Below are 71,863 nucleotides of genomic sequence, written 5' to 3' on the forward strand. Positions count from 1 at the left end.
AGTAACCAATGAATTAATCTAAGTTTATGAAAATGCTTTCCTTAGTTCATGTGATTTTTTTTAGCAAGAAAACACTTTTTTTTTCACATTTAAAAAATTAATTACAATATATTACCATTTTAATATTCTTTTAAAAAAAATTCATTTAATATGTTAATAATATTTTAAAAAAAAATTATGTTAAATGACCTGCAACTTAACGCATGCCAATAATCAGCTCAACACGAGACATGATCAAGTGAATACCTAGCAACCCTGTTGTTTCATATTTTATTCTCTTGATAAACTTATCGTGGGTTAATGGGCAGGCTCCATTCTACTTGGAGCTATTCTATTCTGCACTCTGTAGCATCTTCAACTTCAGCCCCTTTTTATGAAATCAACGTTCAGGTTACAATTTAAAATAAGAAAAAGAAGGGGGGGGGGGGGGTTGATGATAGCACACTCACCATTAAAACCAAAATTAATAATTTTACATGTACATAGAGTTGGAGTTCGAGCTTTTTTCATAACCCATTTGAAAACGTAGTCGACCATCAAACTGGCCAATTTTGCTCACAGAAAGTGCCCTTCAGATTGCTCTGCACCACACTTTTTTGTCTTGTCAACCCAACCTCTTAGACGCAATTCATACAGGTATTTTGCATGCAACCACGGCACCTTGAACTTGTGTCTTAATCATCTTAGCAGACCATAAACTTTAAAGAGGCCAGTGAGCAAGGGAATCTATAACCAGCTATATATCCCAGTTTCTTAAAACAGCATCTCCAGCTATGGCTAATGGTTTGCATGCCAATTCCCAAGTTGAAGTTTCAAAATCACTAGCAGGAGTCCAACTCTCTACCCAGATGGTGCCCGCCTCGTGATTTTGGGGGAGATGAGCACTGGCTCATTACTTGTAGCTTTCATTGCAGCAATCTCCTCCAAGCGTTTCCATGTAGCTTCACGTTTCGACTTAATCTCATTCTCTCGTGATTCCTCTTTCTGAAACTTGAGTAAACACTCCTCAAAGAGCTCTGGGTCGATATCAGAAAAGATCTTGCGAACATTCAGTGTCAAGCTTTGTACTGCTTGATTCCAGTGCTGTCTTGCATTTCTCTCCAATGCCGGGAAGATGATTGGCAGTATGACTCTGTGATTCTGTTTGATTAGGTTCTCAATGTGATCATTGTTCCACAAGAACAGAGCCGTCTCTGCCACCTACAAATAAAGGAGTTACATGATTGAATGCGTACAGCATGGGATAGCAACATACCACTAACCATACTATATATTAGCACTAAACTGCATGTAAGCTTGTAACAAATTGAATGTGCAAGACAAAGGGGAGACAGAGACCAGTGCACTGATTATAATGCCACACAGCGTATATACTACTAAGTCTAAACAGAAATGTTGAATGTAGAAAAAGAAAGAAAGAAAACTCTAAACAGAAATCCAAGTTCATCTCAACAATGATATGATGTCAAAGAAAGAACATTTTTTTGGAGTTCTTCTAACTAAAAAAGCCTCTATCCAAGAACACAGTGGCATGACCATTCTATACAAATCCTGAAATTAGTTCCATGAGTGCTTGTGAGGGTGGGCATGCTGGATTGTGGGCTTTGTAAAGTCTCACATGAATGTATGTGGTTCTAGTTTAAATTTCAAGTTTTATTGCAATCACTTTAAAACATCTAAATTATACAAGAGCATCTGCCTTGCACGCAGCATTTGAAGGAAACAAGGGCCCCAAATTAATTAGAACTCTTATCTAGTCTATAGATTGCAGGGACAGGGATAGATTTGGATAATGGTGTGGGGACATGAATTGTATGATGCATCCTGAACCTGCCCCACTATGATTGCTAATAACTTACAAACTGCTCCCGTTTAACAGAGTTTCCAGGTATGAAGAAAGCACAGTTGAGCTAAGAGGACAATTCCCCTAAATAAAACTTTACTTCTATAAGCCTTGATACCAAAGTAAATGTGATGGAACTTCATCAGCAACTTCTCCCCTCAAAAGCAAAACTCTGCCCAGGGTACACTATGATATCATTTTCCATAATTCTGATCCACATAAATTCTTTTTAGTGCCTTCTAATTATAGCAAGTCGCTCTTTCATGAATCATCTTTAATCGATTATCCATCATTTTCTCTGTGACTGGTGCAGTCCACCCTCTACATATGTTTCTAACAATATGATCGGGTCTAATCATATATAAAGATTCACTTGAAGTGAATCAGCCTATCACATAGGATCTAAATCACAATTCCCACAAGTTAAAGACAAAAAAGAAAATCCTTTTGATTTCACTTCAATCCTTTTATCACTGCATATATGCTGCCAAATCATTCCCTCCCACCACAGCCATCAGGCCCGTATGCTCTACATGATTCCTTACCATACAGAACAAGCTAAAATAAAGCAACCTCTATCAGGGGGCATACATATGTGGTCCATGTATGATATAATTGCTAAAGAAAAACAGTCATTGTGCGCACACCAAACTGCATATATTAAAGCTGCTGCATGGGGATTGTAGATGGTACCATAAACAAGTGACTGCCATCAACAAGTGTCATTGAAGTGAATTATTAATAGCAAACAAAACCATGGTCCATCACTCCATCGTAACCCATATTTCATCCATATATAGAGTGATTGTTTCAAGCTGGTGTGATGATGGATTGGTATCAGAACATTAACCAAGTGCATGACAAGAAAAAGTCTGCTCATCCACAAGATATTCATATTAAATGCATTCTGAAAACTCCATTACAGAAGGTTGCAGCTATAGCAATGTACACAGAAACTTATAAAACATAATTAATCAGATAGCAAGCACCTACAAAAGTGACACAACCCTCCTTTCCAAATCACTTATGTCAGGGTCCTGAATAATCAACAATTAAACATGAATCTGGGACTTGCATTGCAGTTTGTTGATTGTTCAGATTCTCAACAGAAATTACAAAAAATCTTTATTTACAACTTTGAAAATGCATTTTTGCTCACCATTACAGCACGCATTTGGCCTTAAAAATACTGTAAATACTGATTTATTCCTCAACTAGTTTCTCTGATACAACAATTCTGGCTAGAAGTCCAATCAAGTAATTCAAATCATCTAAAGCTCATTAAAGTTTGCCATTTCCTTAAGTATTTTCATGAGGAGCAAAAAGGAGAACCGGTAACAAGTAAAAATTGACGAAGTTAATAAACTACGAACCTGAAAATGCAAACTACACAAGCAACAGCGAATATGGCAGAACAAGGGCACCATACAGCGCTGGAAATCTGCTGGTTGTGTTGCTTCTAAAACTTCCTCCAACTCATTTAAAAACATAACCTCTTTCGAACTATTTGTGATTGGCCAATACTTCAGCATCCCCCGTATAACAGTATCAGCAAGCTTGCAGTCTTTCTCCACAAATTGAGTAATGCAGTATGATAATTGCTGGTGATACATTGGCAAGCATTTTGGTTTGTGAAGTGGAATGAGAGCTCGAACAAGGAAAAGCTTGTGCTCTTCTTTCAGAGGCAGAGCAAACCCATTGATTATACTTCCCAGAATCTCTAATAGCTCTGCAATCCCATTATGCTTCTCAGTTTCAAAAATAAAGCGATAGAAGATGTTATTAATTGCTTTCCTGATGAATGGCCGATGCACCATGAATTTCCCATATATACGATGCAAAACTGTTTTCAGATACTCCCTCTCTCTGGGATCCTCTGAATCAAAAAGATCTAACAACCTGAGAACAAATGAGTGATCAACGTACCTCTTCGCTAACTTTGCATCAGTTTCAGTTGACGCCACAAACCTCAAAAGAAATTCATAAACAACTTGTAAATGAGGCCATGCAGGGTCCATCAAAGGTTCGTCTTCCTCGAAATCAAAAGCTTCTAAGACTTTGTTCTCACGAGGAGGAGAAGTGAGTGTTCTAAACAAATTTACAGACAACATCTTAACAATCTCTTGCATTACAGTTTCTGAGAACCTCCCACTGGCTGAAGAAACATAATCCACAAGCTCTGCCAAAGTTTGTCGCTTGATATCTTTTTCTTTAAGGTTCTTTGTAGGGTTATTGAAGTCAAACACAATGCAACATAAGTTTAGCTTTCTGATAAACAAGTTCGGCTTCTCAGAATTGGGAACATCTCTGAAACTAGGCAAGGCCTCATAAGGACCGGTTTGGTTCCCATTCAGCTTTGCATTCACAGCTTGTGAAAGCTTATTGCCATAACCTGATCCTAAATTTGGACCTGAATTAAAATCTGTCAGAGACGCAGCACTCGAGCTTCCATATCGGTTACTGACTAGATCACTGTTTCTTGAGCTTGTAGAAGCATTTGATGAGGAGGTAGATGTTCCGCTTCCATCACGACTATCGGCTGACTTAGACGATTTCTTTGGGAGCCTATTGAGTATCTGTTTAATCATAACTTATAAGGCAACACAGCCTCCTTGTGCAGGACTTTTTGAACCCAATGCTAGTCGACAGGTCCTCCAAAGCAGAAGCAGCAATAGTAAAAGACAACAGGCAGAATTTGATGTGAAGGAGCAGACAGAAAGGTGGCAGAGTAATTTCAGGACAGAACAAGTGATCTATGAATGAGATAATCCATCCTTAAGTGTCCAATCTTCGCCACTGTCACAGAACAACATTCAATTCCGAAAAATGTTTCAATCCAACTGGGAAAATCCCTTCCTGATCTCAAAACAAAGATTGAACTAACTTGAGCGTGCAAAAAATTTGGAACATTAAAAAGCCATTCCTAGATAGAGATACTATTACTTAGGTCAAATCAAATGAGCGCCTTCTTTTTTTATCTCAAGCAATTAATAGTGCATTTTCCACTTCTAAAACCAAGAGAAAAAAGAAGATATAAACAACCTTTTGAGTTATAGTAAGAAACCCAGATGCATTTTAACATAAGCAACAATTAGTTGGATTTTGATCAAATTCCATAGCAGTTGACTTATCTAAAAAAATAAAGAAGTAAGAGATAATCCTATTCACCCCTCTCTCTCAAACAGACACAAAACCACTCCCTCTGTTTACTTCAGCTCCTCCATGATAGACTAAGAATTCAGCTAGGTCAGAAGCTAACAAGATCTGGGTTTGGTCTAAAAAAGCAAAACAAACACTCTCAAGCAAGACAGCATACATAAAACACACAAAAAGAAAACAAATTAAACATTAAAAACCAGCAGATACAGCAAACATAGCAAAAGGGGGGGATTAGCAAATCAAAGTAGACAAAAAAGGAATGGTGATTTTCATCTATACTTACAGATAAAGTTACACACAATTTGGTCTTTCTTGTGTTTTCTTTGTGTATGTATCTATGTAAAAGAGGTAGAGAGATAGATGGGAATCAATCAAAGCAGAAAAGAAGCAGCAATCACTGGTGGTTGCTTTTGCTGCTGCTAATTGTTGTTGTGCTTTGTTAGCTCAATTTACTGTTATTGTTTCTTTTTTGATTTTTTGTAAAGTTTCTTTCCCAGCATTTTCAACCTTAAAATCAAAAAAACATTAATCTTCTATTTTTATGTATTTAGTTTTAGTTTGTGGTTATATGCTTGTCTTCATTGTAATTTTCTCCACTCAACTGTTTGACCAAAATATACTTTACTTTTTAATATATTTTCATTTTCATCAACTGTGGTGACAAAGAAGGTCAAGGATGAAATGGGAATTAGGTTTCAAAACCTCGATAAATCTTTATTGGACACGCGCCCGTGTCTGCGGTTGGGTATTCCTTAACTTGGGGAAGCATGCTGCAATGTTTGTTTGTCTTCAAGAGCTGGACCTCGAACTCCACTGTCCAGATCCAGAGTGGATTAGCCCAGGGATTAACTCGGATAAGTCATCAAAAAAAAAAAAAAGGCTTCATCCATTGGGAAATTGCACATAAAATATTTTTTTGTGTAACAGCTTTCCATTTTTTTAATTGAGTATATTATTAGTTTTTATGTTTCCAATTTGAGAATTTTCAATTTTTTTCTAACCAGATGTTGTTATTAGATTGATCTCACTTCATTAATTAATTTTTATTTTTGTTAAATATATACAAGACTTAATTGTTAAATTAGCATGCCATTATATTGATGTGTCAGACAATGTGCATGAGATTTTCACTTTATTTCCAATTAAGTACATGGATTTTTTTTTTTATTTGAGTGTATGGATTTTAATTTTTTTTAATTGAGTGTTTGTATTTTAAAAAAAACATATCAATGAGTGCTATTAATCTTGAAGTCTAACATATAACAACTTTGCAATTTTATGTATCGATAAACTATAATTAAAAATTAAAACAACCAAAACTATTAAACAATTCATTTGAATTAAAAAAACAACAAAAGGTATAAAAAATAATAAATTTGTGTTAAGCATAAACAAGTTAGAAAATAGAAAAAATAATAATGATAGAACTAAAAAAAACATAGGTTTCAATGAAGCTTTGTATGGATGTATACACATAAGACAAAGGGATAAAAGATTTTATTGAAAGATTAGAACATATAAACTTCTTAATTAGTGGTGAAAATTTGTTAGGTTCTCATTTTTTATTATTATTTTATTCTAAATTGTTGTTATTGATTTTTTATTTTAGGGATGATTATAAAAAATAAAAAATAAAAAACCTCCTAAGATTTGATCCGATCTTTACTTTCATTGTACTATGAGAATTTAAATTTAAAATTATAGATCAAACAAAGATCTTAAAAATAATTAAAAGATGAGATTGTGAAAAAAAACAGATCACAATCGCACTCATAATCAACTCTCTCTTTCTAGTTATGACATGTATTTCTTGAAATTCACCATCTTTCTCTTAAACCTTGAAGATTTGAACCATACACACTATAAATTGCATACGGAAACTGATTTGACTTCATAGTACCTGCTTTGACAAAACCTCTCGTCTGCCATGAAACACCAAGAAAGCTCAAGGAAAACATTTCAAAAGGTCTTATTGCTTTGAGATTGAGTTACACCTTGCTTTTTGGAGTAGATTGTAAAGTTTCTTGTTGCAGATCAGACTAATATGGATGTGAAGAGGGTAAATTCATAAGGTCTTACTACTTTATATATTGTTGTAAGTTCGACAATGAGTTCTAATGAAGATGAAATACAATAAATTTTTCAAAGTGCATAGAAGTGGTGTCATGACAAGTTGATAAACCTTTTGTTTCTAACTGTAAGCAACGTAGATTAGAAAGAGGAGACATAATTGCTTAGATTCTTAGATATCAAATACACAGCAAAAACAATAAAATAAAATTACTTGGAAGTTTCTGGAATCTTGTTATATAAATTTAAAGTTGTGTAGGTATTTATTACCTAAAGATCTGATATTTTTCAGCTTTGAATAATTTTTTAAATGTTGAGTTATTGTAAATCACAATCTGTTTTATTATTTAACCTCCAATAATAATCCACGCGAACTATCAATAAGAAGTCTTCAAAGTCTCTATTTAGTATACAAGGATTTTTATGCCTAAAGTGTTAGTTCTTCATTCTATGACTTACATAGCTTTTCTATCTAACATACAACTATACAAAAATAAAAAGGATAATTTACTATTTATAGAAAAATATGAAAAACTCTATAAATTGAAATATCAATTTTTCCTTTTAATAATATCCATATATTGATTCAGGATAATTTTAGAAATTAATTCAATTAAATCCTTACTTAATTTTTTGAAGTTTAGAAATGTAATTCATGTATTAATTATATTTTAGTCTTTAATTTCTAAAATATATTTTGATCAAGTCATACTTAATCAAATCATTCTCGTTTAATTTTCTAACTAATGATTCTTAATATATATGACTTATTAAATTCCCTAATACGTTGGTCAAAATATAAAATTATAATTATAATTAAATAATTTAATTTATTATTAATTCAATAATCTATTAATTTATATTTGAAGATCAAGTGCATTGTCTAGCAATATGTCATATTCCCTTAAATATTAGAAAAATCATTAGTGGTTTGACTTAATCTTTCAGTGATTGATTTCTTAGTGTAATTAATATTTTTTTATTAATAATATTCTGATTTAACATTAAAAAATAAAGTATGTTTACTATGTTAAATCATATTTTGTTCTCTAATTAATAGTTATTGATCGGTTGAATAAGATTCAAAACTTTTTTCAAATTTTATTTTGTCTTTATTAAGGATTTTCCAATCAATATAATCTGAGAATGGATAAATTATTTTTTATAATTTATATAAGATAATAAATTTTTTTTAATTATTTAAATACTTTTATATATTTCGTGTTATATATCTCTTCATTACCTGATTAATATAACTAATAAAAAATCATAATATTCTTTTCACTATAACACCAAATGCACCAAAAAACTGTGTACACGTTTGAACACGGAAAACAAACATGAGGGTAAAAATTTACGAGTACCGCAAGAGTTTGGTGACCAACGCAACAAGGGCAAATCCCATGAAAATATATTTACGGCTTTGACCAAACATTAAAATAACACACCCTTTCTGTGCCCCTTTATGACTTACGATATAGATATCTCCTCACCAACTACTATAATATTTGCAGAAAACGTTACACCAAAATCTGGGATCAACTTTGTCACTTCTTGATCTCTATCATCTGATTAGATTCGATTCATTCTCCATATTTCAGGTTTGCATTCTTCTTCTTCGTCTGATTTTAATTGAAGATCCCTTGAGGCTCTTTGTCTAATGGTTTCCTTGGTTCATTTTATTAGTTAAGCTTTTGTTTCATTTCTTTTATAGAACAACCACGTTTTGACTTCGATGAAACCCAAGGAAAGAAACAGAATTCTAAGTATTTTGTTGCTTGGTCAAAACGAATAGCCTTGCTTTGTAGTTAATATTTTTGTGTTACGAGAACAGATCACAAAAGACTGTGAGAGGAGGCAAATCTTGATATATCAAAGACATGGGATCAGGTCAATGGATGGTAGAGAAGAGATCTAGTTTTAGAAGTGATTCATTTTCAAAGGAATACGAGACTGTTCCTGAAACTGGGTGCCTCTCAATTATTGTTCTTGGTGCTTCTGGTGATCTAGCCAAGAAGAAGACTTTCCCTGCTCTCTACAATCTTTATCGCCGGGTAAAATAGAGGGCAATCCTTTTGCTTGCTAATTTTGAAACTAATAATTGAATGGTCTCTGGTGAATTTAGAGAAGTTCGATTGATCTTTTATTTGATGGGATGGTGGGCAGGGATTTCTGCAATCAAATGAAGTTTACATTTTTGGATATGCAAGGACCAAGATTTCAGATGATGATCTCAGAAATCGAATCCGTGGGTGAGATATACTGCCTTGCATCTGTATTGTTTTTTGAAGTCTACGTGCTTGCTTCATGCTTGTGCGCATATGCTCTCGGAAATGTGTGCGATTTTACTTTAGTTCACAGTGATAGAGAATAACGGGCAAGCTGATATGATTTGTGAAGTTCACATCGAAACATACAAGCAAGAAAGTAGGAGTTGTACTTCGTGACTGTGGCTTCTTGTTTTTCTCTTTTGCTTCTTTGATTGTCATTTTGTCAGTTCATTGGTCGATGGTGCTAAATACTACCTTTCAATACTTCGTGACTGTGGCTTCTTGTTTTCCCCTTTTGCTTCTTTGTTTGTCATTTTGTCAGTTCATTGGTCGATGGTGCTAAATACCACCTTTCAAACTTCCATATTATTTTGGTGCGATTTTTTTGCTGAAAGTTATTGATAAGTTTAATGACTATGGAAAATGATTGGCATTGAACAATCATTGCAGATATTTTGGCAAAGATGCTTCAGAGCACTCTGAAGATGTATCAAAGTTCTTGCAACTGGTGAATCTAGCTCTTTCTATGCTTTTTTATTTATTTATCTGTTCTGGCATGCACCAATACGATATTAAGCTTTTGCAACTTTGCAGATTAAATATGTAAGTGGTTCTTATGATACTGAGGATGGCTTTCGGCTATTGGATAAGGAAATTTCAGAGCATGAAGTATCAAAAAACAGTGCAGAAGGATCATCTCGAAGACTATTTTATCTTGCACTCCCCCCATCAGTGTATCCACCAGTCTGCAGGATGATCAGAAAGTGTTGCATGAATAGATGTAAGTTTTTCTGATCCAGTTTGCTTGTGTGGCTTCCAATATCAGAAGGTAGATTTTTTTTGGCATTTACTTCATAAAGTCAGACATTTTCTCTTTTTATAATATCCTCATTTGCATCTGGTATTTATTGGAAGAAGATAATAAGCACAATGAGATATTCATTTTGGTCCAGTCATGTTGATGGTTAAAAGAATTTGAATGATAGCCACTTTGGGAACTATGAGAAAAAGAAAAAGAGAACTGACATATTTTTGCAGATACTGACAATCAAGTTACCTTTTTTGACCTTCTTGCTTTTGCTTAAGAATGTTTCTCATCAGGGGCTCTTCAAACTTTTCCTGATTGGCAAAAACTGGAGGCCCCATTGTTATACTGAGCCATCACTGGATCTGCTAATGATGGAGAATCTTATGTGTTTGTTTCAATTTATCCCTCTAAATGAGATTTTGTTATCTTGTAGCTACTTTCTTAACATCGTTTAATTCATCCTTGAAAGCTAATTGAACTTGCCCTTTTTCTTGTTTAGCCTTGGTTAGATAAATTTGCTAGACTTGACAAAATCATCAGTTTAAGCAGCCGTGTTAACTTTCCAGTGTTCATGCAGACTGGAACTTCTTGCGTTGATTTTATTGACTGCTGTTCATGTAATCTTTTCCAGCTGATCTTGGTGGATGGACTAGAATTGTCATTGAGAAACCTTTCGGCAAAGATTTGGAATCTGCAGAAAAACTCAGTGCCCAGATAGGGGAGTTGTTTGAGGAACCACAACTTTACCGAATTGATCATTACTTGGGAAAAGAATTGGTGCAGAACTTGGTAAGATACATAGAAGTATCTAGCATTCATTGTTCATCAAGGTTGCTATCTCTTCCTAATCCTTTTTGTTGCTTGTATTTTGTAGCTAGTACTCCGTTTTGCAAATCGCTTCTTTTTACCTCTTTGGAACCGCGACAACATTGACAATGTACAGGTGAGCATCTTTTGTCACTGTGTGCCAAACAAAACTAATGCTAATAGTGGGAATGTGACACACTTTTTAGGTATGAATTTATGCCTTTCAATGGTCATCTCAGAACATCAAATTATGAGTCTTATTTACCAAAGTATCTGTTCATTAAAAGCATTGCATCATAAATTTCAATCTTCATCTTCTTTGTTTTCCAGATTGTGTTCCGAGAAGATTTTGGAACTGAAGGTCGTGGTGGATATTTTGATGAATACGGGTATGCTCTGTAAACACCTGTTCACATACAGTCCATAGAGCAGGATCTCTTACCAAGAAACCACACCTTTTCTTCTTCAGGACATATTAATACTGTTATAATATGTAGCATATTTAATTTTACTTTCTTTATGTAGTTTTTCTTTTTAAAATCTTTGATCAGTATCTTCTAGCAAAACTGAGGGTAAAATTTTCTTGAAAATGCAGTTTTGGGTTATGGAACCTTTTGTTTTCTGATAATTTATATTGTGAAGTTCTTTGGGTGACAAGTTTTAATCTTGTTTTTCTGCGGCAGGATTATCCGTGATATTATTCAAAATCACTTATTACAGGTAACGGCCATGGCTTTAATCTGGACTATTATATCTTCATCATCTTTTTTGGAGTCTCAATATCCCCTGAATATAGGATAAGCATTTTTCTGGACCATTCTGATATAAGAGTACTGTCTACTTTTAGAATTTAGTTTGTCATACGAAATAGCTCAGCCCTGTACTCAGACTGATCTTTTAAGCATTCATGTCCTGAGCAAGTTGCATATTTTTTATTCTCCAGCATCACCATGCAAGAGAAAATTATGAGAATGGAAAGGAGTTTCATTATTGGCTAATCTATCAATCGATTTTCTTCTCATCACAGGTTCTTTGTTTGGTTGCCATGGAGAAGCCCGTTTCTCTCAAACCTGAACATATTCGGGATGAGAAAGTGAAGGTGAGTATCTTTTGACTCAATTAGTTTTGAGAGTATCTCATTCCATGATCACCTGATATTTGTAATCTGAAAGGTCTTCAATGATAATCATGAACTAAGATGCTTCAATAACTTAGTTCCTTGACAGATGAAAAACATTAATCATCGATCCTCTTAGGTGTCCATTTAGAGAAAAGCCTGTAGTTTAGAATTAATTTTCATTGTGATATTATCTGTTCCTTCAAAGGTTGGTGCTCTGAGTCTTAAGAGTACCTATTCCATTCAAATGCTGACTGCACAGTGACATTCAGGTTCTTCAATCAGTACTTCCAATCAAAGATGAAGATGTTGTTCTTGGACAGTATGAAGGCTACAGAGATGACCCAACAGTTCCTGATCACTCAAATACCCCAACATTTGCAACTGTTGTTCTGAGAATACATAATGAAAGATGGGAAGGTATATTTCCTTCAGGATCCATTTACTCTGCTATTTACAGAACATTTTCACAGAACAGTGGAAGTGATTTCTGAATCTCTTGGAACCTTAGATACACTTTAGACATCAGATTGCCAAAGCAATTTGTGGTCATTGCTATTTCCATACTTTGTTTCTCAGGGGTTCCTTTCATACTAAAGGCCGGGAAAGCATTGAATTCAAGGAAGGCAGAGATACGTGTTCAATTTAAGGATGTTCCTGGTGATATATTCAAATGTATGACTCTTGAAATTTAGAGTTCTGCATCACTACTTCCTCCATGGTTTATGTTGATTCTGAGCTTTGGAAAATATTTTATAAAACGGCTAATTTTATAAACTATAGTGGTGTTTTTCAAAGTAATTTTGTTCTTACAAACTAATTTATCTGCTGCTCCCAAATCATTTAATTTGCTCCCATCATGCATCTTGTTACTTGACATATATCTTGCTTTGCAGGTCAAAAGCAAGGAAGAAATGAGTTTGTGATACGCCTGCAACCCTCAGAAGCCATGTACATGAAACTTACGGTATGTGTCTAATTTGGTAATTGTATGCAAAGCTTTATCCTTTGTTAAATTGCACGAATGTCTTGTCCAATAAAATTGGAAATTGGTGCTAAAGAGAATGTACATGACATTTTCTGAAAAATTATTCTGCCATGTGTTCACAAAATTATAGCTGATCTAAAAATAGGTCCAAAGTATAAGGTTAAGAATATGATCTGAATGCACGAGACATGATAAAGCTACAATTGGAGATTACATGCTAAATGAATAGTTAGCTATCCTTGTGCTTATCTCTGAATTGCTCGATGTCTCTCATGCAGGTGAAGCAGCCTGGACTTGAGATGTCTACTGTTCAAAGTGAACTAGACTTGTCATATAAGCAACGTTATCAAGGGGTTGCCATCCCGGAGGCATATGAACGTCTGATTCTTGACACGTATGATTCATGCCTTTTGTTCATTTTTTTCAGACAATATTTTTTAGTGCTGCTTTTGTCATGAGAGTCAACAAAGATGCATCAAAGTCTAATGAGCTTAAAAGGGTTGGCGTAAGCTACGAATGAAGGATATAACAGTAATTGTTTTTCAAAAGCAATAGCAATAACAAAATTGATAACTAGTGTGATTTTTGGTTTTACAGAATTAGAGGTGATCAGCAGCATTTTGTTCGCAGAGATGAGTTGAAGGTAGGTTTTGTTTTAACTTGGGTAAAATATCTTGACTGAAATGGGATTTCAAAATCTGATGGCTGCTTCATTCTAATCATCAGGCGGCATGGGAGATTTTCACACCCCTTCTGCATAGGATTGACGATGGGGAGATGAAGCCATTGCAATACCAACCAGGCAGCCGAGGTCCAGTCGAAGCAGATGAGTTGTTGGCAAAAGCTGGTTATGTTCAAACACATGGCTATATCTGGATTCCTCCCACATTATAGAAATGCAGCCTGCCTGGAACAATCCTTTGTGCAGTTTCCCTAAGATGAGTATTTCTAGAGCCCGTTTGTAATGCTCGTTTAATACGTAGTTATGAAATCCCACCTTTAATGGTTTATTAAGGTACTTCGGCCTTCAGTTTAGCATGCCGAGAGAATTTGCTTTGACATGTAAGCTTGATCAGCCCTCCACTTGAAATATGTATCTGTTGTGGTGTGCATTTTAAGTACTTGAGGAAAATAAAGAAATAAAATTGCTTCAAGCCATTGCGAGAGTATAATGCAAATCATCAGAATTTTGTTTTTACCTTTGAATCTCTAATTTTCTCCTGAGCTGCACATCATGTTGAGTGCCTTTTTTAGTGAGTCTGTAATTGTCTTTTGTGCTTTATTCAGCCCCTATGGTGCGGGCACGCGCTTGCATTTGCAAGAGTGCAAGTGTTCAGAATTTCTGCTCGTATATTCCCCTTTTATGCTAAAAAACTTGGAAACTTAATGGAGCTTTACTGCTACTGTGAAGCTCTTTTTTTTTTTTATTTATTATTATTATTCAATTCAGCCCCCATTTTTTATTCCATCTCTCCTTTTGTTTGTTTTTTTAATTTCAATTTCTTCTTGATTTCATGAACAGAATTTTTTTTAAAAAATAATAATTTGAGTTGATTTTAGACTGGTGGTCAAGTTGAATGGATTATGTTTGGATAATTTTTATATAAATTTAATTTTAAATCTATACTTGGTGAAGTTTTGAGTCAAGAGGCTTTAATTATTTGTTAATCCATAAATTTTATTTCAATTTTGTTCTTTGTTTGTTTTTATTAGTTGGTTAGGTTATCTTTGAACTGGTCAAGTTAATTGAGTTATATCAGTATAGTTTTTACATGGTTTAATTTTAAATCCAAGTTAGGTAAGAAGTTGGATCAAAAGGTTTTTTTTTATGTTAATTTTATTTTTTTAAAAAAATTCATCTTTATTTTTTTTAATTAATTAACTAGTTGTTTTTTTAATCATCCAAATTAATTATATATTTTTTAATTTTTAAATTTGGGTTAGAGAAGGCAGTAGGATTGGAAAGTTTGTAAATTTGGCAATGAGGATTAATTTTCTATAATTTAAATATATATGTTACTTTCAGAAACTTTTTTTTTTTATATCTTACTCGCAGCTTAGTGCGTCGTGTAAATTAGTATTTATGTAATAGGGCATGTGCTTTTGTCATGAAGGGATTATTTGACTTGCAATATGGTTCCAATAATATGGAATACCTTAGTCCTTGCGAAAAAGAAGAGTCACTTCATGGATAGTACCATATTCCACAATTCCAATCAATCGCAAGCTGTAAAAGAACGCAAATTGATCCCGCCTTAGTTTAAAACTCCATGCCAACACTCTCAGATTCTCCTTTTTAGGGCAAGCCACTTGGCTCGCATTATGGTTATTATTTTTTCCGGAGGTTAGTTGTCTTTAAATTTGTGTAAATCCTCTCTTTATTGATGTGAAAAAAATAAAATAGTATTGATATGCTGCGGTGATGAAGAAGTAATAAATGAAGGCTAAGGGAAGGGATGGTGGAAGGTAGAGATTGTGGTGTTAGCAGTGGAGGTGGTGGCTAAGTGGTGTCTATGGAGGGTGGTGATAAAAGATGGTGTTGGTGGAAGAGTGATGATGATTATGGTGATAAAAGTGATGATGGTTGAAATAATATGATAATATTATAAATAAATTATTGTTTTACAAAACTTCATTAACTAAAAATATTTTTTCAACAAATAAACTAGATTTAAAAGTTCTTTATAAAATATTTTAAGTTGATAAGTGTTTCTGCAAATCAAACACTTCCTAACATTGAGAAGACAAGGAAAAAAGAAAAAGCTCTTTGTAAAGTTTAAAACCCTGTGTCCAGAAGTAATAAAGGAGTAAAAGTTGTCCAGAAGTAATAAAGGAGTAAAAGTTGGCAATAGGAACAACAAATTGATGTGGAAAGTGTGCCTGACTAAAAGGAAGGCTCCTCTAAAGATTCTTCGATGGGGGAGCATAAACTTGCGAAAATGAGGAAGAGATCATGGATGATTTAGATGACTGGTTTGTCAAAGAGTCTGATTCAAAAGATAAGGACGAGGAGGACTGTGGTGGTGGTGGTGGTGATGGTATTCTTTGCAATTACCACACAAAATTCTTCACTTGTAAAGATATTTCCAATAAAAAAAACACGAGATGCTAGCAGTGCTCTATAGTTTACCGAGAAAATATGTTTTATTCTTTGCAATTACATACAAATTCAAAGATTAGGGGGATTGGAGTGCCAAAAAAAAAAAAACTAGAAACTTTGGTCATTCTAATCGAGTGTAGTTGGGCCAACCTAATTAAACTAGTCACACCATCTCTAGTTTGGTTAGGTTAACCAAACCAAGCTACTCTCAAATTTGGTTGGCCAACCCAACTAGACTAGTTCTCTTTGTTTCTACTAGCCCCATGAACAGTTCAAGGTACTTCACCAGCTCAAGAGACTATACACTAATTTAAGGAATTGCTCTCCAGTCCAAAGGACTACTATATAGGTCAACCAATCACTTTAAATTAGGCCTCACACAACCATATTTGGATTGATTCCTTCCATGAGAGATTTTTTTTTAAAAAAAAACAAAACCAGCAATGTCCACACACCATAGTGTAGAGTCATGATCTCTAAGGATGTTAGTATGACACTGCACTCTCCTATGCTTATGCATGAATTATTGATATGACACCTACTTTTCTCATCAATTGTTATCTTCCTCTGATTTGTCTTCTTAAAGAATACCTGTCTTTCTTGTTAATAATTATCTCTCGCCAACTTGTCTGCTTAATAAGCATCAATTTTTCTCGTCAATCACTCGCAATCATCAACCTTTCTACCATTGGCACAACAACCAATAAGCCTACAAGAAAAATAATCATCATCCATCATTACTCCTCTCTCTCTATAATAGTCATTACTTCACTCTCCAATAGGTAAGCTCAAGTGAACAAGGTGTATAAATAGCTCAAGTCACCAAGTAAACAATTCATTCAGTAATTACATAAGACAAAACATAATTCTACAAGAACAACAATATGATCTTCACTTTCCTTCTTTTTCCAATACATTATTTCTCAACCTACATTTATTAACTCAAGCATCATGGGGTCTTCTATTTTTAGAGGGGACTTATATTTCTAGAAGAGCATGGAATGACCAAGTTCAGTCACCTCATCGGCTTGTCAAATAGTGAAAAGTCTAGTCAACTCGTTAGCTTGTCAAATAGTGACCATGTCCGGTTACCTTATTAGCCCATCAACTAGTAGCCTAGCCTAGCAACCCTAATGAGCCTATTAACCGGTCAGGGAAAGACTCATATTCAATTTGAAGTTTTTTAAACTTTATAAATAGACATGGTCTTAGCCAAACTAAATAGTTTAAGAGAAATCCTCAAATTTTATCCTTAATTTAATATTTATATTTATCAATGGAGTTTTAAATCTTTTTAATTTTATCAAAATATCTCAAACTTAATCAAGATTAGATAATGTCACTCCTTATTCTATCCATTGTTAGTGACAAACCAATGATTAAAAAATTATCCCATTTACAATATTTAATTTGCTTGCGCTATTAAATCCTTTAATCCAATGTGATTGATATAGCTATGCTACCAATACATATAATAAGACAATAATGTGCCCTCATGATGTAGGAGTGATAATTTTACACATCCCATTCAATATTTTATGTCATTCAATCTTGTTAGATTGTATTTTTATTTGGTTTAATAGAAAACAAACCAAAGATGGGTAAAACTTGATCTAGTTAGATTAGGGTTAGGGTGTGAAAGTGAGGATTGAGTTCATCCAACAAGGCCCTAGTATGATTTTTTAACCTGTTTTTTTTTTTAAATTGTAATTATAATTTTTCAATATAATTCATTGATTTTTATCTTATCATTCATGAAGAATTTTTGTTGTTTCATAATTAGATTTGAATTTGAAGTTTAAACTCATTTTTATTATTTTATGATTCATGAATATAAATGTAGTTTGTTTTTCAAACTTACATTTTTTATTTTGATTTAAAAAAAGAAAAAAAAATGGATCAAATATAATATGTATTGGGTGGAGAAAGTTCTTAATCCGATTCGATTCAATTGAATTAAAGGCGAACACAAATAAATAATTTATATATTTCAAGGCAATCGTGAATAGAGCAAAATCTAATTCCAACTTGATTGATTGTTATTCTATTTTGAAATGGCAATTGACAATGGAAGAAATTAGAGACTCAAATAAGTAGAAGAGGTAGATCAGAAGGATTAACACAATTTTGTACAAAGATGTAACAAATTTAACTTTAATTTTTTTTCATAAAAAAAAATATATATAGACTTTTACGATGTGTTTTTGTACATAAAAAAAAGCTCAAGTTGAACTCAAAAAGTTCATGCATATATTTGATTGTGTTCATGCATAAATTAAGAACTATATGCAACAAAACAATTATCAATCTCAATCCTTGCCTAGTCGAAGTAAACCACACAAACCCGTGACATGGGTTATAAACTTAATTGTATTCAACAATTATTATTCTTTATAATCTTTGATCTAAAATAGACACCTAAAAAATTAATAACCAGCAAAATATCAAAGTGATCGGTAAAAAAAATCAAATTGAAATAAATTATGTCACTTAATTAATAATCAACCAAATATTAAATGATGAAATTAAAAAAAAAATAAAGAAGAAAAATTTTAAAAAATGCAATTGTAATGGATTGAAAAAAAAAAGAAAAAGTTGAGCCCATCTTTTAGGTTAGGAAGGCCCAAAGCTTCTAAGCCTAGAGTAACCCACTCTCCCAGACCTTATATTTTTTTTTATTATTATTTTCTTAAAAGGCGGACAACAAGTCATTTGCTCCTTGATAATTTTTTTTTAAAAAATTTGAGGAGATATATTGTCTCTACTGAGATCGTTAGAAAATCAGACTAGTTTGTTTTTGATCAAGCAAAACTCATTTTAAACATATTTTGACTTGAAAAAACCATAAAAACATCCATGCGTCTTGTAAAATATATTCATAGCCTTTAACAAAAATTATCTCAAAAGCCCACAATCAACCTGAAAATCAAAATTTTTTTAGAGTTTAGATTCAGATCCATCATTTCAGATAAGTTTAAGGAAAAACAACACATTGTCTAAACTTTACTTATCAAAATGAATCAAATGAACCCAAAATCACCCATTTTTATTGTTGGAATTGGTCTCAATTAAAAGTTTCTCTCTCTTTACCACTAAAAACCAGTTTCTCTCCCTCCTTTTAAACAAGGAACCAAAAATTTGAAGAAAATAAAATTTAGGACTAAAATTGAATTTTATAATTTTTAGAGACTAAAAGCTTATAATCTAAAAAGTTATAGGATTAAAATGTACGTTTAGCTCTAATTTGAGCAAAATCATCTCTTTTAACCGTGTTTATATTTTTTATTTGAGTCCTTTATCCTTAAATACTCTACTCCCTTAATAAATGAGTTTTAATTGGCCATCAATTTAAGCCTATAAAGATGCAATAAAAAAAAGGAGACTTGAAAAAATACAAATCATTATCACAATTTATAATGATTTGTTTCTTGAGGAAACAGTATCTTCTCAACATCTTTTAAAATATTGCTTAATTATTATTTTAATGGAATGACCAATGTCCAGTATGTTTTAGTGGGATCCAAATTACAATTTCATAAAAGTTTTCACCAAAATAAGCCTCAATTTTCCATAAAAGACCATTTTTTATGACAATTTTATAAATTTACAAATAAGAATGAAGACAAATTGAGACATATTTTGAAAACCTTCAATGAAAGCGCTAGTGGTCACGTTCAAATCAAATGCAAAGTAAGGAAAAGCTTATAATTTTTATTAACAGTATATAGTCTAACGTCAATTATATTAGGAGCAAAATTGATAAAATCAAGATGTTTGATACTCAACTGATAAGTTGGGGACCCAATCTAAGTGGTCCCGATAGTTTGATCACTGCGGGTGCGTCTCCAGTTTCGTCAATCATTCTTTGTATACCCCACCATGTACAAGGCTGTGAACCAAATTATCAAAACAAATACCCACATTGGAGAATCAAACATTTCGAATTGCCTTGGAATATATAGCTGTGGTATTATACAATGGCCAACTAGTTTAGCTTCGGAGACAATGATTCTCGACGTCCGATAGTGAATTTGGAAGACGAAACAGTGTAACGATTGACTTAAATTTACATAAGTTTGCACCTCTTTCCCTAACACAACGATGCATTGCATATTAATTTAACCTTACACATTTTCTGGCGTAGCTCGCTCCTCAGAAAACCTGATAAGTGGCTCTGTTCCCTCCTTGTTGAGTTTGGGAGGAACAGCTTTCTTCTCAGGATACAAGATATAGTGTTGACACATGAATACAAGGTCAAAGAAAATGGATACCTGCAAAATGTATCCATCAAAACCAGAGCAGAAGGGAGCAAAGAAGAATTGAGATGGAACGTGAAAGAAAGAACTGGTTTAGATGGACAACATATAATCTGGCAATAGTGGTAAAACCAGACTACCAGCATGAGATTGGTAACAGTTAAAAATTTGCATAGAGTACTGGAATTATCCAAAATAGAAAAAATGTTCCATACCAAAGATAACAACGTTTTTCCTATGTTGCCATAGAAGTTCACCCAAGAATCTGGCAAAGACAATAAGATCAAATTAGCATCATGCATAAAACCTCCCCCCCCCCCCCAAAAAAAAAAAAAAAAAAAAAAAAAAAAGAACACACTTTGGTCTATAGATTGCACTGCCATTTGAGCATAATTTGTCACCCCTCCAAGAAAATCAAGTAAAATGTTTCCAATGCTGAAGCCATCTGTGCTCTTTCGCATGAAGTTCATGATCACCTGTGTCTCAGATCAAGCACAAATAAATGTGAGGTGTCATGTCAGAAATATTCTAGAGGATCAGATAAAGAATGGGTCAGATTGAAATAAAAAACTAAACAAAAAAGGGGGGGGGGGTTAGAAGAAAAGGTTATCTCATTAAAGCATCCATAAGTTCCATCTGCTGATTAGCGAGTAGGAAAGGACAGGTTCTGTGTGATTGTGATATAAGTTTACATCATCTTGAGGAAACTTGAGGAAAACTAAGTTTACATCATCTGTTTTATGAGGATAAAATGCTATAAATAGACTATCAAAGATCTTATCTGATTTATAGATTGCTGTCTTTGCAAGTCCAATGGCTTTAAAGCCACACTAGATGGCAATTAGTCCCACACAGACTTCTCAAAGACATGAAAGAGAAGCAATTCTGACCTGAGGAATATACTTGATGACAGTCATAAAAACTTGAATGGAGCTGCAACAGCATTAAAATAAAGGAATAAGAAAGAAATCTCACAACTGATTGATCAATCCACTCTTTAATGGAAAAGTGAACGCAAAAATAATAACAGAGGAAGTAGTTAAGAAGAGATCCAGAATCGAAACAAAAAAAAAAAGATTTCTCATCACCGAGTAATATGCCTATAATTGCTTGGCCATTTCCAGCCAGTGGCAGGAAACAAAATTAAGGGTTTACATTATCCCCTTAATGCTCTTTTGAGATCTCATTTTATCAAACTTGACTAATTGCAACCAAGACATCAGGTTTTAACTATTTCTTTTATCAACAGCTTTAACTAATCTCACAGACTAGGTATTTCTAAATCACCGTGACAAAGCAGTCCATCAAGTACGGTGCTTAAGTTTGCCACAGCATTTGAATATGTGCCACTCTTTCATAAAATTTCTCGGCCATTAACCTTTATATCACTTATAATCCCAGTCCCACCTTTTACCCTTCTCCCCAGATGACAGCGAGAGATGAGAGCACCACCCCATTGCCTATGTTGATGAAAATTCTAATTTATATTGAGAGAAAGGAGTCTAGTGCTTTTCTGAGTCTCCAAGATTACGAGTCTCATTGAAGAGAGACATGAATTAGAGCACAAACAGGTTGAAATAACAGTCTGGAAACCAACTGCAAAGGAACACGTCCCCGCAATAACAGCAAACAGCAAGGAACTTGGTCAGTGAAGAAACAGAGTAAATCATAGAAGATAGATTAAAGATAATAGAATTTCCTGTTATAAGAGAACTTGGGAACTCAATCCTCAAACAAATATGGGTATCCAAATTACAGCTACATGAGAAAAATCTGAAAATAGATAGCTAAAATCTCATACAGACTCTAATATCCATCTAGCAGGTTGTTTTGTTCCTAAATATTATACACGCAACGGAAACTATGAAACAAAATTATTCAAGAGTCCTTCGGATCTCGTTGAACCAATAATTGTGTCCCCCTGGGTATCCTTTTTCCCCTGTCTTTTTGCAATTGTGTACTTCATCATATACCATTGTATACATCTCCTTAAGGATTTTCCAGACTTTTTTTTTTTTTCCCAGTCTGGAATTGGATTGGTGCCCCAAAGTGTTAGAAGATTTCATTGAATTCTATCAAATAATCTCCACCTAGAATGTGTCAAGATTATTCAAGCATTATTAGATTGGTAATGACACTGTTAGACAGATCTAGAGTTGTTCAGGGATTTATTATATGAAAATCTGATCTTTTCATCTTTGAATAATTCTTTAAAGGCAGGGTTGTCGCAAACTACAAGCCGTCCAATTGTTCGGCCTCTAACAGTAATCCACACGAACCACCCGTGAGAAATCTTCTAACTTCCTATTTAGGAAAGAGGGATTGCTATGACTAAAGTGTTAGCTCTAATTCTATGTTTATATAGCTTTTCTGTCTAACAAACAACCACTAAAAAATAAGAGGCATAACTTACTATTTATAGGGAAATCTGAAAACCTTATAAATTGACAAAATATCAATTTTCCCCTTGAATAATATTCATATATTAATTCAGGATAATTTTAAAATTAACTCAATCAAGTCCTTACTTGATTTTTCTAGGTCTAGAAATATAATCTTTGTATTAATTATATTTCAGTCCTCAATTTCTAAAATGTATTTAAATCAAGTCATTCTTAATTAAATCATCTCAATTTAATTTCTTACTAGTGGTTTTTTAATGTGAGTGGCCTATTATGTTCCTAATATCTTGGCCCAAATATAAATTATAATTCTAATTAAATAGAATTAAACAATTTAATTTATTATCAATTAAACAATTAATTACTTTATACTTAAAATCAAGTGTATTGTCTAGCAACGTATCATGATCCCCCCAATATTAGAAAAGTCATTAATGGTTTGACTTAACATTTCAGTAACTAGTTTCTCAGTATAATTAATATCATTTCATCAATAATGTTCTAATTTAACATTAAAGCATGAAGTATGTTTATCATATTAAATCATGTTCATTCTCTATATAATAGTCATTAATTGTTTGAATAAGATTTGAAACTCTTTTCAAATCTCATTCCACCTTAACTAAAGATTTCTCAGTCAATACTATTTGAGAACATATAATACATTTTTCTTAATTCACAGTAGGTTATGAATCCTCTCTTGATCACTCAATTACCTTCATATTGTTCATGTTATACAGACCCTTTTTTTACCTCGACTAAGATAATGTAACAAGATCAAAATATATCATTTTCTATATAAGATGATTTAGTGATTTCAAGTCTAAGGATCACTTACACAACTGTCACATGAGTCTTTCCATAGACATAGGTGATCTCTCTATATAGAATTCTGATGTAGGTCAATTTAGTGTATATGTCTTATGACAAGCACTTACATACTAGTTTTAGGTATCTCTTATACTTCAGCTTATAAAAACAGCTGCTTCCTTTCATAAAAAAAAGAACATGTACCAATCTTTATGTCTCTAATAAATGTCTGGTATTTAAGAGAGCATCAATCAGGGATATTTTAGGAACAATGCTTTGATGTAATAGGAATCTCTAATTATAACAACTTTATAATTTCATTTGCATAAGTATTTTTGTCCCATGAACTTTATCTTTACTCTAGATTCATTCATCTAATATTATATGAATATTAAAGATAAATTAAGTATTTATTAATAATAAATATGTATTTACATTAATATAATAATAACACGTATAACCAACCAATTGACTACAAGGCATATTAAACTAATACAGGCGTCCATGTCTTATGCTCATTCCAAGGTGCATCTTAAATCATTAGTGAGAACTGAAAAGTTTTACTTCCAAATATTATCATGCAGAATCTCAATCCTATGCGCACGAAGAAAGAATCTGATGCTATAAACTTCATCTGAGTATGAAAATAGAATATGAAGTGAAAAACTGAATGGAAAATACCCTTGATTCCCACTCATTGAGTTAAGAATCAAGACTACTATATCTTAAAGAGTTAAATCCATCACAACCACCTCAGGCATAGTTATCTCATGAAGATTTCCAACAAAATTTAAGTATCAAGGAAAATTTGCAATTTAAGGATCAAAAAGACAGAGAGCAACTTACTTGAAGATGGAGATGAGCCACAGCCAAGAGTTACTAGGCAAAGCTATAAAAAAACATACTGCAGCAACTAACCACACAACACACACAGTTGCAATAGAAATCTTAGAGACCTTTTGATTTCCACGCTGTTCAAATGAAAGAATGGTTACATCAGGCTTCAATAGGAGACGAAAAGCAAACAGTAAAACGCTGACAAAGTGCAAACCACTTACATCATAGATTACAATTTGGAATAATGTAATTGCTGTTAACAAAACAGCATGAATTGAGAAAGCAACATCATTTGCAGCTACAGGTATCATCTGCAATAAACCAAAAATATGTAAGCAACTAAGCAGATACAAGGGTCCAATGTTAAGAGTCAATTCTTGAACACCAGACAGATATGAACTCTTATATAACTGATAAAAGTGGCTAGAGTTTATACTTACTACAACATCCTATTACAAATCAATAGATTTTTTCTATAAAATTTCCTTTCTTGATTTCGCTCTCTATCTATGTCTGAAACATGAGGTCACAAATTTTAATGAAATCTTCGTTCGGAGATTGCCTTCAGGTGACATTCAGAAGAACTGGAATAGGGTTTCACTTTCCTTGGGTATGGGTTCTAACAAACTTGCTCCATTTTAAATAATCTTACTTCAAAAAAGCAGTTTGCTCACTATTTGGAGTTGATGGGTAACACTAGTAGGGATTGCTATGGTAGGTAGTGAGGAAATCCAATGGTTAGCCATCCAAACCAATCCAAATGGGTGGGTTTTTTGAGTGAAAAGTGGTTTTCGTTCATGTATGGATAAAATCTGAAAGAATAGCTTTAGTTACGGTTTCCATACTTCAATCTGTAATATATATGTGTTGTCATTATTAGTTTTCAAAAACTATAAAATTCCAACACATATTATGATATTAATAATGATAAAGGAGGTGTGAAACGTAAACTAAAAACATGTAAGGAAAAATTACTACTATTTTTATTTACAGGTATAGTTTGTGCATTAACCATTAGTTTGTTGTTTATATAGCAAGTTCAATTGTGGAATGATTTATTGATGATATGGAGGGATTGGTTATTATAGTTTTTAGGATTGTGAAGACTTTTATTTCATAACGGAACAACTTTTTTTTATATATTCACCTTGAAACATTTATTTGGTTGTTGTACTATGGATGGATATGCTTTAAAATAATTTTATGTTTTGAAATTTATTTGGTTCTTGTTAATAATTTTTTGTTAATATATGGTTAACCAAATTTAATTAAATTATTGATTCTAAGAAACTATTGAAATTATTTATTCAATTAATTAACTCTATATATATATTTAAAAAAAAAAAAAAAAAGTTGGCTGATGATGGTTTTTTGAATGGGTGTCCACCATATGGATATGGTTATCAAAAATCCTTACATGATGTTAGGTTCAATATTGTTATTAGTTTTTTATTTAGAAATGGTTATGGTTATACTAGAATCATCATCCCTAAATACTGGTAGTATCAATCACGGTGAACATCCATTGGCATTTAGGGAAAAAAAATTGAAATCATTTGCTAGATAAGTTCAAAGGAAGGGTCTCATTCGACCATTTCTGATGGCGATGATTAAGGAAACAGGATGCATAAACCCCTCATGTGTACAGCTAAATCAATGGGCACTCCTCAACTTCTATAAAAGCAAGCAATTAGCAGGCAGGCATGAAGTTAATGATAAACTTATTTTATATCTATAACCTCAAAATATAAGAGAAAATGAAGGTGTTTTTTTAGCTAATTAAAATGAACAGAGAATTTGTTGACGAGCATTGCTTACTGGCAAGACATCTCATTCAAGTTTTAAAAGTCCAACCAAAATAGGAAACATTTCATTTTTCTACTTATCGTAACAAATCCTTTCAGGGATTTGAATAGGTTGGTAAATAAACGAAAAACACAACAGCTTGTTGATGGAAGATAAAATTGACCCACCAAACTATTACTTGTGCTTCACCTATAACTGAGCATGGGAAAACAAGAAAGGAGCTGTATATGAAATAAACAGAAGAAGAAAGAAGGAAAAGAAATACCTCTCCATGGCCATATTTTTCAAAGTACTGGTGTTGAATAGCAGAGCTAAAGTAAAGAGAAGCGTTGTATATCAAATACGAAGAATGTTTCGTCAAATTCAACACCACGAAATCAAAGTTCAACCCCACCACACTGTTCAACAGACAAAAATATATCGTATTGGTGTTGTTGGAATGGATAATCAAAAAAGTAAAGTAAAGCGATTAATGAATTACCTTTTGCGTCGGAAATTCAAGATTACTTGAGGATAGAAACTGATAGACCATGAAAAGAAGGCGATCCATCCAAACGTTTCGTAGGCGATTTCCAATGGAATTGAATTCCATGATGCCATTGCAATTCAATCCTGTTTTTCTCTTTCCAACTTGCCTGGAGCCTGGAGGAGGAGGAGACTTTACTAACCGCAAGAACCCCCAGGCGGTTTTTTTCAATTGTAGAAAACTCTCTTTGAATGCACTTGTTGTATCTGAACCGTTCACCAGAAGTGACGTGGACGGACAACAAATTATTATTTTCTTTCTATTTCTAAATAATTAATATATGTATAGAATGGCTTTGCCCAAGATTATGGCTAAATACACTCTTCGGATAACTAAACACTAATCTTCTTGGGAAATTATATGGGAAGGCTAAATTCTTATTTAACTCTGGATTTAAATTAAAATTACATGGAAATTACTTTGATATGATTAATTTGATTTAATAAGTTTAAAAATAGTTAGTTATCTGAAAAAAATGATTTGATTTTAAAAAAATTTAAAATAATTTTTTTTTTAATATTAAAACAATAACATAGTAAATTAACTCAGATTTGTTAAATCTGTGATCCGGGTTATAGACTTCATTAGATTTAATAATTATGTTTAAAAGAATTTGTACTTAATTATATATAATAATAAAAACAAAAACTTGTAAAATTAAAAATTAAGATGTTTATTTAAAATTATAATAATTTTATAAAAAATAAATTAAATATTGAAGATATACAGTATTGATGGTTGTTTGGTTGAGGCTGTGTTTTTTACAATGTAAATATTGTTATATTCAAGATTATCCTTTTACTATAGTTTAGAAACTTAGCCTGGTCCTGCGAGTCGATCTGGAACCTGGCCGACCTAGAACTGGAGCTTGGGTAGGATTTAAGAAAAAATAGGGAAAGGCAAAATCTGAGGTGACCCGATAAGACCCGGTCAAAAATCTAGTTGCAACCCGTTGATTTTTATTATTTTTTACTAAAATGATATCCTTTTAATTTTTTAAAAAAAATAAAAATTGACCCAAATAACCTGGTGACCCGGTCAAAACCCAGTAACCAATCAAAACTCAAAACCTGAATCTTGGATTGTACCAGGTTTAAACATTATGCCTTCTACTGTGTAATCTTCTTCTTCGCGCCCTTTTTGACTTCGTCCGTCCCGATGACTGCTCGTTAGTAAAAAATACAAAGATTTTTCAGGTATACTATTTTTCATGGACAACCTGTCCGAGTGAAAAATACAAATATTTTTCAGGATTGATCTTATTTTTTCAGGTGACCTACCTATTCATGAAAAACAAAATACAAAAGTTTTTCAACATTAATTCATTGTAATGGGTGACCTACTTATTGATGAAAAATATGAAGATTTTGTAGGTTGGTCTAATTCTCATGGATAACCTATTCAGATAAAAAATATAAAAAATTCTCAAAAATAAAAAAAATTTAGAAGTATTTTTATTTTTTAGCCATTTTGAGGTGGCCTTCCTTTTACCAGATCCAATCGGGAATTTCTTTTATAAAGTTTTGCAAAACACATTGTTCAATGCTTTGGAGTTAGATGATATAATGTATCTTTACCTGATTTTAAATATAAGCCCTAATTTCTTCTTAATCTTTTTAGTGCTTGATTGGTAAGGTCTTGCTATTTTTTATTTGATTTCTCTTGGTCATTAGCTCACTTGAGTTGGCCCATATAAGTCTTTTTCTAGATTTTTTTTTAGTTTTACACAACTCAATATTTATGGTGTCCATCGTGACCCATTTACTTACTGGAAATTCTTTGTGTCGTTGATCAATTTGAAAGGATCATTAATTATTCTCTTTACTCACTACTAAAAACATTCAATGTCACTCATTGTCTTAAAATATTCAAATTGCCTCTTGTAAACAATAATGCCTCCTTGTTTCAATACCGAAAGTATTCTCTTTTTACTATTACCTTGAGGAGATCAAATCACCTTTTAAATGAAAACATTGCCCTCTTGTTTTAACCATTACCTTTAAGTGTGTTTTGTTAGTGATACAGACAAGTAATGGCTTTACAAAACCCCTCTTTATTTCCTTTTTTTGCTTGGTTTTAGCGAAGAAATCTTTATTCAGAATGAATTTTAAAACTTGATCTTACATTTTGAAAAAAAAAAAAAAAAAGTCTCGATATGAGTTTAAAGCGATTTGCTTTTGAAATCTTGTAACTTTTTGGTAATGTTTCTTGGAAAGAAGATGATTTGTTTTTATGTTGGCAATATTGCAATTGATAAAGATATATCACGAGATGACCTTTTATTTTTGTGGGTTTCAAAGCAAAAGACTCGAATAAAAACTCGAGGTTTTGTTTGAGAAAATTTTATCTTTTTTTGATCACTCATTTTATTAACATGAATATTAACGAGTATCTTATTTATAGTATTATAAATCTTATAAAAAATATTTTGTATTTTAAGAGCGTTATTTATTATTCTAGGTTATTTGTTTGTTTAATTAAGAAAGATTTTTAAAAACATGGAATGTAAACTTTGACTCTTTACTATGAAAAAAAAGATTCATAAAGCTTGAAAAGTATTTTAAGGTATTAAATTCAACAAATACAAAGTTTTACAAAATTCAACAGCCTGCGCGCATCCAAGATACCAGGAAAAGGACTATACAGCAAAGAAAAGAAATCTCATGCAAGTCCAGTGCCTTGCTTTTCTAGAGCATCTGCACAACTGTTCGCACATCCGGAAGTGTGTATTGAATTGAACACCTACCTCTACATTGTTTTTAAAGTTGCACAAGACCTTCTAACACCCAAACATGGAGACTATTAAACCGTGATCATCACTGCTATGAGAGATTAGCATTTCTATATATATATATATATATCTACGTTTTAGTAGTGGACGTGGGCCTAGGCAGATTGGATGGTTTATCGAGTGCTGGAGTGTCCACCCAACAGGGCCAATCATTTCTAATTTATTCAATGTGCTTCTTGGTGAACGAGTTATCAGAGCAAATATCCATAAGAATCATGTCGGAGAATCAGTAGTGACGTGGGCCTAGCAGATTGGATGGTTTATCGAGTGCTGGAGTGTCCACCCAACAGGGCCAATCATTTCTAATTTATTCAATGTGCTTCTTGGTGAACGAGTTATCAGAGCAAATATCCATAAGAATCATGTCGGAGAATCATATGAACAAACATTTTCATTTTCTTTGGCATGAATGATTCCCCAAAAGTAAATACTTATGCTTACACAAATCTGTATATCTTTCCCTGATACACCATTGTATACACTTGAACTTGCATATTTCCCGACTCTGGGTCCTCAGAAGACCTAATTAGTGGCTCTGCCACATCTTTGTTGAGTTTGAACGATAATAACAACTCTCCTACCACGATATAGGATAAAGTGTTGAAACATGAAAACAAGGTCAAAGAACATGACTGCCTGCAAAATATGATTTATCAAAACCAGAGAAACGAGAACAAAGAAGGATATGAGATGGAACATATACTCTCACTGCAAGTTACTTGTTTTAAAGAAAATAACTGCAATAGACAGGCCGCATATGCTATGGAAAGAGTGTTAAGCCATATTACTGGCATGAGATTGGCGAGTAACAGTTAAAACGATTTGCATAGTCTATAAAAAAGGATACAGAATGACGGAAGTTTTATATACCAAAGATAGAGACACCTTTCATGTGTTGCCATAAAAGTTCACCCAAGAAACTGTCAAAAAAAGCGAGGTCAAATTTGTGACATGCATAACACAGTTTCCCAAATGGTAAGATATAATTCCCTTCACGAAGATGTAACGCACTTTGGTCTATAGATTGCACAACCATTTGGGCATAATTTGTCACCCCTCCAAGAAAATCAAGTAAAACGAATCTGATGTCCGTGCTCTTTCGCATGAAGTTCACCACTGCCTGTTCTCAAAGCAATGACAAACGACATGCAAGAGTCAGAATACATTCTCGAGGATCAGATAAAGGTGGGCTTATTTGGTTAGTGAGAAATGTTTTGAAAATGATTCTTTTGGAACATATATAAGTTCCATCCATTTGTTTCTAATTGGTTATTTTATCACTTAACAAACATATCAATGGCAAAATTCTGAGGAAGCTAAGTTGCAACATCTGTTACGTTAATAAAGATTAGTAACTAAATCAGCACTTAAGGAACATGGCTTTAGTGCAAGCTTTAAATATACTAAAATGGTTAAGAGACAAATCTGTCTGAAAATTCTGTTCTTTTTCCTTTTCTTTTTCGCTGCATGCATGCAAGTGTTGGGTGGGGTATTATTGATGCTAAGCGGTGAAGAGCACGATTAGTAAACACGAAGAAGAGTTTTGTATGGTATGTATTGTGAAAAGGTTAACGAGGCTTATTGCCAGTGTGATGGAAAATTGGCAATTAACCTCTTACGAAGACTTCTTGATGACATGAAGGAGAAGCAATTCTGGCCTGGGGAATATACTTGATTGCTGTCACAAGAACTTGAATTGAGCTGCAGCAAAAAATAATAATATTATTAATAATTCAACGAAGTGATTCGTCAATCGCCACTTCAATGATAAAGTGATGAACAATGATAGATGGAAAAGAACAAATCTTAATTTCTCACCACTATCATGGACTTATAATGCCTTGGTCATCACCCAAAAAAAAAAAAAATCGCATGTGCAAGCAACATTAAGGCTTTACAATATCCTATGAATGCACCAAAAGAATGGTCTTTAAATGAAACTTGACTGGTTTCCATGATTACTATTTATCTTATATTTTATTTATAAATTAGAAATAGGAGTAATTTTAAATTAATATTCATAATCAATCAAATAATTTGATAAATAAACATGAAAAACATGAATGAATTGGAAAAAAAAAAACAAAAGTTGACAAAAACAAAAAAACAAAACAAAAACTTGAGAGTAGTTTAGGGAGTTGTTGGAGCGTGGTATAAATTGTTTTTTTTAATTATTTTTTATAAATATATTAAAAAATATATTTTTTTAAAAAAAATTAATATTAACACATTAAAACAATTTTAAAAAATAAATAATTAATTTAAAACAAAGAAAAAATATTAAATTTTTAATTTTTTACAAAAATATTTTTAAAACATAAAAAACAAACAAATTATTAGGATTGTTCATGATTAATAAATGTTATTTTTTATTTTAAATAATTATTTTAAAACTAACTTGTAATAAATATAATAAATCACAAATTGTCTAGAATCATCACCTAATTGTTTTTTAGGTGTTAGTAGTTTCTAAGTAGCAATCTAGATAATTTTAGAATTTTAATTTAGAATTATTAATTTATTACTCTTTTATTGTATCGATGACAACATAAATAACCAGCCATTATTATTTTTAAAATTAATATTTAAAAACTAAAAAATTATTATTTTAGTAAACTTTCCAATAAAAATTACTTTAAAAACAACCATTACTACTGCTAAACACCCATAGTCTTATTGTGAATTTCCTCTCTTTTATTATTATTTTTCTAAATAAAAAAAAGTCGCACCCACAGAATGGAATAGAAGGCAATTTCATACGCTACCGCCCGTTATTGTATAAATCAGGATGCTCTTTACGAGAAGGGACGAAGTCATCAAATCTTTCTGAAATTTTAAATTTGCTAAAGTGATACAAAAAGAAATAATTCATTTTCAGACTGCACAAAACAAATGGTGACAAGAGACACGTCTTGTATGTTTCAGGCATGCAACAGACAACTATATTATTGATTACTCTCAATGGCGGTGGGAACCCTAAAATAAACATCGCAGCACCGCAGCAAGACTGATCTAGAAAATCACATTTTCCTCCGTTTTCTTTTAAGGAAGTACGGCATTGCACTTAGACTTCCTGCACCACCAGTTGCCCCCGTCTCATTCTTAGTTATTTCTGGGCCAGAGACACTGCTCCTTAAATGACCACCAGCATGTGCTGCTGCAACCACGCTGTCTGCATTCAACTCAGTTTCAGAAGCACTCGTCCTCCCTCCATCTCCGACCTCCTTCAGGTGCTCAGTACCATGCTCAACATCTTCCAAAAGATCACCAGTTGCAGGTGGGCTATGGGCAGTGCCTTGGTCCATGCCTGCGTCACTTTCATCCAGGCAAAAACCACCTCCCCTTTCAAGGTGATCATCAGAAGGTTCAACCTCCGAAAAATGGCTATTTCGGTCCACGCCAGGGAGACCAACTTCCTCTCCATCAAAGCAAAATCCATCTCCCCTTTCAAGATAATCCCTGGAGAAGCTCTGAAGTGAAGAATCTCCCACTTCAAGTTGTTCATTGTCTTTGATGCCAATGCCACCATCTCCACGTGCTTCTTGAGCAGAAGAGAAATCTTGATGCAGTGCCTCTTTGTCAAACCCCTTTTTATCACCCTGGTCCAAGGACTTCTCCACATCATCAATTTCCAAGTCATCGACTGTGTAATTTACAGGCTTCCGCAACCGTGTTGACTAAAAAGAGGGGAAAAAGTTGAAAAGAAACCTTCGTTAGATTCAGCTTAAAATAATGAATAAGCCTTCTTGAAATAACATTATTGTAGATGCAAGTCTACTATATGGAATTCCACCATGTTCAATTTACAGAAGGCTCATTTTCACAACTTGCATGATGGTCAGAATCATGACATCATGTGATGAAAATTTAAGCATATAGAAACCTTTATACTAATTTTGCACCAGATAAACCAAAACCAAGACATGCAGCTGTCTATGCATGTACTGAATAACTCCAGTGCATGTTTATCAGGCTGGGGCCTTCTTACATATATGAGATGGGGAGTATGGCTCCTCAAACTGTCAAAAGAGAACCTAAAATGCTTAATAGCTCACCTAAAACATTGGAATAAACTACAGTAAATCAACAAGCAGGCGAGGCAAAGCTTTTGAAATTGAACTAAAGTCTGTTGCACCTTAATAAGAACAAACCACAAACAAGTGAAGTTCTCCACTTGCTTGCTTTCCATGAATTTATCAACGCGACATTATATAGACTTCGTTATGCCATAAAGGAAGTAAGCAAATAAAAATTAATCTCACCTTCCGCAATTCATGTGGGCCACTTGACTCATACACATGCACTTCATGCTCATCATGACCACTATCAACATCACAAGAGCTTGAATCTGATTGTTCAAAACAAAGATTTGCCTTTCCCCTTCCCCTTCCCCTTCCCCTTCCCTGGCCTCTCCCTCTACCTTTTCTGTTTCTTAGGAATCCTCTATCGCTACATTGCCTAACAGTTGCCTCTGTATTCTCAACTTCAGGAAAAACAGGCTCCTCAGCAGTCCTTTTCCTGGACCTCTTTGGTTTTGATTTTTCCAGAAAACTACTCTTATTGCCAGGAGCATTTCTTGCAGTTCTCTTTGAATGTGTCTGAGGTTCATTGTCACCAGATTTCCCAGATAAATTTCCAGTTCTACTTTTAGAAACTTCTTCCACAGGATCATCCATCATGTCAGAGTATTGGTTTCCAGTGATCCCTTTAACAGCCTTCTTGATTCTCTTGCTACGAATTTTTGCAAATCTTTCATTGAAACTGTAAAATGCTTCCAGTCGTAGTTGAGTCTTCAACAAATAAACCAAGTAGAAACTTATCAGCATCTCCTTACATCTTACATAGAGTATGTTGTCAAGATATCTCATTTAAGTAAAATACCCTGTTATTTTATTGTGGGGGGTTTGGGAGTGTGGCCCAAACGGAGGTTTGCTAAAATTCAAAAATTTTTTATACTTTTGAATCATTTTGATGTGCTGATGTAAAAATAAATTTTAAAAAATAAAAAAAAATATTATTTTAATATATTTTTTAGCAAAAAAGCATTTTAAAAAAACAACTGCAACCACACCCTTGTAATATCCGGTTTATCCTTCCATGTTAAAAAAAAAAAATTAAAATTTAAAAGAAAAACAAATTAAGGCATTTTTACAATTCCTCCAGCTTTCAGTTTCTAATTTCAAATGGAAAAAATCATAACAGATGCAAACTATATTCACTTAATGTCCTAAATTGGTATGAGCACTGTATCAACAAAAAGACCTTGATTTTATTGTAATGTCTAATTTAGCCTCCAGTAATTAAAGCAAAATAAAACTTCCAAAAAAACCAAAAAAAATAAAAAAAAAAATATGGTGTTTTACTATTACTTCAATCCTAATTCAAAATATGTAGATAACAAATATTTAACCATTCAATTAATGTTCTCTGGTATGTAGATCATAGCTTACTCTTGAGAGATATAGAATGTTCTTTGTGAGGAATGTGTGTTCATTTAATGTCCTAAAATTATATAAACTTGATCTATATACTAGGATACAGATAATTATATTCAATTTCAAGCAACAACCAAATACAAGTTAGGCAGCAAGTTCTATTACAATTTATTGATTTTATACATTTGAGTTAAAAAAAAGAAGAAAACAATGGCATTTAACAGTAAAGCGTGCTTTTCATGACACTTTGATTAGTTGCAAACGAAGATACCAGATCATAACAAAGGTGGATGATTAATGCAGACAGCAAAAGAAGCGAACTTTAGTCTTTTCATAGACAAGGGTATCTGTTTCAAGAAAACTGTCCAAGTCTGGGTTTACTCTCAATTTAGTATTCTATTAGTCTTAAAGAGAAATCAGCTTTATTAGGCAATTTTAAATAGGACAATCAGTATTTTCTTACATAGGAAGATAAATCCAAGGAGCTCTATGTAAAGGTTATGTAATCATTCAATACAGAGAATCAGTTTATGGATAAAATTCCAGCAACTTTGCTTTTGATTGCATGACTCAACTTTCCATAGGTGTTAACTCCTAAGAACCCTAGATGTGAAGCTTAGGTTTTTCTATCCTCTTGGTGTAACTCCAAGAAACCCTATTAGCATGACTCTAATGATTTCTATAATGTCCAGCAGAAAACACCATCAACCAAACCTCAAAACACTCGTCAGCATTCCCCAAACAACCTCTCATGCATACCTAATCAACCCAACAATTACCCATCAAAGATAAATCTTAAAATTTCCTAAAACACTGCCGACACTGTTCACAGCACCAAACAGATAGAAAAAGTTTGCTTAGAAAATATACAAAAAATATTCTTTATTACGTAATAAAGCAGATGCATGTTGGTAGAGAAGAGTGTGTAGATGCATAAGCACATGTGCTATTTATTATCATAACGAGGGCATGTTAGCTTGTTTGAATCTCATGCATGAACATGAGTAAGCAAATGTGTCTGAGCATGCAGATGAGAGAGGAACACAACCTCATGTTTATTATACTCCTTCAGAACAGGAAGTAGCAACTCATCTGACTTCTGAAAGTTCCACCCAAACTTTTCCCAGCATAATCTGTATGTAACCACAGCTGGTCATTGAAACGAACCATCTGATTTTATATGGGAAAATATGCTGCCGGTTATTTTAAGAACCATAGAGAATCAGTTTGGTGTACTAATAATGCATGATTTGGGTGCATTTTAGCATTGGGTATGTGTTTTCTAATTTCAAAATGTTGGAGCAAATGATTGAAAGCATGGTGACCAAGACGATGCAATCTTCTCTTGAAAACAGCTCTCAAAAAGCAGCAGGAACTTTAGCATGGATCACATTAAAACTTGGAAAGAAAAATAACGCATTGTAAGTATCATCAGCGTAGTCCTATAGCATGTGTAATAACAAATTCAGCAAGGGTAGAAATGTTCAACACAGCATAGACCTAGAAGCAAACACAAGCTGTACATACCGAAATTTATGAAAACCAAAGGTGAGATAACTTACCTGTGAAGAGCATGAAGATCTGGTTTTCCCCATGTGAAAGGCTCAGTTGATTTGTCCACTTGCGGGCAAGAATACGCAGAAATGACTGCTTCACTCGGAAAAGAAGAAGGAATGTGCCAGTTCTTGCTCACATTTCTCTGTACAAATTTAAATTTGGGATCTCTTCTATCATGCTGATTGCTGAAGTATGTGTCAACAAGGAAATGACTAATTCTGTAAGAACTTACATGCTTATCCATGAAAACCTGCTTTATCACTTGATCATGATCTGCAGATTGCTTTTCTTCATGAGCTTGAGGAATGTTTAGGCCAGATGGGTTCGTTCCTTCCATGCCATTACCTGTGCAATTTGCTTCACTACCACCAACCTTTGACTCTTTTTTCCTCGCACCCAGACCAGTTTGAACATCAAACTTTCCTAGGATAGCTGGATCTGGTGATTCAATCCAATCCCTGAATTTTTTAAGGCCATCCTCCTCTGGGAATGCAGTCACAACCTCAATAGCATTGACAATGCCAATGCCACTACAACAAACACACATCCCATTAAAGTTCATAAACTTAACAATAAAAAATAGAATGTCTAATAAAGCATAAAAATGGTTCTTAATACTCAAACCAAGCAGCTCAAAACAATGTGCTTGTAAAAGAGTAAATTCAAAGACATAAAGGAAAACCTACATGCATAAGAAGAAAGCATGACTATTGAGACTTAGAAGCCAAACCAGTATCTGTTAATTACCTAACTCCCTCGGTATAATCACTTCCAAGAAGCAGAGCCATGCGAATTAATTTCTCTCTTGATAGACCAAGCTCTTTCTCAATATCCTGCAAGCAAATTGCCAGAGTATGAATGGCAGAATGTTAAGAATAAAAAGAAAATATATAATTTGCGCTAAAACAGCAGAGAGCTGTAAGAAAAAGAAATGAAGCAGTAAAAAAGAGCCCAAAAGTCAAGAGTAATTTTAGAAGCATTCTAGCTGGAAAAAAAATCATGCAAAAAAGAAGGGACCTTTATGGAGAAAACTATTGCAAAGATGCTGAAAGGCAAGTTTTCTCAATTATTTAATCACAGAACTTGATCCCAATATCATAGCAGTTGTGACAGAACAATAGAAGACAAAAAATTTTGAAGGATTCTACCAGACCTTCATGAAGTATGTCTCCACATATTTACGATCATCAAATATATTCTTATACACATTTCGAGCTCCAAACAAGAAGACATCAGAATCATCAGTCACAGCACCATCAACATAATTTGCAAGTTCCATATATGCACATTGAGCTTCTGCTTCCATTGGTGCTATAATATATGGTAAGCCAAACATCTGCAGCAGCTCCTACAGATTATAAAATGACAAACAACATGAGTTTGGTGCTGCAAATTATTTGATAAGCCAAAATCAGTATCATTTCTACAGAGAATAACATTAACCGAAAAAACATAAGTTTCTCATTTCCTCATGTAAAACCAGAATTTTAGTATCACCCATTGCAATATATTGTTTGACGTAAGCATAAGAAAACAGTTATCCTTAGTGGTCAGTGTATTTGAAGTTCCATAGTTGATATCCAAACAGAAAACAAAACCTAATTTTTGGACAAAAAAACATAGAGAGAGTTTGATCAATCAAGGACAAATCATTGCATGCTAGACTCCAATAAGGACATGAAGCAAGTTGGTCCTAACAACTTGTTAATTGTCACCACTTGATTTAGCTGTTAAGTCAGATAGGAAGTTTCAGTGCATACCTGACATTCTGCAAACATCTCACTGGTGACTGATTCCGCATTACGCTCAAGCTTTCTCTGTTCATCTCCTAGATTACTATATTCTTGATCTAGTATTAGCATTTCATTCTCCAAACTAGCCTCTGTAAAATTGACCTGTTCATTCTCATTATCCATGGATGCAGATTTGCTGATATAGCATTCCCTTTCACTATGATGGTCTTCTGCTTTTTTTTCTCCGTCAAGTTTCTCTGCAAAATCACTGCCATTCACTGAATCTTCTGGGAAAGAGTTCTCAACTGAAAGGCATGGTGGCTCAGCCTCAGAACTAATTTTCTCTCCACCAATGAACGTGGATGGCTCTGCTTTCTTATCATTTCTATCATCAATTAGCTCAGTAAGCGGTAGATAAGTAGATGCTACTATAGCGGTATGAGAGCCGTCTCTTGAATACTTCTCCTGGGAGGCAGATAACCCACCATTCTCAATATCAGAAGCAGGTTCCAAATTCAAGTGGTTCTCCTTTGCTTCCAAAGGGCCAATTGATTCAATAGATGGCATGCCTCGGCACTCATTCTCCCTTTTATCCACATCTTGGCTTATCCGGGCAGGATTAGAATGCACATAACTTTCACGTGATTCATTTATTAGCATCACCACATCATCAGGATTATAAGCTTTAGATGACTTTAATTGGCTACCCACAGATGGAAAGGCTTGTGAGATATTAACTTCACCTGCATCACCTAGGTTTTCAAAACCCAAAATTTCAGAGATTGATTTGCTTTGTTGGGTAGCATCCTTCCTGAGCATAGCTGAACTATTATCTTCTTGATCAAGAAAGCCCACACCCTCATAAGCATGTCCTCTAGAGCTTTTAACATTTCTAGGATCAGATTCTGAGTGGATGGATTTTTCACTCCCAAGATCACTAAGACTTCTAATTATGGCCTCCTGCAAACCAGCCTCATCTTCTATAGAACCTCCAGAAACTTGATTTCTTGATTTAGCTGGATATGAGGACTTATCATGAACATCAACATCTACTTCTACCCATTCCACTTCACTGTCATTCCTAACATTTTCTCCAGAGATTTTAATATTTTCTGGGTTAGATTGCGACTGGATGAATTTTTCAACCACTAAATCATTAAGACTTCTCCTAATAGCATCCTGATAAGCAGCTTCTTCTTCCAAAGTACCTTTGGAAACTAGTTTTCTTTTTGATTCAGCTAGATAGGAGGAGTTATCATGAATATCAGAATCTCCTTCCATCCATTCCACTTCACTATCATCGCTAACATTGCTAGCCTTAAGAGATGGCTTAGTTCTTAATTCAACATCATTAGGAGAACTATTAGCTTTTCCTTCAACAATTCCTTCCTCCCAGTCACTATCAAAAGCAGAATCATCAGAATATCTTCTTGATGTACTATTGCCAGCAGAAGAGATTTTTACAGGCTTTTCAGCTACTAAAGAAGCAAACACTTCGTCATCACTGCTAAAATGCTTGCTCTCGTCACCAACTTCAAAAGATATCTGCACAGAAGTCTCATTACTCAACAAGGACTGCTCGTTCATCTTGTTCAAGTTAGTGGAGTTGCCATCGATACCATGTGAACTTTCTCCATTATGATTTTCATTGGGAAAACATCTGGGGGTACCAATCTTATTTCTGTCATGCACAGACCGAGTACTTGGAGTCTTGATAGAAAGCATTTTCTCCTTTTCAATTTCTTTCATTAAATCCAAGTTCCTTTGCAAATCACGGGTCATGCGCATCCCCATGGCTCTGACTCTACTGACTCGCATATGACCTCTTTCATCAAGATATGTCTCAACATCATCATCAAAAGTACTGCTAGATTCATCCTGGGAAAATCCTGTCACAGTATTGGACTTACAGATAGATGCAACACCAGCCACAAAATCTGAAGATGGTTGCTTTACTGGTTCCTTTTGTTGCTCGTGTCCTTTTCTTCTCTTCACTCCAGCAGTTGTAAGCAACCTAAACATCTTTGAAAAAGTAAGTAGATGACAGGCAATGCCCCATGAAATTGGAAGTGTCTACAACAACAAATGGGATGTATGCATGAAAGTGAATCGGATTAAGGTTGTGCTTGGATTTAGGTTAACACCCCTTAGCATCTACCCCAACCCACTCCTACCAATTAACATTTAACCTTGTGACAGTTGATATAATGCCTTTTCAAAAGACAGGGCATTTGCCAAGCATATTTCATTAGTAGAATGAAAATAAAGTACTCACTCTTTATCCCCAGAAAAGGATGATGAGAAAATAAATTCTCGGTTTGCATCAGAAGCTATCCTTGAAGCCTGGACACCACCAACATCATTCCCAGCAGCAGCTTTCTGCACTTGATCTATCTCACGACGGAAAGCAACAGTTTTAAGATAAGCCTGTATTTGAAGCTCAGAGAATTTTTCGGGCACCTAGTTAAATATGAAATGAGCAAATAAGAAATTTGCACACAATTTGATGGGATACATGCATCACTGTGATATGATAAATGTGAATTCAAATGATAAATAGTTTGTGTCAAGCACCACCTTTTGTAAGTCCTAGTATAGTCACCAAGCACATGGTAAATATGAAATCAATCAACTTCAGAAATAGAAAAGTGATACAAAAACTAGAAAACATTCACATGAAAAATCTTTATCAAGAGCAGTGCATTCAAGAACTGACCTTCTTGACTTTTTGATACCTTTGTCTGTTTTCAGCAATCAATTTCTCTCTCATCTACAAAATAGGAGATGAACAACTAACATCACAGTAAAAGCAATGGGCGGAGAAAGCTGAAACATTTTATCTCGTAGAAAATCAAAACTAGCTGTTCACCAACATTTACCTGGACCAGAAGATCAAGTTGCATTGATGGTGGCAGAGCTGCTAAAACAGCAGGATCAACCTTCCCATGTGGCTGCAAAATGGATCATGCTCAGCTGTAAGGTTAAAAAAAAGACAAAGTTGCATACAGGCACTCCGTGGCACAAGAACAAAAAATCCCGGAAAGAATAGAGCCTGCGTCTAGAAGATGAGTTCTGAGAGAGCAACCATACATGGCATATACCACTAAATTTCCTATTTCAAACATGAACTAGAGAGAGATAAACCAATAAAGAAAGCATCAATGCATCCCTGGTTCATAGGGCACTTGAACTTTGTTCTGATATGGACTAGTTCTCAAACTTCAAAGAAAAATTGAAAAGCATAAAAGCTACAATCTGCATGAACTCCCATTACAACAATAATTCCATGTATCAAAGTTGTGCATACTTACCAGTATCATCTCTTCATCTTCATCACTGCCTTCCTCCTCAGCCACCATAGATGCTGCCAACCTAAACTAACTTGTCAATGCAATCAACAGAATATTAAACCAGAATTGGAAAGAGCATAGTATGACAATTGGACCAACAGCTTACATTTCGTCTAACTTCTCCTGATTGTAACTCTCTGCTGCCACATGATCTCTTCCCATATTGCTCCCTTCAAATTCAGTATGATCTGAGAAAATTTCCTTTCCCTTTGCATTATTTTCGTGCTTGTCATTCTGGTTCTCCAACTTCAATGAAAAATTAAACACTTAGCATCATTTCAAAGTACAAATCAGACAAAAACAAACACAACACAGTGAACACAGGCTCTTAGTTAGCACAACAAGCACGCATTTTTTGCAAGCTGTACCACATGTCATATTAAGATAAATCTCAATGTACAACTAGGCATTCAAGAACTGACCTGCTTGTCTTGATTACTTTTTCCCTTTTCTGCAAATGATCTCTCTCTCATCTACATAAGAGACCTTATTAATGGGCAGAGGTAAAAAAAATAACACGGCAAACAAAGATGGAATGAACAGCACGTCTAATCAAGAAACCATACCAGAAGATCAAGTTGTATTAATGGAGGCAAAGCAGCTAAGACAGCTGGGTCTTCAACCTCATTCATTGGTGGCTGCAAAATAAATTAAATACACCAACTATGACATATTGATCATTTTCGCTTAAGTTTCAAAATAATATTTAGTGAAGAATGGCTGAATGGCCGGGAGCTTTAAGAGCAGAGTCTTCACTTCTTAAAGAAGAATGTTCCATGGTGATAATCAAAACAAATTCCAGAGTTTGAACTTGCAAAACAAAAGAAATGAAGAAATGGACCGATACAATAGCACTTGTTACCACAAAATCAAGAGATAACTTTTTTTTTTTCCTGTCGATTTCTTTACCAAAATCATCTCTTCATCTCCATCTCCATCGCTATCCATGTCCTCTACAGCAGCAGCAGCAGCAGCAGATGTGGATGCATTGTTATCTAAACTCCCACCTTCCTCAGCAGCAATGGAAGCTGCCAGCCTAAATCAACTCATCATCGAAACAATCAACAAAAGTTGTTCTCCAGGCAAAAAAATCACAAAAAAAAGGTATACACACGTACATCTCATCAAGCTTTTCGGGCTCAGACAACACACGTTTATTCTCTTCCAAAATCTTCGTCTGCTTGCCCTTCTTATTAGCAGCATTCTGCTTCTCAAGATCCTTTGCCAGTTCTTTCAGCCTCATTGACTTCAGCTGTGTTATAAAAATCAAATTTCAAAAACTAGGTACCAATTAGATTAGAAAATAATAATAAAAATAAATAAATAAATAAAAGAGCTTTTTGTTTTGTTTCGTTCAGTTTATAGACAGACTTGATTAAGAAGCAATTTCTCAGCGGTTTTGCGGATCTTAGCCTGGGCGTTCTCTCGCAGCCTCCGACGAGCGATGACGGTGCGGCGCTTGAGAGCAGGGGTGGCACCGTCGAAGACGAAGACAGGCTTAGTGCGGAGATACAAAAGCTTACAAATTCGACGAAAGAAGCCAAGCAAATGAGCGTTCCGTACCATCTCTCCCTTGTCGTCTCTCATCGCCTTCATGAACTGGACCAGCCATATACTGGCATCTAAAATCAAAATCAAAATCAAAATCAAATGAAATGGATACGTAGCTAGGGTTTTTGAAGAGAGGAGAAGAGCGGTGTACCGATGGCTAATTTCTTGCCGGCTAGAGTTTCTACGGATACTCGACGGCCGACGGGAGCCAGTAAGTCCCACAGACCTTGGACTCCCATTTTGTTGCTCTTCTTTTCTTCAACTTCAGTTTCAGTTATTAGTTATGATGATGAATCATCATCGTCTCATTGCCGCCAACACCGAGAATGGGTCCTTTTTATTTGTGGCACGAACAATTTTGAACACCTACCCACTTCGGCGTCGCTACTTTTCTATCTTTCTCGGTTAATGTTTCCCTACATTAACAATTATTAATTGATTAATTAACAGCTCAGGCTATTTCATTGCAATTAGGGATGTTCAAAAAAATCGAATAACCGAAAAAACCGAGAAAACCGATGAAAAATTAATCGAGTAAACCGAACCGAGACGAAAAACCGATTAAACCGATTACTAAAATCAAAAATCTTTCCGGTTCGGTTCGGTTTCGGTTTCACCACCAAAACCGGTGAACCGAACCGGTTACCCGACCTAGTATAAATACTAAATGCAAACGGTACAGTAAGTAAACTAATAAAGTGTAAACCTAAAAGCTAAACCTAAATTTACTTCTGCAGCCGCCCCCCCCCCACACCAGACCCTTCTTTCTTTTTAGTTTCCCCTTCAATTTTCATCTTCTCTGAATCTCTGCCTCTTGCCCCCGCATACGTCTCTTCTCTCGCAGATCAATAAGCATATAACCCAGATCTCCGCATCCATCTAGTATCCTTGCAGTCGAAAAAAAACCCGAACAAAACCCGACCCCTGGCGTCTCTCTTCACCTGCAACAGAAAGAGTCAAAGAGGTAAAGTTTACTATTTATCCATGTGTTAATTCTGGCCTTCGTGTGCTTGTAAGTTTTACTTGTAACATTTGTTCCATTAGAGATCTCTGACCTCTGCTTCTTTTTCTATCCTCTTGCAGGCTTGCAACTAGGGTTTTTGCATCTGTCTTCGGGTTCATCCCCTTTCCCCGGCTCTCTCTTCTTTCTGTTGATTTGTGTTGATATCGAGTTATTGATTGCTTTGTGTTGATTTCTGTTGACTGTTGATATCGAGTTATCTTTCGAAGTTTTTACTGTTTTTACATCTTGTAACATTTGCGTTGATTTGTGTTGATCTCTGATCTCTGTTGATTTGTGTTGATATCAATCCATTTTCTGTTGTATTAAATTATTAATTTTAGGCTGCTGACAGTATGTTCATGACTTTATTCTGTTTTATTGAAATTAAGAATTCTTTAAATTTTAATTATATTTTGGAGATTCAAGGTAGTCTTTTTTGTTCTTGGCTGATGTATGCTTAGTATTTTAGCATCAATGGTGTATTCTTTCTTTTACAGTAATAATCCTTGCTCATAACTGGGATTTACTAGTTGCGTAAACTGTAAACATTGTTAAAATATTTTACATCTTTCTGCGTAAACTGAAATTGATGGCAATGAATATTTTACATCTTTCTGCTAGGTAGTTTTTCTTTGATAAAATCATAAATGTGATGTTATGATCTATGTGACATGCACAGTAAATGTGTTAGATCAGCATGTGTAAATGCCACGGACTTTCAGGGTTTTGCTTGCTCTTTCCTTCAATTTTAGAATAGAAATTGGTCCATTACAGACTTTTTGCAATTGAAATTGGTCCATTACAGACTTTCAGGTTCATTGCATGTGTAATTTACAGTATGCAGGTTTTTTAAATTGTTGTTTTCTTAATTTCAGATGGATAATAGGGAAAATCCTACATCGAATGAGTCAAATCCTTCAAGTTCAGAACCAAATTCTTTGCCCATTCCACTTCCAGTTACTACCTCCAGCACAAACAGCAACACTGAAGAAGGTAATCCACCTTCTAGATGTAATAAAAGAAAAAATCCCAAATTTGGGATCATTTTAAAAAACTAGATGGTAATGCTAAAACTCCTAGGGCTGCATGTAAGTATTGTGGAAAAGACTATGCATGTCATACTATACTTAATGGGACTAGTAACATGTGGAGTCATCTAGGTGTATGCAAAAAATTTCCTTTTGTCATTGATCGAAAACAAAAAACTCTAGTTTTAGAACCTAAGCCTAAAATAGAGAGGGGTGATAATGGAGAGGAAAATTTGGTGACTATTAAGGCAGTGGGTTATAATTATGAAGAGTGTAGGAAAGCCCTTGGAAAAATGATTATACTTGATGAGCTACCTTTTAACTTTATAGAAAACCAAGGATTTAAATCATTTTGTAAAGTAATGCAGCCTAGATTTGATGTTCCTTCTCGTTTGACGATTTGGAGAGATTGTTTGAAAATTTATTTAGTTGAGAAGGAGAAATTAAAGAAAGCTCTTAAGGATCAACGTTTATGTTTAACAACTGATACTTGGACATCAATCCAAAATATTAATTATATGTGTTTGACTGCTCATTGGATTGATGAAGGTTGGAACTTGAATAAAAGAATTCTAAACTTTTGTCAAGTTTCTAATCATAAAGGTGAAACCATTGGCCAAGCGATTGAGAGTTGTTTATTGGAATGGGGAATTGATAAGATTTTAACAGTTACTGTAGACAATGCAAGTTCAAATAATTTGACAATAAAATATATGAAAAGAGTAACAATTGGGTGGGCAACTAATATATTGTCAAATGACTTCATGCATGTTAGATGTTGTGCACATATTGTTAATCTTATTGTATGTGCGGGGTTGAAAGATATTGATTATTCAGTGGTTAAAATTAGGAATGCAGTAAGGTTTGTTAGATCTTCTCCTTCTAGACAACTTGTTTTTAATCAATGTGCGGAAAGGTTGAAAATTGGGAGTAAAAAATCTGTTTGCTTGGATGTTGCAACTAGATGGAACTCTACATATATGATGCTAGATGCTGCTGTTAAATTTGATGTGGTTTTTATGAGGTTAGAAGAAACCGATCCTAGGTATTTGAGTTACTTTGAGGTTGATTCACAAGGGAAACAAAAAAACTTAGGTCCTCCTGCTTTAGAAGATTGGGAAAAGGCTAGATCTTTTGTGAAGTTCTTAAAATTATTTTACACGGTTACATTGAAATTTTCTGGCTCGTTGTATGTGACATCTAATTCTTTCTTTCATGAATTGATTTCTATGCACACAAGCATATCTCAACTTTGTAGAAGTGAAGATGTTTATGTATGTAAAATGGCGAAGAATATGATGGAAAAGTATAAAAAATATTGGGGGGATCAAGATGCACAAAACTTTTTGTTGTATGTGGCTGTTGTGTTAGATCCACGTTTCAAATTGAAGTATGTGAGATTTTGTTTTGGAAGATTATATGATGTTGAAGAGGCTGAAAATTTTACAATTAAGGTTAAAGATACTTTGCTAAGGTTGTTTGAGCATTACTTGAATGTTGATGAGAATGTTGAGGTTGTTCATAGTGTTGGAACAAGTATAAATGAAAATGTTAATGTTGATTTAATGGTGGTAAATGATGATATGTTGGATGACTTGGCTTCTCAATTCAAAAAACATTTAGAGGAAGAGGGTAGTGTTAAAAAAAAAAAAATGAGGTTGAGAGGTATTTGGGTGATGATTGTGAGGATCCAAATGATTTTAAATTAGATATTTTGGGTTGGTGGAGGTGTAATGCTACAAAATACAAGATTCTTTCTAAGGTGGCACAACACGTGCTAGCTATCCCGGTATCTACAGTTGTTTCTGAAGCAGCATTCAGTACTGGCGGTCGTATATTAGATCCATTTCGAAGCTCTTTATCTCCATCGACAGTGCAAGCACTTGTTTGCTGTCAGAATTGGTTGAGTTTAGCACCAATTCCAATCAACATTAGATCCTTCATGGATTATATTGAAAATTCTGAGATGATTGAGTCAGGTAATTTCTCTTACAAATTTAAATTTAGTTATTTTATAATATTGTTTATTTACATATGTTTAATCTAACATTTTAATTTATGTTTTTGTAGAATTTGGTGAAAGTTTAAAAATCTCAACTGATTGTTTGTAAGTAGTATTGGTGGCTTGATGCAATCTTGGAATATAATTGTTTTGGGTAATTAATTTGCTTTACCTTGTTAATTTCCCTTTAAATTTTGCATACTTAATTCTTTCAATAATTGAACTATAATATGTTGCTAATTTGCTGGTGTTGCTGGAATTTCTGGAATTGTGTTGCTGGAAGTTTTGTGAATGTTTGGATGGATGCTGCATGCTGGTGCTGGTGTTGCTGGAATTTCTGGAATTGTGCTGCTGGAAGTTTTGTGAATTTTTGGATGGATGCTGGTGCTGGTATTGCTGGAAGTTTTGTGAATTTTTGGATGTTGATGCTGGTGCTGGTATACTGGTGTTGCTGGAATTTCTGGAATTGTGTTGCTGGAAGTTTTGTGAATTTTTGGATTTTGGTGCTAGTGTTGCTGGAATTTCTGGAATTGTGTTGCTGGAAGTTTTGTGAATGTTTAGATGGATGTTGGTGCTGGTGTTGCTGGAATTTCTGGAATTGTGTTGCTGGAAGTTTTGTGAATTTTTGGATGGATGCTGGTGCTGGTATTGCTGGAAGTTTTATGAATTTTTGGATGTTGATGCTGGTGCTGGTATGCTGGTGTTGCTGGAATTTCTGGATGCTGGTGCTGGTGTTGCTGGAATTTTTTCTTCGAAGTTCAAATTATGCCAGATGTTTATGATAATTTATTGCTGGTTGCTAATGTATTCGCTTGTATTTTTCTAGTGCGAACAGACTTTTAATTTCAGGTTTTAAAATTTGATCATGCATCTTGCATATTGCATTGATTTAGCACTTTGAGAAGTATATTAAAAGTTTGCATCTTTGTAGGATTTTAATTGCTATCCTAATTCATGTCCAGATTTTCATTTATATTGAAAGTTAGTAAATTCATATTAAAACTTAGCCATGTGAATTAGCTTAACATTTATTTTAAAAGCTAAACTTGCTTTAAATTTTGAAGCTTTAAAACCGTAAGCCAATTTTAAAGCTTAGTCATGCTAAATCTTCCCAAACCGTAAGCCAATTTTAAAACAAAAACCAAAAAAACCCATGGGATTAGGTTTCCCGGTTTTTTCCTTAAAAAACCGGATTTAACCGAACCGGACCGGTTCGGTTTGAACTGGTTTCCGGTCCGGTTCGGTTCATTGTTTGCAACAATACTGTAATTCGGTTTGGTTGGTTTTTTTAGTCTAAACCGAACCGAACCGAACTGTGAACACCCCTAATTGCAATAACACCAACAAAACATTATTTATTATAGTAGTTTTTTTCTTTCCTTTTTTTATATTTGTTCCATGTATTGCTCTCGTGAAATTAATTTTATTTTCTGAATTTTAATGTTTAATATTATATTTGTTAAAAATAGCACTTTTTATTTTTTTTATTAATATTTTATTAATTTATCATGATTTCTTGACCATGACCATACATTTAACTAGTTAACTTAAGACTCAAGTTGTTTTTTTTGTTTTTTTAATTATTATTTATTTATTTATTTTATATTTGATGACCATGATTAGAAATTGTGTTCATTAATATTTTTTATTTATTATCTTTGAGGTTATCCTAATTTCATGATCAAAATTGTTGGTTTGGAAGGTAGACCTGAGTTTACTCTATTTATTTTTTGGGTTCGTTTTAAATTGAATTATTTTTTTTAATTGGGCTTTGTAAATTTTTTAGATTTACTGTCTATGGGGTGCTTCTAATAGGCTAATACAGGTCATGGATTTGACAAGTTGACTTATATTAACTCAATATATTTTTTTTATCTTTTTTAATTAATTTTTTTTTCATTTCACCATCTAACAACTAAATTGTTTTTTATTTAGTTTTTTTTTTCAATTTTATCTTTTAATATTAGGTTGTTTGAGAATTAGACTTCGTTATTTTTTTCAATTTTCTTTTGTGAAGTTATCATAGTCTCATACATTTAGTTTTTTTTTCTCGATTTCAACTTTCAACATTGAATCTATTGAAAATGAGGCACCATAAATTTTTTTTATTTGCTTTTAATAAAGTTATCTCGGTCTTAAAACCTGAATAACTAGTTTAACATTTTAGTATGGATTAACTTGAGTTGTTGTTTTTTAAAAAATTGATTATTTTTATTTCATCATTTAACTTTGGGTTAGTTGAAAATTGAGTTTTGTAATTTTTTTAAATATACTTTCTATTGATTATCCTGATCCTTCTTAATTTTTTTTTATCCTTCATCATTTTTTAAATTGAATATTTTTTTAATTAGGCTTCGTAGTTGATGTGCATCATAGGAATTAGAATCCATCTCGTAAAGCTAAATCTAATATTTTTCTATTGATTCAGATGATCTAATGATAAGAGCAAGCGCAAAGCAACTACAACAGCCCTTGACAAACCAAATTGGAATTATTGAAGCTATGTCGGAGTTAAAAATTAGCAATCAGTTTGAAATTGGTTCAAGGGTACTTATTTGCCTACAATTGGAACTTCGAAATGGAAAAAGCTCTTAATGGTTCTTTTGATGCTAGGCTACTTGAATTTGGATTGATAATGCAAATAAGTGAAGAAATTTATGTTGTTTACGGTCATAACAATAGATGGATTTGAACCCGAATTTGAAGTCATCCATTGCATGTGATAACAAGACTTATTTAGATGAAATTCAAGTTCAGAACATGATCTTTCTAGATTGTCCAACCATGATTGCATTGGACTTTTGTATAAAAAGTTATAGCTGTTTTAAATTTGGTTTGCTTATGTTTCAAAAAGGTCAAAAAAACGTGTTAGTTAAATTTATCTAGTTACTTTATTAAAAACCAAGTTTTTAGGCTTGATTTTTGTCATGTTGATTTTTCCTAACTTTGGAGGGATGTTCCAATTATAAATATAGTATCAAAATATGTAATAAACACTTTTGACCAAGATTTGAAACTTAATTCAGAGAATTAAGAGTTGTTCTTCCAAATTGATTTTGTTCAATCACAAAGAGTGTGGCGTCGAAATCCTAGATTGATCTTTGTGGCATCCAGATCGACTTATCAAAGTATCATTCTAGTCTATCCTCCATCTTATTTACCTTAAAATCACTATAATCCAATCTAAATACCAAAAGAAAGACAACATGATACGATCCAAGCAAGGTCAAATTCAGATGTTGATGTAAAATGTGCAACTGCCCAATTTTACGGCAAAAGTCATAATTCTCAATCCTACCATTGGATCGGGCTGACATTTTACGTGGAATCTCCTGACATGTTGTCCTACCTTGGGTTAGAATATCATGTCAATCGGAGTTCGGCAAGGCATCCAAACACAGGTCAACAGAGGCTGTACAAGTTTTGTTATTTACTTCATTTTGACCTGTGAACTTCCTATTTGGCCATGATTCTTTTCTTAAAAGGATGTGGCAGCTGATTTTGGGAATCTCCTAATTCTACAAAGATCTTTAATGGGCTGCAACATAGTTTCCAAGTGTGGTAAGGATTCATAAATGTTTCAAAATCCTTTTCTTACAAGGATTCCTTATTCATCCTAGCTACAAAAAAAAAAAAAAGGAAAGAAGATTTCAGAATTAATTCCACCTTCAGATTTGATTCTCCTAGCTTATATAGGACTTCTAAAGGGCAACAAATCTGATCCTATCATATTTAGGATATTAAATTCAGATTTATTTATTTTATTGTTATTTTTCTTCTTAGTTTGGGGTTTATTTATATTATTTGGGTTTAATTGTAAGTGAGCATCATATAAGTCCACACAAGGGGTCCATTAGGGTTTATTTTAGTTTGCAGCCACTATAAATAAGGGCATAACCAGACATGTAAGGTAGACAATTCAGATTAATAAAACTTCTTGTTTGTCGCCCTTTGTGTGTGTGTGTTGGTGAGATAATCTCCCTTCCATGGTTCTCTAAAGAATTGAAAAATGACTTATCGAAGAACAACTGTCTTTGTGGCGTCATCCTTATACTTCTCGTTCGCGAATCAATATTCATTGGGTGGGGGTCTCCGTTTCCAATAGTGTTGGTGCCTAGGTACAAGTTATCTTTGTGTCACACTCCTATCAAACCTGATTTACTTGGCTTTCCGGGAATTGGTGTCTTTGCGTGTGGGTTGCGTGATCACGTGATCACGAGGTTCGCATCACAATACAACCAGACCCATCCTTCATCCATTTTTGTTAGAATCATTGTTGCTGATTTTTGAATCATTCACGGCACATCATAAGGCAAGGGTGTTATCGTTTTCTTTTTTAGAATATAGTGAGATTACGTGTATGACTTTAAGGACAAAAAAATTATGCCAGTGAAACAAGGGGTTTGACATCTTTTTCTCACAGTTTTTTTTGTAATTATTGGTTTGGTTAAGAGTTGTAATGTAATTTACCATTTAATTCATGATTTTTAAATGCAAAAAGTTGTTAGCGCGTGGATGACGTTGCGCACTTTGGGCGGCGCGTGCACCATCTCCTGGTAAAATAAGCTTTCGATGTCTCATTTGGTTCTCCTTCGTGTCCTCTTCCTTTATTGGTGGCTCATGGTGCAACAACCTCATTGGTTAAATCAGTTTATCCATTTATCTTCCACGTAAGGAGTAAATGGGGCAACAACAAAAAAAATTGTGTTTTAGGATTTTACATTGAGTTCACTAAAATCTCCTTTATAACAGGAGGTCCCAAGTTGTCAATAATTTATCTTGCATGTATTTGCATTCACATCCCAACCATAAACACATCCATAATTGGTTCAACTCAACTATTCAATTTATTCAAGAATATATTCATGACAAATCTTTTTATTCAATTTCCATCTCATAACACATGCATAAATTAGTAATTAAGATAAACATCCCAGCATTGAAATTTCATATACAAACACAACACAACTTAGCATTCTAAATATAAACTAGTACATTATAATATTCCAAGTGCAAATTAATACATTTTAATACTCCAACTACAAAATAATACAAGGAGTATACTATTATGTCCAGGTTAGATGATTACTGCATAACAAAAATACATAAATAATCCCTAAGTTCCTAACTTATACAAAAAGGGTCGAAGAACCTAAATTCTACTCTTGACGTGAATGGGAAAGACCTGAAAATTATAATTTTCAATATAATTAAAAATAAAATACAAACAATTGCAAGAAAGAAAAATTTATACAACACATCCACCTACTTAAGTCATATGCAATTCTACATACAACAATTAGCCCTTTTAAGGATTAGCTAATTTGTTTCCATAATTGTGTCTTCCTTTTTTATATATAGGTATTCCAAGCTTTGATTGAGGGTATCCACCATGCCACTTCTTCCCAAATTAGGAAGGTTACTATCGAAGCTAATGGCCCCCATTAGTGTCTTTAGTTGCCTATCCTGGGATCAACTAATCAAGTTCATGGAAATGCCGACACTAACATGACTGTTGGTGTCATTAACTATTTTTGGGCTGAAATAGTTAATCAATGCTCCATGTTACCTTGGGAGGCCTTCAGGTATACCTTACCTTAGAGTGTTCTTCATTTTTCCATGTTTGATTTGTTTTGTTTGAAAGGTTTTTATGTTTTTGTTAAAGTGAATCTATTTTGATTTCGGGTCTTTGTTTTGGTCTATTTTTGGGTCAACCCAGTCGGGTCAAAACTAGGTCAATCCTTAGGCTTTGTTTGGTTTGATTTTGAAGGCTTATTTGGTTTAAGGGTGTGTTTGACAAACACGTTCCAAGAAAAAATTGTTTCTTCTAGTCAAATATGGTATTACAAAAAAAACATAAAAAATAAAAAATATATATCTTCTTGTGTGTTGCGTATGGCCAATTTTCTCAAACAATATGCTAAAAAATCATATCTTTTTTCAAGAAAAATAAATAAAATACATGGTATTTTTTGTGTTTTTAGCATGCATTTTGGATTTAATCACCAGTTTATTTGATCCATAAGAGTTTGACCAATATTAATACCTAATTTTTTTAACTCATGAGAATTAATGGTCAATATTCTGATATAGAATGTTGGACTTACGAGTGAGACTTGTATTTGAATACTAGAAGTTGACTAGAAAATTTGTAGAGTTATTCTAACAATTTACCAATTTTAATTGGGGTTATTTTTTTACTACAATGTTAATTACAAAAAAAAAAACCTTTTTCATATGAATTTGTTTAGGTATATGGGCCCATAATAAATTCTTAACACTTGATTTATTCACACAAATAAATCCTAATTTTATACCAATAGATATACCACTGGCTAAAAACACATCAAAACCTTTAAACCACATTCAAAACTACATAATACAGCTTATCTCAGGTAAGATGCACTAGGGGTACTAATACCTTCTCTAGCCACAACTAGTTCCTTACCCTTAGAATCTCTGATAAAATTAGTACACCCGAGTTTTCTAGCAACCCTGAAATAAACAACTAAGTGATGACTCTAACAACCCCTCTAATGCCTCTCGCCCACGTGCGACAAAATGGTGACTCTAATAAGGAGAATATTGTTTGTAATAATATCATACTAAGTTTTGTGTCTTATGTTGTTTATTGGTTTGTGACATGTTTGAATTTTTACATTTTAGCTTATCTCATTTTATTTATGTTTTAGCATATGTTAGCCTGCTCATACATGTTTATTGGATGTAAATATATGTTCTCATGCAACATATTTTTACTTCTCTAGAATGTGCATGAAAACTTCAGGTTAGGTGAGGGAGTAATAGCTTTCCTTACGACTTTCAGTCATGGTTTAAGTTCTTGAAACCATCCAACTCTTTGCTTAGTGCTTAGACTTGTAGTGATTGATATACATGCCATCCTAATATCTATTGAGCCCTCATATTACCTTCACAAGGGTAATCACTAGCACAATAAGAGACCCTTTTGAGACTAGATAATGTCTATTCTCTATAAATGAGTTAGAAACTGCCCATAATATGTATGCCCCCTAGATAAACATTGTTGCATTAAGGCATACTTAACCCTAAGCATCTCACATTGTAGGACTTTGGACTGATAGAAGAAGCATTCGAAAGAAAAAAAGTATCGATGGATTGAAGTGGAAAATAACAAAAGAAGTATTCGAAAAAGAAAAAATGACTATATTGCTAAATAAAAAAAGCAAAATGCTCACTTTGGGAATCTTCAAATTAGTGTTATTTTTTAACTTGATGGGAATAATCAGTTTAGAGGTGGCTGCAACTTTTTTTGAAAATGAAAATGGTCAAATAAATCCCACCATGGCAATACTAGTAGAAACTATACTAACACTCAATCATTACAGGAAAATTGGTAAAGGGTTACTCAAATGTTATGAACAACTGCTATACATATAGTTAATTAGTCATATAGAAACCAAAAAGCCAATATTTAATAATTTATAGTACTTATGTCAAAAACCATTGGAGATAGTTAAAGAGGAAGAATGGAACAATCTGAGTGAAGAGAAGTGGAAAACAAAATTATTTGGAATTCCACAAGGAGAAGTTAAGTGGAAAGCTCCGTGGATGAGAGCAACAAATTGTCTGATGAGTTGTAGACAAAGAAAGTGGGTGCCATTGATTGGGATAACCAGATATGTCAGGTATGCATCTATTTTGGTTGTTAGACAGCTTGAGGGCATACAACAGTGCCAAATACGACTAAATTATCACAATTCTAGTATTGAAAGTATTGAACAAGACTAGTTCGATTTAGAAGTCATTGAAAGCATCAAACAAGAATGGAAGCTTTTGGTATTAATCAAGGAATCAGATGGTTTAAGAGATCCAGTCACTAGTGAAAAATACCATAGGTGGAGAAATCTATCATTGGTGATTGTCCCTATAAATCTCAAATTCAAAACCGAAACTTCATAAGTTGTTGAACTAAATAAAAGAAAGAAGATTAACAACAAGGAAGAGTTGAGAGAATGATTAGTACTTAAAAGTGCATGTTTATCAAGGTTTTATATCGTCATTTTGCACTTGAAGTATCAATAACTCCTTAACTAAAGCATGTTTTATAATAACAAGTCTGATACTATAAAATGCCTTAATATATGATAAATGTTCATCTTAAATGCAGGCATATCACATAAATCAAAGGATTGATTGATGAATTCAACTACTGAAATTGTGAAGATAAAGAGAGGGTGAAGCTTAGAAAAGAGATGTTGGTGTAGTCCAAACTAGAACACTGTTCGGTAATTGGGTCATATCTCGAGTTCTAGATGTCAAAATAACCTCAATTTTTTACATAGATTCAGCAAGACATAGGCCTACAACTTTCATGTGGAGTCCAAGATTTAAAAAGGCCGTTTTCAAGTCCAAGTTATAGCAACAACGAAGAAGTCCGAATCTGTCCTACAGCCCAGACACTGTTTAGTAATCAGCCCATATCTCGAGTTCTAGAAGTCCAAATGACCTCAATTTTTTTTTTCCTAGAAAGCTGAGACAATTTCCAAGAACTTTCATGAGTGCAGGTGGTTTCAATTCTGATGTTAGTAATGACGTTTTATTCAGATAAAAAGATAAAGATTTTCACCAAGTCAAGATGTGGCCATCCACTCAACAATTATTCATCAAATCAATAGTTCTAAATTTTGGCCTATAAAAGGAGGCATTTGCCATGCATTTAGGCATTTGGTTTTCAGATCAAGATCATGTTCTTGCTCTCTTTCTTTGTATTTTGTAATGTTTAAGTTTTATTTGATGTTATATTAATCTCTTGTTTATGCTTTTCATTTCCTTTCCTTTATTTATATAATTATGTTCTTATCTTGTTTATTTATGTTTCTTTCTTTCATTATGTTTAGCTAAATCTATTATGTAAAGGTGAAAAGGTTACACTAATAGTGTAAGAAAAAGTATAGTATAAACTCAACATGGACTTTAATGCTTAACACTAACATGTTTTATATTTATTATCTTGCTCGCTCTTAATACCTTGCTTGTTAAATGGTTAATCTAGATTTGTGTTGAATAACCCTTGATACAAAAAATGCTTGGCACTTTCATAGCCCAATCGTATGGTATAACCTACACCTGTGCTATAAAAGGAACTTGATTTGTTGTTAACATAAGTTATCACCATGAATACCTGATAATATTTACAAGCATTGGCATTACTCGAACAAGATAATTAATGTAATCATGTTAATAATTATAATCTGATTGGAACCTCCTTTGTGTGTGGTTTCCAGTTGAGTAATAAAAGTTTATATTATACTTGTTTGAAATATTATTAGTGGATCCTCTAACTTTGACATTTGTTTTTATTATTGTTTAATCCTCACATTAATCTTATATCTCAAAGTCCTCTTTATTATTACTATTACTATTATTAATATCATTACTACTACTACTACTATTATTACTATTATTGTTATTATTAGTATTAGTATTAGTATTAGTATTACTATTATTATTGTTGTTGTTGTTGTTATTTATAATTTATATAGTTAATCTCCCTGTGGTTCAACCCCGGTCTTGCCGGATTATTTATTACTTCAACACTCCTGCACTTGGAAAAAGATATCAATCTTTTGGTCGTGTCAAGTTTTTGACGCCATTGCTAGGGAGGTAAATTCTTGTATAAATTATAATATTTATTTTATTCTCTATTTTCACTTTTCATTTTATCCAACTCTTGTTTCTTTTGTTTTGTTTTGTTTCTTGTTCTTCTCTTTTCTTTTCTTGCTTTTATTCTCTTCTTACACATGCATCAGAGTTTGGTCACGCACATTAAGTGGTAGGCTTTGTAAGGTATCCTCATCATTTTCAGAAAATATGGCAGAAGAAGATAATCAATCGCTTTATAATGAGAATAACCGTATGAGAACACTTAGAGATCACATGAATCCCACAAAAACAAGTGCATCCTCATGGATAGTTTTCCCTCCTGATGCATCCCATTTTAATTTTAAGCTAGACATTATTCAACTTTTACCTTCTTTTCATGGCTTAGACCTAGAAAATCCACACTTGCATTTAAGAGAATTTGAGGAGGTCTGTAATACCTATAATGACTCAAATTGTAGCATGAACACCATTAGATTAAAGCTTTTTCCTTTTTCATTAAAAGATAAAGCTAAAACATAGCTATAAAATTTGAGACCAGGATCTATTCGTGCTTGGGATGAAATGCAACAATAATTTTTAAAGAAGTTTTTTTTGTCTCACATAACAAACTCTTCCAAAAGACAAATCATCACTTTTACTCAAAAGCCAGGAGAAACATTTTACCAATGTTGGAATAGGTATCGAGACTTGCTGAATACTTACCCTAATCATGGTTTTGAAACATGGAGATTGGTTTCACATTTTTATGAAGGTTTAACATCTAGAGATAAGCAAATTGTTGAATTGATGTGTAATGGAACTTTTGAAAATAAAGACCCTAATGAAGCAATGGAGTACCTAGACTTGCTAGCCAAAAATGCTTAAAATTGGGACACCACAAGTACTTATGAGGCACCAAGTAAAACTCAACCTCATTCATCTAGTGGAGGTATGCACAACCTTAGGGAAGATGATGACCTCCAAGCCAAGTTTGCATCTTTAGCTATAAAAGTCGAAGCACTTGAATTGAAAAGGAGTGGTCAATTAAAATCTGTTCAAGACATTATGTGTCAAATCTGTGAAACCAATGAATACTCAATAAATGATTGTTCAACTTTGCCTTCGTTTAGGGAATGCCTCCATGAACAAGCCTATGCTTTAAACAGTTTCCCAAGGCCCAACCATAACCCATACTCATAAACGTATAACCCTGGTTGGAGAAATCACCCAAATTTCAGTTGGAAGAGTGATAGCAACAATACACAAATTTCATAGCCACTGTTTTAAGCACACCATAATTTCTAAAATTCTCATGGATATGCACCTTCTTATGCTCCACCTCCTAAAAGAAATCTTGAGAAAACATTGCATGCATTCATTGAAAAGCAAAAGGCAATCAACACTCAACTTACTCAAGGCATGACAGATTTTAAAGATACTCTTGCAAAGTTAACATCTGCTCTCAGTTTCCAAGAAAAAGGTAAGTTTCCATTTCAACCATAGCAAAATCCAAAAGGGCAATACAATGCAAATGCAAGTAGTTCCGGAAGCCAACACATGGATCAAGTCAAATCAGTCATCACTCTTCGTAGTGGTAAGGTTATTGAAAAACCCATTCTTGAACCTTGTGAGAAAGATGATGAATCTATCTCTCAGGGTAAGGAAGGGGTTGAACCTGAACATTGCAAAGAAAAGGCTGATTCCCCGCTAGCACTTCCATTTCCTCTTGCCATGACCAAACAAAGGAAAGTCAATCACAACTCTAAAATCTTTGAAACTTTCAAACAGGTATGGATCAATATACCTTTGTGGGATGCTATTAAACAAGTTTCTTTCTATGCTAAATTTTTGAAAAGATCTGTGCATTGTGAAGAGAAAACTGAATGTGAAAAAGAAAGTTTTTTTAGCCGAACAAGTAAGTGTCATTCTTCAGAACGATAATGCTTTGAAATATAAAGACCCTGGTTGTCCTACAATTTCTTGCTTTATTGGAGAACATAAAATTAAAAGAGCCTTACTTGATCTTGGAGCTAGTGTGAATTTACTTCCATATTCAGTCTTTCAAAGTCTCAATCTAGGGGAGTTAAAACCAACTTCTGTAACTCTTTCTTGTTGATAGATCTGTAGAAGTGCCTAGAGGAATAGTTGAGGATGTGTTAGTACAAGTTGATAAATTCATTTACCCTGTAGATTTTGTTGTCTTGGATACACAACCTGTTGAAGCATGTAATTCAATTCCTGTCATTTTAGGATGTCCATTTCTTGCCACTTCTAATGCATTGATTAATTGTAGGAGTGGACTGATAAAGCTATCATTTGGAAACATGACATTGGAGATGAATATTTTCAACATTTACAAGCAACCTGGAGATGATAATGATTTACAGGAAGTGGACTTTATTGAAAAATTAGTTCATGATCAATTTCAAACCACTTCTAGTGAAATTAAGATTGACGAATTTGATGATTTGCAAATGGTCTACTTTCAGGAAGAATAAAAGGCATGTAATTAGAGAGCATAAATTGAAGAATTGCCAACACGATCAATTGAGTCCATACCTTCAAGTGTTTAACCACCAAAACCTTAGTTGAAGCCGTTACCATTTAATATCAAATACTTATTTTTGGGAGAAAATGAAACTTTTCTTAGTAATAATCTCTTCCAAACTTAATGCACATCAAGAAGGTAAGTTATTACAAACTCTGAAAATGCACAAAAATGCGTTAGGATGGACCACAGTTGACATAAAAGGAATTAGCCCTTTGATTTGCATACACAGGATTTATTTGGAGGAAAATGCTAAAACCTCTAGAGAAATGCAACGAAGGCTTAATCCTCATATGAAAGAAGTAGTGAAAAATGAAATCATTAAGCTTCTAGATAATGAAATCATTTATCCTATTTCTAATAGCAAATGGGTAAGTCCTACCCAAGTTGTACCCAAAAAGTCTGGAGTCACTATGATAACAAATGAGAAAAATGAGTTAATTCCAACTAGGACTATTACTAGTTGGCGCATGTGCATTAACTATAGGAAACTTAATTCAATGACTAAAAAAGATCATTTCCCTTTACCTTTCATGGATCAAATCCTAGAAAGAGTTGCAGGTCATGAATTTTATTGTTTCCTATATGGCTATTCAGGTTACAATCAAATTGAAATTGCATTGGAAGATCAAGAGAAGACTACTTTCACATGTCTATTTGGTACTTTTACATATCAAAGGATGCCTTTTGGATTATGTAATGCACCAGCCACGTTTCAAAGATGCATGCTTAGCATATTTAGTGATATGGTTGAACATTTTCTTGAGATTTTTATGGATGATTTTTTTGTTTTTGGTGATTCATTTAATGATTGTTTGACTAACTTAGAAAAGGTTTCGAGCAAGTGTGAAGAGAAGAATCTTGTACTGAATTAGGAAAAATATCACTTTATGGTAACAAACGGCATTGTACTTGGTCACATTATTTCATTGAAAGGAATTGAGGTTAACAAATCTAAAATCGAGTTAATTGCCAACTTACCAACACCAAAATCTGTTAAAGATGTTGGATCATTCTTAGGACATGCTGGTTTTTACAGAAGGTTCATTAAAGATTTTATTGTAATATCTAAGCCCTTGAGTAACCTTCTAACAAAGGATAATATTTTTGAATGGACTAAACATTGTGAAGAAGCCTTTGTTAAACTTAAAAACTTGCTTACTTCTACTCCTGTTATTCAACCTCCTGATTGGTCATTACCTTTTGAAATAATGTGTGACGTTAGTGATTATGCTGTGGGTGTTGTCTTAGGATAAAGAAAAGATAAGAAACCTTATGTGATTTACTATACAAGTAAACCTTTAAATAGTTCTCAAATGAATTACACCACCACTAAAAAAGAATTACTTGCAGTAGTATTTGCATGTGATAAATTTAGGTCTTATCTTGTTGGCTCACCTGTTGTTGTTTTTAGTGATCATGCAGCATTGAAATATCTTCTTTCTAAGAAAGATTATAAGGCTAGATTGGTGCGGTGGATTTTGTTACTTCAAGAATTTGATATCACAATCAAAGACAAAAAAGACACCGAAAATGTTGTTGCAGATCATTTGTCAAGATTAACAACAAATTCGAAATCTGACTTCACACCAATCGATGACTAATTTCCCGATGAATCTTTACTTTTCGTTTCTACGATGCCTTGGTTTGCTAATATTGTTAATTTTCTTGTTTCAGGACAATTGCCAACTCATTGGAGTGCCTAAGACAAAAGAAAGTTCTTGAACGAAGTGAAGAACTTTTATTTGGATTATCCGTATTTATTTAAATATTGTCCTGATCAAATATTTTGAAGATGCATTCCTGACAATGAGGTAAGTAGTGTCATTAAATTTTGTCATTCTAAGGCACGTGGGGTTATTTCTCGTCAAAAAAGACAATTGCAAAAATCTTACAAAGTGGATTTTATTGCCCCACCATGTTCAAGGACTCACATGCATTCTGTAAGACTTGTGAAAATTGTCAAAAGTTGGGATCTATTTCAAAACGTCGCATGATGCCTTTAAATCCTATTCTTGTCATTGAGATCTTTGATTGTTGGGGTATAGATTTCATGGGTCCATTTCCTCCATCATTTGGTTTCATGTACATATTAGTCGCAGTAAATTATATTTCAAAATAGATTGAGGCAATTCCAAGTCGAAATAATGATCACAAAACAGTGATAAAGTTTTTGAAAGAGAATATTTTGAGTCGATTTGGAATCCCTCGAGCCATGATAAGTGATGGTGGAACACATTTCTGCAACAAACCATTTGATTCTTTAATGAAGAAATATGAAATCACACACAAAGTTTGGCCCCCTTATCACCCTTAGACAAGTGGACAAGTAGAGCTTGCTAATAGTGAGATCAAATAGATCTTCGAGAAAATAGTGAACCCTAATAGGAAAGATTGATCTTTAAGACTTAATGATGCACTTTGGGTTTGATAGGAGTGTGACACAAAGATCACTTCTACCAAGGCACTAGCACTACTGAAAACATAAAACCCCCACCCAATGAATATTGATTCGCGAACGAGAGGTATAAGGATGACGTCACGAAGCCAGTTGTTCTTCGATAAGTTGTTTTAAGTTCTTTAGAGAACCAAGAAAGAGAGGTTGTCCCACCAACACACACACACACAAAGTGCGACAAACAAGAAATTTTATTAATTTGAAAATTGTGTAACCTTACATGTTTGGTTATGCCTTTATTTATACCGACTTTAGACTAAGAAACCCTAATGGAACCCCCTTAGGTGGACTTATATGAAGCCCACTTACAATTGACTCAAATAAGTAATAATAACCCAAAGACTAAGAAGAAAATAATAAAAATTAAAAATTATCATTCTAAATGACACGACCAAAAGCTTGATGTCTTCTCCCAAGTGCAGGAGTGTCGAAGTAATAAATAACCCGGCAAGACCGGGGTCGAACCACAGAGAGGTTAATTGTATAAATTATAAATAACAACACAACAACAATAACAACAACAATAATAATAACAATAATAGTAATAGTAATAATAATAATAATAATAATAATAATAATAATAATAATAATAATAATAATAATACTCAGTACGTGGCGTTGTTATACCTGAGAATGATCTAAAAGATCGAGTCACAGGTTTCCAGCCTATTTACTGAGTTTATGAAAAGATCAAAGAGATATATTATATAATATAAACAGAATGCAAATAATAATAATAATAATAATAATAATAATAATAATAAAAGAAGAAGAAGATGATGAAGAAATTAATGAGAACTTTGAGATGAAAGATTAATGTAAGGATTAAACAATGATAAAAACAAATGTCAAGGTTAGAGGATCCACTAATGGTACTTCAAACAAGTATAATATAAACTCTTATTACTCAATTGGAAACCACATATAAAGGAGGTTCCAATCAGATTATAAATTGTTAACATGATTACATTAGTTATCTTATTCGAATAAAGCTAATACTTGTAAATGTTGGCAGGCATTCATGATTATAACTTATGTTAACAACAAATCAAGTTCCTTTCATAGCTCAAGTGTCGGTTATACCATACAGTATGGGCTATGAAAGTGCCAAGTATTTGTTGTACCAAGTGTTATACAACATAAATCTAGATTAACCATTTAACAAGCAAAGTATTAAAAGTGAACAAGATAACAAATATAAAACATGTTAGTATCCAACGTTAAGGTCCATGTTAAGTTTATATTATACTTATTCTTACATCATTAGTGTACCCTTTTCACCTTGACATAATTAACTTAGCTAAACATAATGAAAGAAAGAAACATAAATGAACAAGATAAGAACATAAATGAGAAAGAAGTTAACTAAGTAAAGGAAAGGAAATGAAGTGCATAAACTTGATATTAATGAAAGCAAAACATAAGCAATACAAAGAGAGAAAGCAAGAGCATGATCTTGATCTGGAAACCAAGATGCCTCAATACATGGTAAGTGCCTCCTTTTATAGGCCAAAATTTGAAACTATTGATTTGTTAATTAATTGATGAGTGGGTGACCACATCTTGACTTGGTGACAATCCTTATCTTCTTGTCTGAACAAGACGTCATTGCTAACATCATAATTTTCCCAGAATCCTTAAGAATGTTCTAGGAAATTGTCTCAGCTTTCTAACAAAAAAAAAAGATGAGGTCATTTGGACTTCTAGAATTCAAGATATGGGTTGAACACTAAATAGTGTCTGGGCTGCAGGACAGCTTCGGACTTCTTCGTTGTTCCTTCAGTTTGGACTTCAAAACGGCCTTTTTAAATCTTGGGCTCCGCATGAAAGTTGTAGGCCTTTGTCTTACCTTTCCATCCATATAAAATGGACCTAAATCCGAGATCTAGAGCTCTAGATATGATCCAATTACCAAACAATGTTCCGGTTTGGACTGCACCGACATCTCTTTTCTAAGTTTGGCCATCTCTTTGTCCTTTCACTTTCAATACTTAAACTCATCAATCAATCCTTTTATTTTTGTGATAGGACTGCATTTAAGATGAGCATTTACCATAAATTAAGGTATCTTATAGTATCAAACTTGCTATTATAAAACATGCTTTAGTTAAGCAGTTATTGATACTTCAAGTGCAAAATGATGATATAAAACCTTGATAAACATGCACTTTTAAGTACTAATCACTAAATATGCTAGAATAAGATTCGTCACCCTTAAAAAGTCCCAAATGAACTAGGAGAAATCTGATTTGAAAAATTTGCGTTGCGGCCCCCTTGATGTCCTTAATTAGCTTGGATTTCCTTGTTTAACTTGGACAAATAAGAAAAAAAAATTTCTCATTTGTTGCTGATTTAATTACTTTCCTTTCTAGGTTAGGAAAAACATCAAATTATCCTCCCTTGTTTAGGAACAAGATTTGGCCAACTTCCTTACTTAATTAGGAGAATAAATTACTGACTTTCTATCCTTGTAGCTTTAGGAAAAAAAACAAGCCTAACAAGGTTGGTATGGGGTTGGACACATCAACCCCTTGTTGCACACAAATTGGGCTCTTCTTGGACCTGAATTAGATGAATTATAGGTTATCCTTCATACTTCTTAAATGTCATAAGCCCCTCTACGTCCATTTTGCTCCATATGTTCTGAACAAGCTCATTCAATGCTTCTTTGCCCTAGCTCTTGTAATTGGCCCAATTGACACCTTTAATGAGTCGTTGGCATGATTACGCTTAGTGTTGGGCTGATCCTCATCATCCCTTCTCTCTTCAAAAGGATTCGACCTCGAATCATCACCTATATCAAACAAAGTAAGATCATAAACATTAAAGGTAACACTAACACCATACTCACCTGACAAATCAACTTTATAAGCATTGCCATTAATTCTCTCAAGTATCTTAAATGGGCCATCTCCTCATGGTTGTAGCTTAGATTTCCTATGGGCTAGAAATCTCTCTTTGCGTATATGCACCCAAACCCAATTGTCGGGGCTGAAAGACAACATGTTTGCGTCCCTTATTGGCTTTGGTCGCATATACACGATTCCTCTTTTCAATTTGTTGCCACATACTCTCACGAAGTGTCTTCACCACCTATACTTTACAGTTACCATCAAAACTAATATTTTCATCAATAGGCAAAGGAATAAAATCCATGGGAGTTAAAAGGGTCAAATCCATACACAATTTCAAATTCTAAAAATTCAGTAGTATACTACACCCTACGATTGTTTGCAAACTCTATAAATAACAAATAATCTTCCCAATTCTTTAAGTTCTTTTAAATGACAGCGTGCAAAAGTTGTGTTAAGGTTATATTAATTACTTCAGTTTGTCCATCTGTTTGGGGGTGACAAATAGTTGAAAAGAACAGTTTAGTACACAATTTGCCCCATAACACTTTCCAAAAATAGCTAAGGAACTTAACATCTCTATCAGAAACAATGCTTTTAGGGACCCCGTGAAGTTTTAATATCTCCCTAAAGAACATATCAATAATGTTAGTTGCATCATCGATTTTATGATATGGAATAAAGTGTGCCATCTTTGAAAACTTATCAACTGCAAAGATTGAATCCTTACCCCATTTTGACCTAGGTAAAACTAAGATGAAGTCCATCGAAATGTCTACACATGGTTCCTTAGGTATAAGCAAAAGGGTATAGAAGCCATGTGGTTGAGTCATAGACTTTGCTTTCCTACAAGTTATGCATTTATCACATATGCGTTGTATATCTTTTTTTCATTTTAGGCTAATAAAAATGCGCATGCAACACATCCAAAGGCTTAACAACACTAAAATGCCCCATCAACCTGCCATCATGTGCTTCACGTATAAGCAATTCATGCATAGAACTTAATGGAACATATAAATGACTCTTTTTAAACAAATATCCACCAAGTCTATAAAACTTCCCAAAAGCTGAAGTTTTGCAAGCATTGTAAACATTAGCAAAATCACCATCATCTTTATACAATTCTTTTATGTGTTCAAATCCTGGAAATCTAGCATCCAAAACAGATAAAAGAACATACTTGCACAAAAGTGCATCAGCAAAAATGTTTTCTTTTCCTTGTTTATACTTCACATACGGAAAGATTTCAATAAATTCAACCCATTTGGCATGTTTCCTACTCAACTTACCTTGCCCTTTCAACTGCTTTAATGTTTCATGATTAGAATGTATCACAAACTCTTTAGGCCTAGGTAATGTTGTCACATCTCTAAAGTTCTTACCAAGGCATAGAGCTCTTTCTTATATGTAGGGTAATTCAAGGCTACCCCGTTAAGTTTTTCACTGAAATACCCAATGGGCCTCCTATCTTACATTAATACAACTCATATACCAATACCTGACGCATCACATTCAACTTCAAAAGCTCTCGTAAAGTCTGACAAACCTAAAACAGGTATCGAACAAAGTTTATCTCTCAATAAATTAAAAACCTTATCATTCCATTTAAATCCAACGAACTTTTTTCACAATTTCAGTTAAAGTTGCAGTAATAGTACTAAAATCCTTCACAAACCTTCTATAAAAACTAGCAAGTCCATAAAAACTCCTTACCTCAGTTACCGATTTTGGTGTAGGTTAATCTTGGATGGCCTTAACTTTCTCCTCATCCATCTTGATACCCTGCGTAGTTACGACATAGCCAAAAAACATAATTTTCTCCATGAAAAAGGTATGCTTCTTAAGATTAGTATACAATTGCTCACTTCGCAATACATTACGTGCATTATACAAATGATCAAGATGTTCATTTAAGTTCTTGCTATAGATCAAAATGTTATCAAAATACACAACAACAAACTTCCCTATAAACGCACACAATACATTATTCATTAAACGCATAAATGTACTAGGGAATCTTGATCAAAATATTTTTAGGGAATACATTATCAAACTCCTACAACAAAGAAACAACCAACTAGGAATAGAAGAATTGAGTTCGTTAATGTTAAAATAAGCCTCCTTATACACAAGAAATATTATCGGTTTGTTAGTGAAAAACACGATTATGATTTGAGCTTCTTTTGCATAAAAATTAGGTTGTGATGCAAACCTCGTGATCACGTAGTCGCGCAACCCACAATCAAGATTGAGATCTGATCCCGGAAAGCCAAAATAGGTCTGATACGAGTGTGACACAATGGGAACCTGCCCCAAGGCACCTTTTTTTTTTTATTGGTAAGCTGACTTATGTATTAAAAGAAAATGATACAAAGAATATAAAGAGCATACCCAAGATATACAATGTGAATAGAAACGAAAACCAACAAATGGCTACAGGCTAGCCACATAACAAAACAAAAACTTAGACCAACTAGATATGCTAGAGGTACAAAAACAACCAGCTAAACATCAAATTAAGAGTCCATGTTATTGACCCTCCAAAGTCTTTGAATCCTTATGTTTTCATCTGTTTGTTGAACATTCCTCATCAAAACAAGCTTATCGCGAATGATACATTCGATTTGATCAAAAACCAAATTCAAAGTTTTAGACACATCTGCAAAGATCCTTGCATTCCGTTCTTGCTAGATACAATACACTATAGCTGCGAAACCCAGTTTACAAGAAACGTTGACGAAACTTTTGCCATGCCAAGTGACAGTGGCCAATTGAATCCATTCATTCAAGCTTTTTGTCATTCTTGGAATGTCGCATCTATCACAAACATTCCACCATAATGCTTTCGTATAGGAGCATTCAAAGAACAAGTGGTTGTGATCTTCATTATTGCGGAGACAAAGTGAGCACCTATTAGGACCATGTATACCAAACCGATGAAGTCTATCCTGCGTTGAGCTGCCCCAAGGCACCAACACTATTGGAATGAGTATAATGATGCTACAAAGCCAATTAATCTTTGATAAGACAGATTCAGTTCGTTCAAGAACTAAAGAATGCAAGAATCACTCTCACACGTTAAAACTGAAATATTCAGAATAATAATCATCAAAGCTGCCGAAATTTTGGCTTACATGAGTTTAAATAGTTCTTGAAAGATTAACCCTAATGGACCCCTTATGTAGACTTATATGAGGTCCACTCAAAACTGCCTCAATACCCTAAACTGAAAATCCCATAACTTAATCCAAACAAGCCTTGGATCTTAGTTGAAAACAAAGTATTAATTAAGCCCAAACAAGCCGTAGGTTGTAGCTATCAAAGTAAAAATAAAGCCTCTAATATTAAATCCTTGTTCTGCCATGAGAAGAAGAGAATGAAGTAAAATATTACAGAACTGATTCAAGGCTTATTTATAGCCTTCCATGCAGCCCTTTAATCCTAGAAACAAAAGGAAAAGGTAGCACCCATGTTGTTTCCAAGTTGTAGTAGGATTCTTTTGTTTCCTTTGTTGTCCTCACTTCATGGCCCAAATAAAGTTGTATTGGACCCCTCTTGCACATGGATAAGATGTACTAGGGTCTCCTCTTGATACTCTAATGGACCTTCCAATTGTGACTTGGTGGAAACCTTCAAAACCAATACATTCAATGCCTCTTTCAATGTCTTTGTCTTGGACCAAGTTATTGGACCATTTGGAACATGTAATGGGTCCTTGCTGGTGTCCCTGGGTTGGTCCCAATCATCCTCTCTATCCTCGAAAGGATTCAACCTCAAATCAAAATCTGTGTCAAACAACGTAAGATCAACAACATTAAAAGTAGCACTAACACTATACTCACGTGGAAGGTCAATTTTGTATGCGTTGTCATTGATTCTCTCTAAAACCTGAAATGGACCATCACCACAAGGCTGTAATTTTGATTTCTTTTGGTTAGGAAATCGTTCCTTACTCATATGCACGCAAACCCAATCACCAGGTTGGAAAACAACCAGTTTACGTCCCTTATTTGCTTTAGAAGCGTAAATTATGTTCTTTTTCTCTATTTATAGTCGAACTCCTTCATGGAGTTCTCTCACCATCTTTGCCTTCTTTTCACCATCTAAACTTACCTTTTCTTCAAAAGGTAAAGGAATTAAGTCCATAGGAGTTAATGGATTAAAACCATAAACAATTTCAAAAGGAGAAAAACCAGTGGTCGAATGCATAGTTCTATTATAAGCAAACTCAACAAAAGGCAAACATTCTTCCCAACTTTTCAAATTCTTTTGAATTACAACAGATAAAAGTTGGGATAATGTTCTATTCACAACCTCAGTTTGTTCATCTGTTTAAGGATGGCATGTTGTCGAAAATAAGAGTTTAGTTCCCAACTTTCCCCATAAGGTCTTCCAGACGTAGCTAAGGAACTTAACATCACGATCTGACACTATACTCTTAGGAATGCCATGCAAGCGTACAATATCTCTAAAGAACAAGTCTGCGATATGAGTTGCATCATCTGTTTTATGGCATGCAATGAAATGCGCCATTTTAGAAAACCTATCAACCACAACAAAAATAGAGTCTCTACCTTTATTTGACCTAGGTAAATCTAAAACAAAGTCCATAGAGATATCTACCCAAGGTTCATTAGGCACAGGTAATGGTGTATATAGTCCATGCGGTTGTACTCTAATTTTGCCTTTCTACAAGCGATGCACTGTTCACAAATTCGTTGCACATCTCTTTTCATCTTTGGCCAATAGAAATGCTCATGCAATACATCCAAGGTTTTTGCGACCCTAAAGTGACCCATTAAACCACCCCTATGTGCTTCACGAGCAAGCAATTCATGCAAAAAACTAGCAGGAACACACAATCTATTCTCTTTGAACAAGTAATCATCCATGAAATAAAACTTACTGAAAGCCGAATGTCCACATACATTATAAATCTCGACAAAGTCAAAATCATTATCATACAATTCCTTCACATATTCAGAACCTAACAATCTAGTATTCATGGTGTGTAAAAGAACATACTTGAATGAAAGTGCATCAGCTACGATGTTCTCCTTGCTTTGCTTATACTTGATTACGTAAGGAAAGGTTTTAATGAATTCAACCCATTTTGCATGCCTCCTATTCAACTTCTGATACGGTTCAGCCCTCTGATACAACCCAAGTAAGGTCAAATTCAGATTTTGGCGTAAAAAGCACAACAATCCAAGTTTACGGCAATAGTCATAATTCTTAATCCAACCGTTGGATCGGGCTAATACTTTATGTGGACTCTCCAAACATGTTTTGCTACCTTGGGTTAAAACTTCAGGTCAATCGTAGTTCGGGAAGTAACCGCAATACTGGTCACCGAGGCTGTTCGAATTTCGTTATTTACTTCCATTCGACTTGTGGGCTTCCTATTTGGTTAGGATTCTTTTCGTACAAGGATGTGGCAGCTGGTTTTAGGAATTTCCTAGTTCCACAAGGGTCTTTAATAAGCTGCAATATAATCTACAAGTGTGGAAATGATTCATTAATGTTTTAGAATCCTTTTCATATAAGGATTCCTTATTTATCCTAGCTATACAAGGAAAGAAGGGCTGGTGGTATTTAATGACAGATTAGTTATTTTTATTATTTTCTTTAATGTTTGGGCTTCATTAAATTTTTTTTTGAGCTAGGGTCCAAGGCTTGTTTGGATCAGGTTATGGACTTTTTAGTTTAGGGTTTTAGGCTAGTTTTGAGTGGAACTCATATAAGTCCACATAAGGGGTCCATTAGGGTTAATTTTTCAAGAACTATTTAAACTCATGTAAGCCAAAATTTCGGCAGCTTTGATGATTATTATTTTGAAATTTTCAGTGTTAACGTGTGAGAGTGATTCTTGCATTCTTTAGTTCTTGAACGAATTGAATCTGACTTATCAAAGATTAACTGGCTACGTGACGTCATTCTACTCATTCCAATAGTGTTGGTGCCTTGGGGCAGGTTTCCTTTGTGTCACACTCCTATCAGACCTATTTCGGGTTTTCGGGATCAGATCTCAATCTTGATTGTGGGTTGCGTGACCACGTGATCACGAGGTTTGCATCAACTTCCCTTGTCCTTTCAGATGTTTCAAGGACTCATGATCCAAATGGATTACAAACTCTTTTGGCCACAAGTAATGCTACCATGTCTCAAGTGTTCTACCACTACATAGAGTTCTTGTCAATCCGAAGTGGGATAGTTCAAGGTCGCTCCACTTAACTTAACTTAAATACGAATAGGTCTCCGACTCTGCCAAAACACACCTATCCTATTCCAACACACCTTAATTTCTATTTCAAATGTTTTCATAAAGTCAGGTCAAAGAGAACACAATAATTTGTCTTCAAAAGAGGCTGTACGGATTTTGTTATTTACTTCCATTTGACTTGTGACTTCCTATTGTTAGGATTCTTTTCCTTCCAGGATGTGGAGCTGGTTTTGGGGAATTTCTTACTAGTTCCACAAGGATTCTTTTCCAATGAGTTGCCTCTTAATATATCTAATCTCCTAGTGTGGCAAGGATTCATTAATGTTTCAGAAAAAGGCACCTTTTCTTATTAAGGCATTCCTTATTCATCCTAGCGACACAAGGCATACGAAAGAAGCTCACGCTGGTGGTATTTAATGACAAGTTACTTATTTTTATCAAAAATACAAAAAACCACCCAAACTTTTCTTTCACCCCACACACATGTTTGACTTAAACGCACAAATAATAGTTTTTGTTTTCAGCTAGGATCCAAGGCTTGATATTGGATCATTCATTATGCGGCCTTTAGTTTAAATGGGAGTTTTGGGCCAGTTTCATGAAATTTTGTGGTACCTCATATTCAAGTCCACATAAGAGGTCCATTTGAGGGTTAATTTTCTCAAGTGGAACTCATATTAAACTCATGTAAGCCACAATTTCGGCAGCTTTGGATGATTTATTATTCTGAGTTTTCCACAACAACACACCCATACCTCCATGTTTTTTTTTGGCAATGTGTGAGAGTGATTCTCGCACATTCTTCAGTTCTTTGAACGAACTGAATCTGACTTATCGAAGATTAACTGCTTCTATAGGCTGTGGCGTTAGATTCTACTCATTCCAATAGTGGAATTGTGCCTTGGG

General features: G+C 33.8%; 4 protein-coding genes and 1 long non-coding RNA gene across 11 annotated transcripts; 2 read left to right on the forward strand and 3 right to left on the reverse strand.

Moving 5' to 3' along the window:
* Nucleotides 1-351: 351 nt before the first annotated feature.
* Nucleotides 352-5,548, reverse strand: LOC118046129 (serine/threonine protein phosphatase 2A 57 kDa regulatory subunit B' theta isoform). 2 transcript variants are annotated; one of them, XM_035054928.2, is made up of 3 exons: nt 5,286-5,548; nt 3,217-4,639; nt 352-1,200 (listed from the first exon to the last, which is right to left on the reverse strand). In XM_035054928.2, the coding sequence occupies exons 2-3, from the start codon at nt 4,429-4,431 to the stop codon at nt 841-843; spliced, it is 1,575 nt and encodes a 524-aa protein (XP_034910819.1). In that variant the 5' UTR covers nt 4,432-4,639; nt 5,286-5,548; the 3' UTR covers nt 352-840. The 2 variants fall into 2 exon arrangements, with proteins under 2 accessions (XP_034910819.1, XP_034910820.1); XM_035054929.2 differs by having other exon boundaries at nt 3,217-4,699.
* Nucleotides 5,549-8,514: 2,966 nt separating this feature from the next.
* LOC118046130 (glucose-6-phosphate 1-dehydrogenase 6, cytoplasmic) lies at nt 8,515-14,260 on the forward strand. Its single transcript, XM_035054930.2, has 16 exons — nt 8,515-8,673; nt 8,907-9,126; nt 9,239-9,324; nt 9,793-9,850; nt 9,937-10,123; nt 10,782-10,939; nt 11,025-11,093; nt 11,288-11,346; nt 11,641-11,677; nt 11,985-12,056; nt 12,347-12,494; nt 12,654-12,749; nt 12,971-13,041; nt 13,341-13,456; nt 13,660-13,705; nt 13,789-14,260. The coding sequence occupies exons 2-16, from the start codon at nt 8,953-8,955 to the stop codon at nt 13,954-13,956; spliced, it is 1,545 nt and encodes a 514-aa protein (XP_034910821.1). The 5' UTR covers nt 8,515-8,673; nt 8,907-8,952; the 3' UTR covers nt 13,957-14,260.
* A 5,824-nt stretch (nt 14,261-20,084) lies between these two features.
* On the reverse strand, nt 20,085-26,969 carry LOC118046112 (cystinosin homolog). The gene is made up of 8 exons (XM_035054887.2): nt 26,755-26,969; nt 26,539-26,671; nt 24,689-24,778; nt 24,477-24,601; nt 21,309-21,351; nt 20,777-20,894; nt 20,634-20,683; nt 20,085-20,433 (listed from the first exon to the last, which is right to left on the reverse strand). Exons 1-8 carry the CDS (start codon nt 26,871-26,873, stop codon nt 20,287-20,289), a joined length of 825 nt encoding a protein of 274 aa, XP_034910778.1. The 5' UTR covers nt 26,874-26,969; the 3' UTR covers nt 20,085-20,286.
* Nucleotides 26,970-32,399: 5,430 nt separating this feature from the next.
* On the reverse strand, nt 32,400-43,641 carry LOC118046109 (DNA repair protein UVH3). Of its 6 annotated transcripts, none has more exons than XM_035054878.2 (19): nt 43,368-43,641; nt 43,037-43,280; nt 42,784-42,917; nt 42,575-42,701; nt 42,232-42,303; nt 42,088-42,138; nt 41,772-41,911; nt 41,627-41,687; nt 41,195-41,266; nt 41,032-41,085; nt 40,591-40,775; nt 38,343-40,329; nt 37,736-37,930; nt 37,330-37,415; nt 36,815-37,112; nt 36,588-36,724; nt 36,074-36,158; nt 33,853-34,380; nt 32,400-33,267 (listed from the first exon to the last, which is right to left on the reverse strand). In XM_035054878.2, the coding sequence occupies exons 2-19, from the start codon at nt 43,259-43,261 to the stop codon at nt 32,611-32,613; spliced, it is 5,094 nt and encodes a 1,697-aa protein (XP_034910769.1). In that variant the 5' UTR covers nt 43,262-43,280; nt 43,368-43,641; the 3' UTR covers nt 32,400-32,610. The 6 variants fall into 6 exon arrangements, with proteins under 6 accessions (XP_034910769.1, XP_034910768.1, XP_073261818.1 ...); XM_035054877.2 differs by having other exon boundaries at nt 43,037-43,287; XM_073405717.1 differs by lacking the exons at nt 42,784-42,917; nt 43,037-43,280; nt 43,368-43,641 and having other exon boundaries at nt 42,528-42,607.
* A 303-nt stretch (nt 43,642-43,944) lies between these two features.
* LOC140954839 (uncharacterized) lies at nt 43,945-47,630 on the forward strand. Its single transcript, XR_012168381.1, has 4 exons — nt 43,945-44,180; nt 44,300-44,332; nt 45,095-47,226; nt 47,318-47,630. It is a non-coding gene; the product is annotated as an uncharacterized lncRNA (long non-coding RNA).
* The last annotated feature ends 24,233 nt before the right edge of the window (nt 47,631-71,863 follow it).

The sequence above is a fragment of the Populus alba genome, chromosome 17 (genome assembly GCF_005239225.2).
Source record: "Populus alba chromosome 17, ASM523922v2, whole genome shotgun sequence".
In the NCBI taxonomy this organism is placed as follows: domain Eukaryota; kingdom Viridiplantae; phylum Streptophyta; class Magnoliopsida; order Malpighiales; family Salicaceae; genus Populus; species Populus alba.

What these genes read in the sequence shown, in the direction of transcription:
- LOC118046109 (XM_035054877.2), bottom strand. Translation starts at nt 43,455, where the DNA reads ATGGGAGTCCAAGGTCTGTGGGACTTACTGGCTCCCGTCGGCCGTCGA. An exon ending in CCCGAAAAGCTTGATGAGAT is followed by an intron (nt 42,702 to 42,783) that starts GTACGTGTGTAT and finishes GAGTTGATTTAG; the next exon opens with GCTGGCAGCTTCCATTGCTG. An exon ending in GAGATGAAGAGATGATTTTG is followed by an intron (nt 42,304 to 42,574) that starts GTAAAGAAATCG and finishes TTTATTTTGCAG; the next exon opens with CCACCAATGAATGAGGTTGA.
- LOC118046129 (XM_035054928.2), bottom strand. Translation starts at nt 4,431, where the DNA reads ATGATTAAACAGATACTCAATAGGCTCCCAAAGAAATCGTCTAAGTCA. An exon ending in TGTGTAGTTTGCATTTTCAG is followed by an intron (nt 1,201 to 3,216) that starts GTTCGTAGTTTA and finishes CTTTATTTGTAG; the next exon opens with GTGGCAGAGACGGCTCTGTT.
- LOC118046130 (XM_035054930.2), top strand. Translation starts at nt 8,953, where the DNA reads ATGGGATCAGGTCAATGGATGGTAGAGAAGAGATCTAGTTTTAGAAGT. An exon ending in TATCAAAGTTCTTGCAACTG is followed by an intron (nt 9,851 to 9,936) that starts GTGAATCTAGCT and finishes GCAACTTTGCAG; the next exon opens with ATTAAATATGTAAGTGGTTC. An exon ending in ACAACATTGACAATGTACAG is followed by an intron (nt 11,094 to 11,287) that starts GTGAGCATCTTT and finishes TTTGTTTTCCAG; the next exon opens with ATTGTGTTCCGAGAAGATTT.
- LOC118046112 (XM_035054887.2), bottom strand. Translation starts at nt 26,873, where the DNA reads ATGGCATCATGGAATTCAATTCCATTGGAAATCGCCTACGAAACGTTT. An exon ending in TTGAATTTCCGACGCAAAAG is followed by an intron (nt 26,672 to 26,754) that starts GTAATTCATTAA and finishes TCTGTTGAACAG; the next exon opens with TGTGGTGGGGTTGAACTTTG. An exon ending in GAAAAACGTTGTTATCTTTG is followed by an intron (nt 20,434 to 20,633) that starts GTATGGAACATT and finishes TACATTTTGCAG; the next exon opens with GTATCCATTTTCTTTGACCT.